We start from the raw sequence: 72,089 nt of genomic DNA, 5'->3' as shown, positions 1-72,089 counted from the left end.
AAGGTTTCTGCCTTTTGCCCTTACTTACAAATTCTTAGAATAAAAACGTCCAAGCTGTCACAGGGAAGAGCATGCAAGTGAACTCTTCGGGGTAGATTCCTGCTAACTGAAGCTGATAGCTCAGCACCATCAATAAAGCATTTAGTGGCACACATTAGTGTATAAACTAAGGTTTAGCTGTACATGTTACCAATAACAGGTGAAATCAACCAAGGAAATCTCCTTATTTCAGAGGTCTTGCATGCAAAATGCATTGCAAGTCATTGAGGCACTACTGATAAATATCTCTACATCTTTACTCTTCATTGTTCATGCTGTGTGTTTTTACAGGTGACAAACCCAAGGTTTATTTTACCCAATATCAATAAACAACTAGTTCACAGAAACATTAAGGACCTGTGCTTCATCTGGTCTCGTTCATTTGAATTATGATTTCTACCACTGCTTTGTCATTTAAATTTTGCACACCGATTGCACCAATGACGCTCTGGTCCTGCTAGGGGTAACACCTTTAGCATAATTTTATTTCAAGTCTTCGTTTAGTGCACTGATAGGAAAAAACATATCTTCCAAAGAATATTTTCAAATTTAAACTCTTAATGAAACTATTTTTCCCCCTACTGAGAGACAGCTCACCACTGTGCTTCTAATAGATTATCTTGTTGGAAGAAAATGAAAACTAGAATAACCCTTCTGCAACCAAAAGAGCTAAAGTTTATTTTGACTTTGCATGAATACTGGCCACAAACTTAAGAATCTGGCTATAAACAGTGATTTGTTTCAGCTGAGATAATGGTAAGATTGTTGTATTTCCTGACAAAACATCCTTCCCAATTTGTGCACAGGGTGGTTAGCAGTCAACATCTTTCAAGGCAGTTTTGTTACCGGTAGGTTGTCAACATTTTGCTCTTAAAGAAAACAACTATATTCTCTCTCTGTTACATTTTGTGTTACTGCTTCAGCCTTCTAGAACTTCAAGAACACTTCTCTGGGAGGATGAAAGAAATCAGACTGTTAAATTTGGAGTCAGGGTACCCAGACCCAGCTGTCTATATAGCCTACCAGAAGATTATTCCAAACAAATTTTTTGGATCTCAAGGCTGCTTGCAGATGAAACTTTGGGACCCACCTCCAGCAATATAAGGTGTCTTAATCTCACGTCCTTTTCCATGGAAGGAATTACTTATCTCCTCCATGGCAGGGGCTATACAAGTGGAACGTGTGCCCCTACCACTGCCATGCCAGAAAAATTAGATACTGATGCTAACACCATAACAATCATCACAAATGCTGACAGAGGTTTGTTTGAGCAAAGGCACCAGATTGTGAACTGCAGTGGTTGAACTTCAAGTATATGTTCTTTTTCTACTTCTGTTTAGTCATATCCGAGTTTAAATGGGGGGGGGTTGTGGGGGCGTGGGATAGGAAAAGGACAACCACATCTTGAATACTTACTGAAATTTGTAGCTCAACACTGTAGTCAGTGCTTCCGTTTTTCTTCATGCTGAAACTTGAAGTTTTTCTGAATTGGTTTTCCTCTTTTTCATAGATGCTGGAAAGTTGAGGCATCAGAAACAATCTCAGAGCAATGTTGGTGGCTTAGACATAGCAATATCAAAATCTCCTTCTCTGTCAGAAAATTATTCTAGCCAAGAAAATGAACAGAAATTATTTTTATTCGTAGTTTATGGATTTCTATCTGGCTCAAAAAGCAGTAAACTTGAAAGGTTCTCTTTTTTAGCACACTAGGCCCACTGGCAATTAAAAATTTTAGTGATTCCTCTTCATAGGGATCCATCTACAATAGATGAAGTTGTCTAAGCTTTGCATGTTTTAATAACTTTCTATTAATGCATTTTATCATCATCAGTACACTTATCGATCTAGTTCCAGTCACATTTTTATTTTTTTTGGCTACTCCACCAGACACTTTATTGACATAAACTTGATCTGAGATTAGTGCTAGATCTGTATTTTCTGCATAAGTAGTTCTTTACGTTTCTCTGCATCTTCCTGCAGACAAAACTATTTTCTCCAGATGTTCTCTTTCAGGTTTGATGAACTCTTCAGAACTATTAAGAATCTCTTTGCTCCTCACCCTGCCCCTCTCTTCCACAGCCACTTCGAAAGGGGAGGATTGTCCAGCAGCATGGAATAGATTTAGTTCTAGCTCAGTTTTTGCTGGAGATCACTGCCATTTTGGATGCCCTTGCTCCTCTCCAGGACTTCAAAAAATACTCTTCTTTTAATTAATAAGCCCTCATTAGAAATCTTGAAACCTAACAATCTGAACAGGACCTGAAGTGTATGGGCTGGACTTTAGCAGAGCTGCTCATGTTATATTTGTGCTGGTGTTTTGTGAATCACAAGCATGTGCTACCATCAGAGATGAAAGTGCCAGCACAAACCTATCTTCTTTATAATGAATTTTTATTTTATGATATACACCAGACTAGAAAGCAGTGATTCCTGTGCTTGTAAGTGTTACACCTGCCTAGAAGGGCTCACAAGTATGTGGAAATGAGTATTTGGTGATCTAACAAAGCAAAACAATTAAGCCCTTTCTATCATTGCCTGAAGAAAGTTTAGGCTTTACCTTTTTCTTCTGTCTCTTGCCCAAGTAAGACTTGTCTGGATGATTTTCTGTGCAGTCAGCTTGAGGAGAAGTCCAAGCAGAAAATGAAATTTGAGATTTTTCAATGTGTCCATGTCTTCATCGAAATCTCTGGCAGCTGTGCTCCTCTGTAAAGAGCTACATTCACATTGTGAAAGAGTGACTTTGAAAACTGGAGGAGGAGGAGGCAGTTTAACCTGAGGAGGGTCTTTCTGTCTTTCTCTGCCAAACACATACAGCAGCACAATTTCATTAATAACCTCGAGATCCGTGGATCAAAGAGGAGATTTACTGCACCTGCACCTCTCTGAGTTTGGCTTTGCTGGGAACAGCTCTTGCACAGTGATAAAACAGAGCTCAAGTGAGAAGGCGCCTTCCCTGAAATCTGCTATCCCTGCTAAGTCCTCTACAGTTAACTTTTTCAGGTGATATAAATATCAGAGCTGGTCTGCTCATGGATAGTACATTTTTCAGATGGTAATTCAGCAACAACCTGTGCCCCAAGAAGAAAGAGGGAATACTGAGGTTTGTCCATACGCATAGCTAAGACATTGTCTCAGCTCAGTAAGAGCAAATTGCCAAAAATGGCACTTTGCGCCTGAATGTTATGCGTGAGCTTAAAAGAAAGTTGCCCCGTTGAGAATATATGGACTACAAAATACAGGGGGGCCCACTCAGGAAAAAAATTAAGAAAATTATCCCTGTCTAGTAAACTTTTATTTTGGCATTTTCAAATATATAATAGGAAACATAACAGTAAAAGTTTTGTTTGCTTGTTTGTTTTTTTAATATCTGAAAATTATATTATTTTCTTCAGTATGAGTGTGTAATTCTCAGCTATCTGCAAACCACAGCTACATCAGTTTGCTCCCTTTTGTTATGGAAAGAGGGAGTAAACTACATATTAGTCAGGAATACTGGGGGACAGATGCCTGCATAAAATATAAAAGGATGACCTTCAGGGACTGGTGAAAGTGTAGTTGAACTAGAAATCTGTGTTCTAGAAGAAAATCTGAGCATGAAGCACAAAAATTAGACCCCTTCAAGAAACCATGATAATGTCAAGAACAGCAAAATATCTCAGCTTGCGGCTGCAACATTGGCTTTTGGAACAGTGTCTGAATATGTAAACATCCCCCATGGAAGAGAAACCCACGCCATTGTGTTTATTTTCTCCAGTCTTTTGCGGCAACATGTTGACCTTGAAATTGCTGAACCAGTTGCCTTGCAAACTTGCCAAAGCAGGAATTAAATATTTGGTTATGTGATGACTACTGAACATGGAAGTATTTTCCATTGATGTAAGTGACTTTCTTTTGATGTAGAGACTTTCTTCTTAACAGTTCCCATATGTCCAAATAGTGAAATGAATTAACGAATATGTTCAAATAGAAAAAATAATTCACAAGTAGGTAAAACGTTCTTGGTTTGCTATTCAGATCTTAAGGTGAAATGGAGGAAGAAAATCCTCTACAGTAGTTAGACCTGCCCTCCCCTCTAAACCTCAAGCCCAACCTAAAGACTAGATTATTAGGCAAACTCACCTCTGACATGACACTGATCCTAGACTATGTTATTTCTTTTATTACTTTTACTTTTTTGTCTTCCCTTATGAACTATTTTTTGCTTTTCCTTCACTTTATTTTCCTTCCACCATAAATCTTGCTTCATATTTTCCTGCTCCATTTCTCACACTCATCATTGTTCTGCTTTTTGCAGCACACTTGAGAAAGCCTTCTGTTCCTTGAGAAAGCAATGCAAGATCTTGTTGAACTTCAGTGGCACTTTGAGGGAACAAGACCTTCAGGAAGTGGTTTTAGAGCATTCTGACATGGTCATATCAGTGATGGCTCATGATAAAGTTCAGTCACTGACTGAAGAAAGGTTTCTTTGCTTTAGGGACTTCTGAGCAGTCTGGTGAAAATTGAGTTCCAGAAAGGAAGGAAGAACAGTTCTCCTGTTTTGATACCTGAGTCAGAGCAGTTCATGCTAAACCTATCAAGGATAAAAAATATTTGCCCTATAATGCAAGTCAGTTTTGTCTGGGTGGAAATCTAATGTCCATTCTTCTGCTGACCTGCTCTGGAGAAGTGGCTGCTCTCTATAGTGCTAGTTTATATGTGCACTTTTACTCCCAAGAGAAGACAATGCTGAGAAATACTCTGCTTCCTACTTGTAGAAACTGTGTACTTTTTGTTATTATTCTTATATGCCAAGCTGCAGATTGAAGAAATAAATTATTAACTGCTTAGGTGTGGTGTGTATACAGCTGAGCAACTCCTTTTGTCACTGTCACAACAGGTTCAGTTTGGTGCATTCTTAGTACAACTTTCTATTAACTTCCGTTTCCAGCAGTCATCACTCACAAATGTACTGGCTAGTTGCTCCTAAATGATCTCATGAGACATATCTCTAGACTGATCCGTAACAAGTATTCAGAAATAACTGTTTATTGGCTAGAAGATTAATTGCCTCTGAAAACTGTATAACCTATTTGCAGGAAGGTGACAAGCAGAGGATACACTTTTTCCTGAAATATCCAAGGATTGCTTTAGAAGTGCTGTTTTCTGTGACATGGGAGATCACTGTTTTCATGAACTGCAGTGTTAATCTCACATAGGCAGTTTATAAAATACAATATAGCTCTCTCAGAGGTACAAGCTAAAATGCGTTCTTTTCCACCACTTTGTATGCACAAAATGCACTGATATGGTGCACTACTTGGGAGGTCATTGTAGATACAACAAAACTCCTATGTTCCAAACCTGTTTTCCTGCTCCACACAGTGATACAGACCGCAATTTAACAAAAACAGTGCCTTTATGTAACTCTTTACAATGTGTTTACAAAGGCATTGGTTTTATTGGTTTTCAAAGAAAAAGGACTGAGATTGCATTTTCAACTGCAAGAGGTTACACACAGCAAGTGTCAGGGAAAAGAGATAATAATTACAGATATTTTTTAATCTTCTATTCCATGCCAAAAACTGGAAACATCAAGGAATATTTCCACTGTGTTCTACTTCCTCAAGTTTGGTTCTTGTTAACTATAAAAAGGACATGGAACTGTTGGAACAAGTCCAGAGGAGGGCCACGAGGATGATCAGGGGACTGGAGCACCACCCATATAAAGACAGGCTGAGAAAGTTGGGGCTGTTCAGCCCGGAGAAGAGAAGGCTGTGTGGAGACCTCATAGCAGCCTTCCAGTATCTGAAGGGGACCTATAAGGATGCTGGAGAGTGACTCTTCATTAGGGATTGTAGTGATAGGACAACGGGTAACGGGTTCAAACTTAAACAGAGGAAGTTTAGATTGGATATAAGGAACAAGGTCTTTGCTGTAAGGGTGGTGAGGCACTGGAATGGGTTGCCCAGGGAACTTGTGAATGCTCCATCTGTGGAGGTGTTCAAGGCCAGGCTAGACAGAGCCTTGGGTGACATGGTTTAGTGTAAGGTGTCCCTGCCCATGGCAGGGGGTTGGAACTAGATGGTCTTAAGGACCTTTCAAACCCTAACTATTCTATGATTCTATACAGGAAGGGGGAAAAGTTGCAGTTAAGTCTGGTATAGATGATGGAATGAAAAATTGCCTGGTCTTCCAAGAACAGCGGTGTTTCAGCTATAAAACTGAAATACAGATGAAAAAATTCTGCCATTCATTCTGTCTTTATAAAGTTAGGCCATTTCATTGCAGAAATTGTATTCTACCTTCTCTTATTCTCATTACAACAGAGCTGATCTGAATGGGAAATCAGAGCTTTAGCACAAATGAGGTCTGCAACTTACCACCTTAGTCTGTACTTGACTCTTTCAGCATGATTCCTTTTGATTGCCTGTTCCTAACTGAGCAAGGCAGCTATGTTTGTCTATCCTGAAGCTGTGCTGGGCTTGGTCAGTTAGAGCCTTTCAATGGCCATTTTCTCTTGTCTCCTTCTACACACTTCTACACTTCTACACTACTATACTTTGGTTCTTCTACCCTCCTGCCTTGCCCGAGCACAGGCAGACCCCTCTGCCAAGCCGATGGGGGGATGTGAAGCCGGTAGCTTTGCTTCTGGGGTCAAGTCCTTTCTTGTGCTGTGTCCAGTGCAAAGAGTGACAACAGGAAAAAAGTAAGGGCAGAATATAAAGACAGAAAAGTTGCATCAGCAGATTCAGCTCGGATTCTGGCTATTTCGTAGCCAATTTAACAATTCTTTTCATTTCATAAAACAGTAATGTTTGTGGTCTGTGTGTAAGCAGAAAACAGAGCCCTGATAAGCTGCTCAGTGTTATAATGAAGGAAAAAAACAGATGGTTCCCCGAACTTCCATTTGCAGATCATGCTTTGTCCAGTCTACTCTGTTTTAAACACCCTGCTGTTCAAGTCTAACCTCCCATATTGATTTAAACTCACAGATTCCTGCTGTTCATGTGGGACACCACGATCAGTCGATTTTGTTCCTCTATTTAGCCATCTTTAAAATATTTGAATTCTTCCATGTCCACCCTTATTCCCACCCACCCCCCCCACCCCCCCCAGCTATTTTTTTGTCAACTAAACAATCCTTACTGTTTCTGTCTTTCTTCCAAGCATGGTCATAGACTCTTTGAAGTTGTTCCATGACTTCCTTTAAATACTTTGCCTATATAGGAAATGTTTGCTCAGCTAAGGTCTCAGATGAAGAGGTTCTCACTTCTTGTAAAAATGTGCTAGAGTAATGCTGCTGATTCAGCAGCCAAATTCATAATCTGCTGTAAGTGCTGATCTTTTCCCACCTAAGTAATAGAGTCATAGAATACCAGCTTGGAAGGGACTTCAAGGACCATTTGACCTAACCTCTCTTGCCAAAATCGCAGTCTAGACAAGGTGGCTCAGCACACTGTCCAGCTGAATCTTTAAAGTATCCAATCTTAAAAGCTGGGGAATCCACCACTCCCCTAGGGAGATTATTCCGAAGGCTGGTCGTTCTTGTAAAAAATTTTTCTCTTGTGAAGTCTGAATCTCATTAGAAGTAACTTGTACCTGTTACCCTCATCTTTTCCATATGGCTCTTTGTATAAAGGTAGTCTCCATCTTCTCTGTAGCCACCTTCTTGGTGTACCTTCTTAATGATTCTTTGGAGAGTTGTCTTTTGGATCAAAATTTACAATTGCTCTTACACTTCTACAAAATGGAGTTTAGGGTTTAAGAAGAAACCTCAGGTGTTTTCCTGATCTATGTCATGTAACTAAAGGAGACATCACCAGCATTTGAAAAGCAAGAAGCTTCCTGAAAACCAGTGTTGTAGGAGTTTAACTAAATCATTTTCATCACTTTTGAAAAGGAGCTGCTACCAATATATCACTTAGAGTAGTCATGAAATCTCTCCCACTTCTATCCTCCATTTTCGGTTTCTCTATGTGAGAGTTTTGATAAGTTGGCATCCCCTGCACCAGCAGTTATTTTTGATCTGTTGAAACTCAGTCTAGTAAAATCAGTTTGTGGAAGCATTTTTATTCTGCATTTCACATGTCTGTCTGAATTAAAACCACCTCACTACACAAATAAGGATTAGCTTTAAAAGTGATCAAAATGACAAGTCCTTGAATGATTGCACAGCCTGAAGCTGGAACAATCTATATTAAAGAAATGTCATTAATCATTAAGGCTAGATAACAGTTTCTTTCTCATGAGGCAGGGAATATAATTTTAGTCATGAGGAATTACAAGGAACTCACTCTTTTTATTTATTTTTTTTTTGTTAGAATCTGAGTAAACACAGAAGATTAGTTCACAAACCTAAAGAATGCAGACAATACATTCAGGGAAATATTGCTAACATTATCGCATACCTAAATGCTGACCCTGTAGAAATTCTTGGCTTACAGTATTTGAAGAGCTGAGGACCTCAACTCTTGCTAATTAATAATTGATTATCTCCCATTATGAAAGAAAAGACCCACGTCTGGTATACTGTTCTTTGCCTAATTGCAACCGTTCTGTGAATAACAGGAACACCATTTTACAAGGCATTTACAACACCCATTAAAATATACACTGTGTCACCTTAAATAATTCTCCCTGGAGAAGTGCATTTGCTGAACATGGTTCTAGCAGTGTACTCCAGAAAAGTAAAACAAAAGTGGAACAAAATAAACTATGAAAAAACGTTCAGAAAGGTCCCTCATTCAACAAGTACTGACGTTTTGAAAGACATATCTGGTACTTGGTGCAGATGCTGTCTGGGTTTGGCTCAATTTCTTTTAATTAGGCAAAAGATCTAAGCAAGTGATTCAGTCGGCTTGATTTTATGTCCCTAAAGACTCAACTGGTCCATCTTTGTACAGCTTCTACATAGAGGATATCCTGATCTTAGCTGGGATCTCTAAGGTTTGCTGTGACCACAAACTTCTGTGATAGCCAGTTATGAAGAACTGAAACTCACTAGACTTCTTCACCATCCAGTAAATTACTCAGTTCTTTTAGGGGGAGGCTCATCCCAAGCGAAATGGTGTGCAGTAAAGAAAATCCAAAATCAGTTTTTAAACGTTTATTTTCCTCAAATAAGAATTTTCCCACACTTTAGATGAGAATCTTCATGACTTAAATCAGCCTTGTATAACTGCTGGTTCACTTTCCCTGTGGACTTAGAGTCATAGAATCATAAAACAGTTAGGGTTGGAAAGAACCTTAAAATCATCTAGTTCCAACCCCCCTGACACGGGCAGGGACACCTTACACTAAACCGTGTCACCCAAGGCTCTATCTACCCTGGCCTTGAACACTGCCAGGGATGGAGCATTCACAAGTTCCCTGGGCAACCCATTCCAGTGCCTCTCCACCCTTACAGCAAAGACCTTGTTCCTTATATCCAATCTAAACTTCCCCTGTTTAAGTTTGAACCTGTTACCCGTTGTCCTATCACTACAGTCCAGTCCCTACTGAAGAGTCCATCCCCAGCATCCTTATAGTCCCCCTTCAGGTACTGGAAGGCTGCTATGAGGTCCCCACACAGCCTTCTCTTCTCCAGGCTGAACAGCCCCAGCTTTCTCAGCCTGTCTTCATACGGGAGGTGCTCCAGTCCCCTGATCATCCTCGTGGCCCTCCTCTGGACTTGTTCCAGCAGTTCCATGTCCTTCTTATGTTGAGGACACCAGAACTGTACTCTATACTCCAAGTGAGGTCTGACAAGAGCAGGGTAGAGGGGCAGTATCACTTTCTTCAACCTGCTGGTCATGCTTCTTTTGACGCAGCAGATTTTGCTGGAAATACTGCAAGGCATTTTGGGGGCTTTCTTTCTGATAGATATAGGAAAAAAACAGGTTTTGGAGCATTTTTTTAAGCAAGGAGAAAGCAAAACTGGAACAATGAATAAAAATAGCTCATCAGACTGACTGCTTTGGGGTAGACTAGTTTTCCTTTATACTCCATTTCATGCTTTTTGTTTCCGGTTCCAGATGGAAGCTTGTTGGTTCTGGGAGGACCTGTGTTTCTCTGACAAACAATCTCACTGTCAATAGCAGTACCTGTGCTGGTGTATTTCCATTACCATGACTGTTACAATGAGGTTCAATCTCTGCAAAGCCAACAGAGAAATTACCCGCTGCCCTGGACCAGCTGGAAGCAACCCCTCCTCCTTGCGCAGCAGCCAAACCAAGGGAGCGCTTCTGAGCTGCCAGCAATAAAGTCTCTTTCTTCCTGTCTACCATGCAGAGAAAACCAAGGAGGTGTCTCAGTACCAACAGCTTGCTCCAGGCTTTGGTTATGGTGTAGGATCAGATTCATATCTGGAGAGGAAAAAGTAGACTTGAGGTGCTACCAGCACTGCTGATGGCTACTGCTACTCTCTTGAACCAGCAGGACATATAAGTATCCAGCTGCAGGACTATTCTTCAGCTTTCACTATCACACTGTCTTCTGCTCAGAGAAGAGGATTTCTACTTGTTAATGACCTGCAGGGCTGTATCTCAAGTATCAGAGAGATTAGAAATTGAATTTAGAGAAGCTAGGTCTGTAATCTTGGTTCCAGGTATTATTCCTCTCAGCTGCAAACACAGCAACTGAGAATCCAGTGTGCTAAGGGTGAGCCCATGTGGAAATGTAAGCCTGTGGCTTATGACTAGGCTGTGCATTTGGAGAAACCTTACCCACCAAGAGTCCTTTGCTAAACAACAGGATGACATTAATCTTTGTTTCTTGAACAGTATGGCAACCAAACTTTGGTGTAGTATGATCAGTCTAGGGATACCAATATTTGTCTTACAGGTGCTGGTGAAGGCTCCTTTCCACTGATCAGATTGCCAAACTGGGTAGATCCTGCCTCCCACATCTCAAAAGCTAGCACTGAAGTAGTCTTTAGTCTTGAAAGCAAACATCTCCAGATTCATGCACTGAAAAGCTAAATTAATTTAATGGGATTACCATACAGTACATAAATTGAAACACACATCTCATTTCTTGCAGGATCAGTGCGGCCTTAATATTGTTGTTCTGTTGCCAGTAGACCTGAGTTATGGTCAAATTACAAGACAGATAGTGGGAAGTCCCCTCAGAGTTTAATGAGCTATGGATTAAATGACAGACACATCTGCCTATGCATCCCAGGCTGACTGGGATCATCATTTAGCGTTTGAGATGTCTCAAATACACCTTCCCCATTTACAGTGCATATCAGTGCATTACTGTGAGTAAATGTCAGCCAAAGACATTAAACTCTTTCCTCAGCTTTGTGGAATATCGGCAACTATATCAGATTCTGTATTAACGAAAGCCATGTTTATTTATATCTTTATCAACTGGTCTTCAAATACATTGAATGAGTCATCTAAGAAATCACTGAAAATAGAGAAATGAAAATAATCACAGTTCATGCTACAGTCCTGGAATATGAAGTTATTAGCTTAATATCTCCCCAAGTCTACCTGTAATCAAAAGGAAATGGTATGTTTTCCTTGCAAACAAAGACAAAAATAAGCTTAATAAATCATGCTATGACTTACAAAAGGACTGTAGGAGCATTTGTTGTAAGCATATCAGAATACATGAGAATATTCTGAAGTGTACTAGTTTAGGTCTGTTTTTCTTAAAAAATTGCTAGAAATAATTATTTATTTTTTTTTAACAACACTGATTTCAACTCAAATAAAACTGATGTTACACATAACATGGAGAAAGTTACACCAGAAACTACTTTGAAAGATGCAACTTCCAGGGGCCAGAGGAGCAATTTGAGTGTTTATGTGACCAGTTGCATACAATCATGCAGAAATTATACTGATTTAGACTCCAGAAACATTTTTGCTATAAACAGCTATTGCACTCTCTTGAGTCTTTTATTACACTGTGTTTCTTTAATCTTGTATTATGTCTCTGACTCATATGTCTTTAGCAGTTCTAATTAACAGCAACAGAAGAAGTGGTTTATTCACAGGGAAAAGACAGTTATCATAGTCTCAAACCAATCACCAACTTAACAATCAAAATGCTTCTAGTTACAGCTGGTTACCAACAACACCATTTTTGTGCACACCTGTCTATTTCACTATTCAAAAGATTAATAGTTTATAGCCAGGACACAGTGACTTTCCCAATATTGCATCAGTTTCAGTCTTCACTGCTTTTCTCAACTGTCTTGTCTGCAAATGTTCACTTTTCTTCCATAGAAAATCCTTCCAGTTTGGGGGCATTTAAAGATTTCTAGGTTTTAAAGATTGGGTCTGGCACCTTCCACCTCCCTTTTCAGGTGTAAGGAATGTAACATTTGAGTGGCAGGACTTTAGGTTCAAAACCTGCTGCAAGGAGAGTCAATAAGTTTGGGTTAAGATGCTGAATTTTGACTGGGAGAAAGTGTTATAAAAATAAAGTTTGGGGTACACAGTTCCTTCAGGTCCAGAGGAGGGCCACGAGGATGATCAGGGGCCTGGAGCACCACCCATATAAAGACAGGCTGAGAAAGTTGGGGCTGTTAAGCCTGGAGAAGAGAAGGCTGCGTGGAGACCTCATAGCAGCCTTCCAGTATCTGAAGGGGACCTATAAGGATGCTGGAGAGTGACTCTTCATTAGGGATTGTAGTGATAGGACAAGGGGTAATGGGTTCAAACTTAAACAGAGGAAGTTTAGATTGGATATAAGGAACAAGTTCTTTATTGTGAGGAGGGTGAGACATTGGAACAGGTTGCCCAAAGAAGTGATAAATGCTCCATTCCTGTCAGTGTTCAAGGCCATGTTAGATGGAATCCTCAGGGATATGGTTTAGTGTGGTGTCCCTGCCGATGGCAAGAAGGCTGGAACTAGATGATCTAAAGGTCCTTTCCAACCCTAACTATTCTATGATTCTATGATTCTATAATTACAAAATATTAATATTTTAATGAAACAGGAACAGCACTGTGCACTGAGTATTGGATATCCTCAGTTAAAAGAAGTTTTCAGCCGTCAAAACTGATCAATAATAGGCAACAGCCATGGGAACAAGGAGAACACAGTGTCTCTAACAAATATACCCTGTCAAGGAAAAATGGACAAATTTGCCAAAAAAAACCCAAAACAATAATAAAAGAAAAACCCCTCTGAAATCTACGTTGACTGTTACTGATTTTCTTGTAGTACAACATATTCTTGTAAACACATTGACTCCCAGTTTAATGGAAATAAATCCTCACCACGCCTCTCACTCAGAATCCTTTTTCTAAAAACAGGAATTGAGGGGATTGGCTTGCAATTCTTCAGCCCTATTTTTCGTTTCGCCAAAAGGGGGGTGAAATTCCCACAGATCTACTGTTACAGAGACAGCCTGTCTGTCACTATCAGTTTTATCATCTTTTCTTATTTTTCTGCCTCCTACCCACCATCAGTGAATATCCCACAAACTCAGGCAGGGAAACTTAGATCCTCCTCCACAAAAGATTGCATGCAGCTAAAGGTAGAGTGTGTTTTCTGAAAAATAACCTTCAAAATTGACAGCATGAAAGTCTCACACTTAAGAAATAATATGACACTTGAAAAATCTTGCCCTAAAGGCCTCAGCTGCATTGGATGTTTCCCCTTGATTTCAGCAGCTTTCACTTCAAACTTGCATAATCACAGTTATTCCTATTGATCAGGCACATTGTTTTGGAAACTTTACATTGGCTCTTAGATCTTCTCTTTGCTGGAACTTAGGCTAGTCATTTCAGCCTGTCTCTGAAGACTGTCAGGAGTCAACCTTGACTCAGCATGATAACCTAATTCCAGTCTTTCTTGAGACTCCCAATCTGGGGAGCACAATGTGTGGTCATTTCAGAACCGAGCAGTCAACCTGTGCATCATGTAGATGAGAGTCATGCTGCTGGCACATATGGATCCTACCTGTCATGTCTCCTGGTCTCCTGCATTCGTATCAAGCCTTGTCTTGCTGGGAATTAAAAAAAATAAAACCCAAATCATCAGGAGAGAAGACTAAAAGGTTTAGAAAAAGATACTATTTTTTTTTTCCCCAAAGAGAAATGTACTCCAGTAATTACATTCTGTATATCATCTATAAACCATTTGCACACTGAAGTTAAGCACTTAGAAGGAAAGGCCATCTACTGCTTCTGCGAGCTGGAATAAAGAGATCATAACCAAGAACCATTTTGGTGTGTTCACCCTTAAAATATTAATTTTACCCACCCTTCTTTATTAGCTCTCCTTGACAACAACATTGAAAATCCAGAGGTTAAATTATAGACAAGACATGTTATTTGTTTGCTTCCACATCTGAAACAATTTACAGCAGAAAAGTTCATGATTATAAGGCACTTGCAAGACGGGTAATATATTCACAGCGCACTAGAGAATGGTGTTAATACAGACTGTAGAAGAAGCATGTTAAAGCTCTTCCAAAAAATGCTATTGTAGCTGAGACTAGCCCATTGCATGTGTCTGGAGCCCGGCTTGTAACAATGCACTGAAGTGACATTTAACAATACAGAACAAGCATTGTTTTAGATTACAAGTGAGGGAGCAATGACCACACTTTCAGAAGCTGAAGATCTCACCAGAACAAAGATCTGTCGTGTTTCAAAACAGAGTGGTTTATTTCAGCCTTCAACACAGCTGAAAACCAGAATTGTGTTTAGTGTTTATTATAGTATCTGTTCTTTCAACACTTTGAGATTAAATTATCTGGATTGCCTCAGTGTTTTCACTATGAGATATAGTAATTCTATATGCACTGAAAATCAAAATGCAGTTTTAGAGATGATTTAGTTTTTAAATAGTTAATTTTGTTAGTTCCACTATTAATCATGTAAATAGTTTCTGAGATTACCATCGTAACACCAGCTGCCTGTCAGCTATAGGGTCTCCATTATACTGGGAAGTATACCTACCCGAGTACCATTCCAGCGGACACCTTCTCACCTATGGAGACACTTAAACTACATCTGTTGCTTCACCATGTTGAAATCCCTGACTGTAACCTATGGGTGAAGTCCTACAGAAGCTGCTTCTCACAGAAATGGAGTGAGAAATAGACTGCCAGTTTCAGAGGGATGGGAGCAAGGGTAAGAGAGAGTACTTTTGAAAACCCATTGCTAAATATTCACAGAAAGTTGGCTTACTGTGGTTAAGAGAAAAATCATCATTCCCCAAAATTCCCTTCCAGGGCTATTTCAGGAAGAGTGCAGCTGCTTGCTTATTTATGGTGTGAATTATTCTATATTTACTCTTCTGAGTGCTCTTCTGAGTGGTGTAAAGCCCAGGTGACATTTTTCTGACTTCCTTCACTCTTCTCTGTGGCTCCCAAAACCCTGTTTTAAGAACAGATCTAACAGCAGAGGCTTTAACTCAAACACTCAGTATGAGTCATCAGTCTGAGCTGTTACAATAATGTGTACAACAAAACATGAAGAAAGGCCAGAAAATTCTGTCTTTTATGTCATTCTTGTTCTCTCAATCCCTGTGTAATTACCTCTTCTAAATGCCAGTGACCATTTCTCCAGCGTATTTACAAGGCTGGCTGCTGATAAACAGCACATGTACCTCTGTCAGTTTGAATATCAAGGCTTCTGTCTCATGGTCCTCTGACCTGTGATGTGATAAACTCCTGCCCACAGTAAAAATATGAAGTGAGAAGGTAAACAGATACAGAGTTCAAGAAAATCCCACAAATATTCCCTCATCTGCTCATTGTTTTTAACTCCAGCCTCACTCTGGGTACATTTACAGGCTATTTTAGTTCTTCTCATACCATACTGATTCCCCAAAACTTCCCTTGAAATCTGTGGATTTCTTTCAGAAAACTGCAATACATATGGTGTGCAAATTAGTATGTAAGAATCAGGAGATCAAATTCCAATATATGAAAAGAGAAGAAAAGTTCAAAATCTAAAGTTGCCGTTAAAACATTGGAGTTAATCAAAGCAGGACAAGCTATACCTCTCTTCTGAGCAGCAGGACAACCTAAACCTCCTCTCTGCTGAGCACCAGGTCTTACCAGAGCACCAGCCTTACACCACCAAGGCCTTTGCTGGGAACCAAGAAAGTGCTTCAAACTATTCAAGGGCAAGGATCCTGAATGAGCACAGAAACACAGGGTAAAAACCATGATACTCTGTTGTTCAGTTACATGGGTGACCATGCACCACTAATTATAGTTAGGCAGAGCAGTCATTTGCCCTAGCAAGTGTGCAAGGTAAACACCAACATAGAAATACTACCAGTTTGAACCAGATGATTTTAACAAAGTTGTGGAGTGCAAAATCATGAAAGGTCACCTGTATCAAGGCAACCACATCAGTAATATAAAAACAAACCCTGAAGCTGTTGAAATTGCAACATTAGAAACACTGGATTATGTAGCAGAACTGAGAACAGTGATGGAAAAATAGTTAGGAGAGGCATTGTTTATTTGGGAGAAGTTTGAGTTTGTTTCTTGCCAGTGTCCGTCTTATGAAATGGATTAACATCCAATAACAGTAATTATAAAAATTCCTCTCTTTGCATTCAGAGCTGTCTTTCACACCAGGAACTCACCCATAGGCTTTTCGGTGAGAAAAAATATGTCTAGACAGAGATTTCTCTTTACTGTAGAATTAGGACCTTGTTCCTAGTCTGTATGAGTTCAGAGTGACCAACATGCTAGTTTGTTCACCAAAGCCCAATTTTGCCTTGAAATCATAGTAACAGCCAAGCTAACTTACAGATAGGTCCTGGAAGAAATGCTTTGAACTCTGGACTGACTAAAATCAACATGTAAAACTTTCTTGGATTTCAAATGTAGGAGCCCAGGACTGGACTCAGGATGCCAAATGTGACCTCACCAGTGCTTAACTGAGGACAAGGATCACCTCCCTTGGCCTGCTGGCAATACTGTGGCTCTGTACCCTGAGGATTTATACATAAGTTTTCCAAGTAAATCCAGCTCTCATTTTACAGTTGTAATTCTGTTCTCAGGGACTTGTAAAAACAGCGGGCTGAAAATGAAACTTAAAGGACAAATTTTAAAAGATGCTGCACATTCAGATATATAAACGGTTTACCCATGGTATATAGGGTGAAGAAGTATATAGTTTCAGAGGGTTCCAGCTCCAAGTATATCTCTGAAGGGAGTATTGCGCTTGCGCATGTCTCAAGTACTGCCATTCAGGGAGATGATAATACCTCTCCCACAAATCATTAGGTTTGTGTCTTTTTACATCGTTTGTGCAATTGAGTGCCTGGCATCTGTGCTGGTTTAGTTGTCAAGTGTTAGCAGAGGCATGTAAAACAGAATTGGCTGCCCCAGCTGGTCATGTAAAGCAGCTGATGAGGATCAGGAAGTCACTGTTCATAATGATTTATGTTACAGTCTGCAGGGGCTGGTCAGGAGCCAACACCGTGCAGAAATTACTAGTGATGTTTCACAGTTCTCCCTTCTGTTATTCAATTGTTGTTTTATAGAACCATAGAATCACAAAATGGTTAGGTTGGAAAGGACCTTAAGGTCATGTAGTTCCAACTCCCAAGGCACACCTTACACTAGACCATGTCGCCCAAGGCCCTGTCCAACTTGTTCTCAGGGCAGAGCTGTTAACTAGAAGCATCAAAAGGGTACTGAGACACCTTCTTTCTCACGCTGTTATTTTAATTGATTATGTAAAAACATAACCTACATTCTTTTTGAATCATGTTTCCAAAGACAATCTTCATTCTGGATGCTCAAGGTGAATCTGCTTTTGAGGGTGAGAATGAACTGTAGAGGAGCAAACCTTTGTTCTTTGCTTAATCTATTACCTTATGACAGGTAATGTAAAATAAACAACCATCTTTTTTCCTCCTCAGTATCATGCAGGAAAACCAAGTGTGTGTTTAAAGGGTAGCATCTGCTGAAGACACCAGCAGAAGGCACATAGACTTCCGCCCTTTGGGTGTTAAGTACCTGGCTTTTAGCAAGGGGAAAGCATCTTCCACTCCCAGTCCCAAAGCCCCTCCTGAAAGGCAGACTGTGGATCCTTGTCTTTCAGACCGACCTAGAAGATTACCAAGGGTGCACTGCTTCTAAATTCCTTTGTGTTGCCAGTTCCATAAGCTTTGGTTAAGACTTCAGCTTAGTTCAATAGAATCAGAGTTCTGTTTTGCATTAGACAAGCTTAAGCAGTTTGTAAGAAGAAAGGGAAAAGGTGGCTTGTGAAAAGGAGTCAATTTGACACCATAGAACACCTTTGAAATCAGATACAGAGGTCAGATCCATTTTTTGCACAGTATTCGTGTGCAACTCTAGCAATACATTTATTAAGAATATAAACCAAGGGACACATTTTGTTTTGCCAGTACACTGATGGCATCTCCCAGGTTTAATATCCTCTAGGAATAAGCAACCCTTTTAGAAACTATGTTTAAAACATAGGAAGCAACTGCCTAAATTTGAGCTCCCAAGTGTCCTTTGTCAATAGTATTTTGAGTACTTTGAACTGATGATCTGACATAAACCAGTCATTTTTATTCTCATCAGCCCATTTGCAATAAGGCATGCAAAAGTCAGGGGAGCAGCTTTTCACCAGAAGAGCTTTAGGAGAAATAAAAGGAAAATAACTGCCTGGATGGGAGAATAGCTTCTTGGCAATGCCTAATTCGGCTACTTCAGCAGCACATGATCCATCGCAGCAGCTTCTGGTGAAGGGCACAGTCCAGGCTAACAAGAAGTCTTTGTTGTGTGCTTAATTAGAAATCAACATTGAGCAAGATGTATTCAGAGTGTGTTCAGATGAACACAGGCAGAATCACTGATGTGGGGAAAGCCTGAAAAAACAACAGCTGCTCCTCTAGTTTCTTCCACTTTGACTTTGTTTCATATATGTTTATTAAATGAAGATTATCTGGAGCTGGAGTAATTGTAAAATAATATTTTACTTAAAATGCTCTTCACAACAGGATAGACTGAGTGGCTATTATAAAAGACAAAATACTGAGTAGTTGGCAAAGACATGAATAGCCTGTACTCCTATTTGAAAAAGGACAGCCTAATTTATTAAGAGTTGACAAGACTCTTCTCCATTATGTAGCAAAAATAATTAATATATAAAATATGCTTGAGGTACAACATATTAAGGAGAAAGATAAAGTGATGAAAGTTTATAAATCACAAAGCCTAAGTATAATGAAATTACTAGCACTCCATGGCTGAGGAAAGTCGTCATCTATGAAGCCAAAGAAAATAATTAAACACTAGGTCTTCATCAGGATTTCCATGTGTTTTTAACTTTCCATGTCAAGTGACATCATAATTTATTCTATGAAATTTGGACTTACATAATAGTTTTATTTTGGTTAGTCTAACATGAAATCATATTTACTGCAACAGGTTTAGTCCCCCTCTTTGACAGAAATGAGCAGCCACAAATACGTATTAAAAATGACAAAATTTAGTAGCGTTTGTTTCAGTCACTGAACAGACTTTATAAGGTTCTAATTTATTTCCTTGTTAGCAGTGAATCAACACCTCAGTCAGCTTTCAGAATTGTCTCCTGTTTAGCCTATTCCTGGTTTTAAACACAATGTAGTACCACTGTTTTCCTCTAAAATGTTAAGTATTCCATATAGTTCCCTTCTCTTTGTCTTTTTCCCTGTGTCATTTTTCAGCTTAAGAAGAAAAAGAAAATGAAGAAGAATTAAGTTTTTCATAAGCCTGATGGCAAATCCAAAGTTTTTAGGCTCTGGCTGCACATTAGAAAACCTCAGTCAAAAATTGAATGCATCAATTTTCTTTCAGAATAACTTGAGGATTCCAGATAGCATCTGTGTCTTTCCACACAGGTACTAAAGGCCTCATCTGGGAAGGTACTAAAGGCCTGGTCTGTGAAGGGAAGACACTTGCTCTGTCCTTAACTAGAACTGGTTTTAAAGCAAAATATGCTGCAGAAACAGAAGATGGTCAGCCCAGATATGAGATATTCAGCTGTAGTCCATGAGTGGTAGGAAGTGCCACTTGTACATAGTAGTTAAATGGATGTGTCAGGGCCTGGAAGGAAGCAGCTGCAATCCAGTATTAATTTCTGTGCGCGTGTTATTGTTTATAGTGGTGATATATATACATTTCTAGGAATCTGAAAGTGAAGGGGTAGGTGCAGAATTTAGTGAAAAAAAATGAAAACTCTTTTTATTAAATGTTTGTGTCATTGTTCAGGGAAGTGGTACTCAATATCTGTTGGTTCTCAGGTGTTACATGCAAATGAGCTTCTACAAGAAAGTTGAGTTGTCAAGCATCTTTTGCTAAATTGCTTGTACATTGGGCAGCTGTGCCATTGGTGCTCAGTTTTACATACTGATGTAGGAGCAGGCAGACAATAACTCTCAGTCTAACAAAATGCACTGCCCTTTCTCTACCCATTGCTGACTGTGTATGAAGTTGAGTCCAGGCTAAGGCTTTCAACATGCAGAATATCTGATCATCTAAATGATGAATATACTTTCTCCTCCCTGCTTTGGGCAGAACTATTTGTCTTACTTAACTTTGATTTATGTTCTTCCACATGAAAAACAGTGGAACTGATGCAAAACAACCCAGAAGCACAGTCTGAAGATACTGCAATCAGATGAATGTAAAGCATCCCTTCCAACTCTCTGGAGGCTGCATTGACAGGCATGGCCAGCTTTCCTTTCACCCAACTGCAACGGAGAACTCTAGACAGGAGGAAAAGTCTGTGTTCTCTCCTAAATGGCTGGCACTTTATTTAAGTGAAATATCAAAATACTTCACTTAAATTTGATAGACACATGTAACCTGATTTGTCATTGAACATTTGAAGGCAAAATTGCTAGTATAGGTTAAGTTTTAATACCAACTCCAATGATGTTATTTGATAAAAATCATGTTACAAGCAAAACTGGATTGACATCTGTTAAACATTGTAAGCAGATAAATGCAGGGTTTTAAAAAATATCTAACTACTCTGACCTGAAAATCTCAGTCTGTCAGAAGCGATTTTCATAGTCCATTGTTCATAAATCAGCATTCACATTCCACCATGGTTAGATGGACACTTTGTATTCAGTTGATTAGACCTTTTCTGTGACAAACCAGATCCTAACTTGAAGTTACTGCACATTCATCGCAGAGAGGCTGTACACTCTCTGTCCTCAGAGTTTACAAGACCGAACTAGACAGAGTCCTGAGCAGCCTTGTCTTGTATAAAGGCTGATGTTCTGTTGGATGGGAGGTTGGACTAGACCTCCGGAGGTCCCTTCCCTCCTCACTTATTCTGTGATTCCAGGTGCACAGCTCCAGTTTGAGCATTGCTACTGAAGTGTCAGACTACACTAAATACGGCCTAGCAGAAGCCAACTTCATTCCCACAGGCTGTCTTTTGGAGTCAGATATAATTACACACATGAGCAAAGGAGCTTGCATGCACAGAATCAGGCTTAGCAAGCTGAAGGTGCTGGGGTCATGCAGCATCAGCAGGTGACACATTTACAAACTTGCTGGAGATCACAGAAGTAAAATCAAAGAGGAGCAAACAAAAGGGTTTGTATTTCTCAGAACTAGACAGTGTGTCCCCATACGCGCTCATATCTCAGATACACTCATTTATCTCAAGAATGCCTTTCTTTCCTGAAAAACAGGAAACAGGATTTATGGCTGTGGGAAGCTCTACAATAGGGCCTGTATGAACCACAGATATCAGTCTCAAAAGTATTTTTGTTCTGATAACTGTGGAAGTGTGTCTACATGCATCATCTTAACTGATATGTTTTTCATTTCAAGGGACAAGTACTACCAAATGAGGCTTGTTCTTCCTACTCATTTTCCTGTTGAGGAAACGAACGTAATGCTTTAATGGGCTTCCAAAAGTAAGCAAAGGAGCTGAAATGGCCATTCTGAAACTCTTTAATGACCTATATGGCTAAATGCTTGGATATATTTCTTCCTCTGTGTACATCCAAACCAGAAAACTGGTCATTTACTCCAGGAATCATCAGTCCATTTACATGGGCCGATGGCAGACATGCTAAATTCCCCTACTCAGTTAAATACCCCTACTTTCAAATTCAATTTGGCCATTCATCTGTTGCAGAGTTAACTGTTTCTTTTTTGCCAGTTGACCTAGAAGTGTAAATGCGTTTTGCTGTCTGGGGAAAGTGAAGAGGTCAACTTCATGCATATGTAAACATATGCGTAAACCCAGCTTCTGCCTCAGTTTTCCACAGAGCCATTTTCAGAAAGGAAAGTGAACAGCAGAAAAAAAAAAGAAAAGGAGGGGGGGGCAAAAAAAAAAAAAAAGCGCTTTTGAAACAAAATGTCAAGAAACAGCGAAACAGAAACCTTTTTACACAAAGAAAACTTACTTTATCTGCCCTTCCACTAGACCAAATAAGTAAAATAATCATTAAGTGTGAAGTTGCATTTATCCATACACATAGATGTATTCATTATCCAAACAAGATTCAACCACACATTCAGCAATGACAAGTAACCAAAAATGGCACAAAGAAGCTCCTTAAGAAAACTCTGGACAGGGGGAGGGAAAAAATTTCCTAATGAGTGGTCTGAGGAAAAATAAGTCCAAAAACCTCACAAATATTATTTTAGAACAGTGTGTAGAAATTGATTTGATCACCATTTCAACATGCCTGCATAAAGAGGAGGAAATATCTGAGGCTCAAGGACTTCATTCTTGCAAAGGAAATGTTAATAAGGTGCAAAGTATGAGAACAGCAGTTCTCCCTGACAAATGATAGAGCTGCTGCCAGCAGGTAAATGAAATTAGACAGGGACTGAAATCATCTTCGTAAATGGTTACTGAAAAACACTTGGGAGACTTACCATCTTTACAGTTAAGTCTTTAGTTCCTTTCCATCTTGCAGTAATGTGAAATTTAAGAGATAAACCTTGGTTTCCATAGGGTAAGTGAAAGTGACAGCAATGAAGGCAGGCACAGTCCTGAAGCCTCAATGCAACTCAATAACGCAGGCTTGTCTAAAAAAATTGATGCTAAAACACCTGAGTGAGAAATACCGACATCAAGGCTTACATACACACTTGCACATGGCAGATCTCCATGGTCCAAGGAAGGGTGAAATGCCTGCGGACCAGCACCTTGCAGCATTTCCAGGAACAACACCAGAAACAGAACATTTCATGTGAAGCAGAACCCCATGAAGAACTCCCTGAAATCTTCCCCATCATTGCCTTGGATGCAGTACTATCTTCGCTGGCTGAACACATTGAAACACCTTTAATTACTGTACTTTGGACTACCTTAAGCAATATCATAATCCTTTTACAACCAAAGGAAGAGAGAATTCTTCAAGCCCAGGCAACATTGGGCAGTATTTGAGCTACCATCTCACCTCCGTATCACTGAAGGCAACAATCCCAACAGCTAGGCTATTTCTGTGTTACTAGAAATGACACAGCAATCAGCTGTCTTATTCCAGGGCTTAGCCCAGATCTGCTGCAACTGAGAAAAACACAGATTTGTGCAGGTGTTGTCTTTTTAGAATTGAGCATTTGGCTCATAATTAAGATTCCATCTGATTAACTAATTTGCTTTCTACTGTCAGATGGTCCATTGTCAACTGAGATGAATGAACATGTGTCCCTGTCTCTTGCCTTTCAGTTTAGAGGTTGAATCAGGAGGAATAAAAAAAGAAATTTTAAACAGATAAGGAGAGACAGAAATATTTCAATATGTTTCTTTTGTATCATCCTTTCAGGGAAGCATTTAGAAACAAAGACAAACATTTCTTACTCACTATAAGTGAAGAGTGAATCCCCAAGCACAGTAGTGTCTTTCTCTCTGAAACTATTCCCTGAGGTTCAAATTTTGGCCTGGCCTCTTGAAAGTTGCTTGAATCTTCAGTTGCTTTTTGGCAAGCAGCATATTTTTAAAAGTTTTTATCTTCCTCCGTTTCTTCTGAGCGGGAAGGTAAGTTGCTGCTGCTTTAGCTTCTGTTCTGCTATGGGACCAGTCTGTCACCTGCGGACAGGCTCTCAACACCTTTAACCTAACACACTTCAACCTGCTTATTTTCTGCATTGTCCTACTGCAAATCTCTAGCAGGCTGTGTGATAGCTTTCCTGTTACCTGCTTTCAGAAATATTTTCCCCTTTTTCCAGTTCTGTGGCAAAACACGTAGTAGGTCAAGTTTTCTTTTCCTGCCCTTCAGTATCACTGAGTTACAGTCCAAAAGGTCTGTTTTCTTTCCTGGTAGGTAGAAAAAACTAAAATAAGTTACCAATTATCATGTGGTGCCTTCTGTTCCCATCTCTATTATTCTCTGCCAAGTTCCACTTTTTCAGCTGTCCCTTGTTTTAGTCACTCTTAGCCCTTCTTGCTTACTGTCGTAACTTGCTGCTGTCACCTTTCAGCAGAAGGTGAATGAAGCCTTCAGAGCTCTCACCATCTTCCCACACACAGAAAAATCCTGAATAAGGTATGTGTCTTTCACTTATTGCTCCATTTCCTGCTACTGTTATTTCTCAGCTGCTGAAAAACTTGAAACTGTATTTTCCATGTCCTTCTCCTTCACCCAATGTTTTTCCCCAAGCTTGAAAACTAGTTGGTTGGTCAATGGTGAATATCTACCCCACATGGATTTAGATGATGCCATTTGACTCAGCCACCTTTCCTTAGGCCTTCTACTTTTTTCCCCAATTTGTGAAATGTCTGCTCTTTCAAAGTATCTTCCTGGGTATAACAAAATGATATGACTGATGAATGTATGGAGAGAAGCCCTGCAGGGAAGGACTGGGGAGTACTGGTGAATGAAAAATTGGGCATGAGCTGACAATGTATGCTTGCAGCTGAGAAAGCCAACTATATCCTCGCTGCATACAAAGAATCATGGCCAGCAGGTCAAGGAAGGTGATTCTGCCCCTCTACTCCAGTATGATACTGGCAAAGGTTGCCCAAGAATTTGTGGGTGCCCCATCACTGTCAGTGTTCAAGGTCAGGCTGGTGGAGCTTTGAGAAACCTGATCTAGTGAAAGATGTCCTTGCCCATGGGAGGCGTGTTGGACTAGATGATCTTTAACTCTTCCAACCCCAACATTTCTCTCATTTTCTTATTCCAGGGCAGATGAGACAGGAGAGAAAAGGAGAGGAAATGCAATCATGACAGTGAGCTAATGGGCCCATGACCTGGAATACATATGTATAAAGAACTTGAGATTATCACATCATCTTGGGGCAGGTTACTTTCAAAGCATGAAATGCATCTCCTGAAGTAAGTGTGGACTTAGCTCCCGTAGGAATTAGGAAATATCTAGGTACTCTGAAATTACAGGCAGTGCTTGCATCTTTAGACCTTTACAGTTCTTAAAAACAAACCAGATTTCAATCCGAAATAGAAAGAAATACAAATGGTGTACTTCAACAGGTCTTTGCTCATGTAAAGAGAAATATCCCTCTCAAGGACAACACAAAGAAAGTCCTCATGAGCAAAATTCCATCTTTGTCCACATATAGACTGCTGAAAGCCAATGTATGGTAGTGGACAGAATCCATTTGCATAGATTTAAAGTGAGATCTCTCCACCCGGCAGGGTAGAGAGATATTGTGTACAGTTAATGTCTACAAAACATGAACCACTGCCAAATTTTATTGTGTTCTTCTGAGCACAGACTAAATGTTCTAGCAAACTAGAAAGGTCCAGAGGGAACTTGATCTTGAATCACAATCATATCTCTGTGTTCCAAACAAATAAAATTATTTCAGCATGGATTTATGGTTATTGAACAATATTATTGGAAGAGACAGTAATACCTTTGGCTCCAGCCACTGTGAAATCTTGGGCAACCACTTTGTAAAGCAATACTCTTCATTTACTATCAATACAAAAGCTAGACTAGACCAGTTTGAGGGAGATTACTGAAATTATTTGTGAACTAGATACAAATCCCCAGGAAAGTAGAATAAAAATTACTTTTTTTAAAAAACAGCTAGTATAATACCGCTGAATATCTGGCAGGAACATCCATGACAAAGATCAATGGGGAGCATAGCAGCAGAGAGATCTATTATTTAGAAATCACATTACCTTTTAATAAGAGCTGAGCAAAAAAGAAATTAAAATGTTTATCTTTTAAAGTATTACAAAATAAAAGGCAAAGAAGAGCAGCAATTTTAACTCAGGAAAGAAAAATCTACTACCTTAACATGGGTAATGAGCAACCTCATTGTCAAATATGATGTTTTGCAGAAAAAGTAAAATAGTATTGATCTTCAGTCACCATTTACTCTTCAGAATCAACCCTGTGTTGTTGATCAAAGTGGTAGGAGTGTGCAGTCTTTGCATTTGTGGTATAAAAGAGACTGGCATTTCACCTGAAATGTTCTTCCAGTATTTTTGAATCCAAAGCCTAAGCAAGCCTTTTGTCTATTTTTATGTCTTTCGTTTTCACTATCAAATGTTTTCTTTTCTATTGCTGATTTGAAAACACAGGAATTTCAAAGCCAAACTCAGTGTATCTCCAGAAGGAAGATGTTTTGTTTAAGTCCTTTTAGAGCCAAACTCTAATGTTTGAGCTGAAAGCATGTACACAGTATTCGCAATAATGTGGAGAGCTGTTCTCATGAATTGGAATTTGTGATAGATATTACATCCTTGGAGGTTTTATATCACTGAATTATGTGGGATATAGAAAAGGAAATTAGACACTATTTAGGGCAACTTGTCTTATACTAACTGTGAAGTCAGATCAAGTTAAGTAAGAAGACATGAGTTCCAGTTACACCAAGCCAGTTACTGGTAGCAAAGTTAAGCAACAGACTTAATTTTGTTAAGTTTGCCAGCAGCCTTCATGAAACTCTCAGTGTGCAAGTAATTATACACTTTGTGCTGGTGGAAGCATTTGAATATGAGCTTATTCTTAATTAATGTTAGTTAATGCTTAATCTTTGTTAATGAAGGACACTCTTACAAAACCTACAACCTGCAGACTTTGTTGTCACTGTCCTAGCTAGCTAGGCAGCAGCAGTTAAACCTCAGATGTAAAGGGTGGGCCAGTTCTGTGCAAGCTGCGCCTCACCTAAAAAATCCACTGCACAGGCTGGAAGAGCTTACTCTCTCTTGTCTGTAGCGACAGGTGAGGGTCAAAACAGCAGGTGCTAAGGTGCATCGGAAGCTGCAGATCCAACTTTGCATGCGGGCGGATCAGGACTTGGTCACTCGAGATGGCTCCAGGAGATGACAGTCCTGGTCGGAAATTTCCTGATTGCTTAAGCAGCCTTTTTTCCAATCAGATTTGCCTATCCCACATGCCCTTGGTCATCGTGCTTGCAGTAAGAGTGGGTAAAGCCCTTCCCAAATCTTTGCTCTCGAAGCCAAGCCATCAAAATCTTAGTTAATGCTGGCAAAGCAGAATACGCTGTGAAGAAACAAGGCTGTGGGAAAGATATGTTTCTTCCTTTTGCATGAAGCCTTGAAGATTCTTGGCTTACATGGCTCCATTCTAAGTTTCTAAATGGTGATCAGAATTGCAGGGAAAAAAGAAAAAAAGGTGGGAGAGATTGCTGCAGTGACTATAGTGGGTTTTGTTTAGGGATATCCATGGAACATCCCTGTCTAAGGTGTGCCATGGAGTTTGGTTTTGGAGCGCTTGCTAAGCACTGTGACACGACGGCATGGAAGATGCAGTCTAGATGACCCCCAGGCTGCAGTATGGTTTGCAGTCCCACTGCTCAGGAGGGGACAGACCTTCCTCCTACCCGCAGTGATGTATTTATGAGCCTCTTCTTGCCCTGACGCTGGGATGTCCATGGCTCCACACGGTTAACTCAGGTTTAGGGAATCGTGGCCTAGGCCATTTAGAAAAGGATTACTTTTGCCAGGCACAATAATCCTTCTACCATTCCCTTTCTAAACCATGGTGGTGCTGGTTCCACGGGGGCTCAGGTGTCAAATGGAGTGCAAGGCTAAGACAAAATGTATTGCTTTCAGTGGGGTGACATTTCAGCCTCACGAAAGGCTATACTGACAAAGGAGAGAGGTTAGAGACCTTCAGCACATAGGAAAAAAAAAGAACAAAAAAAAAAGTGGTATTTTTGCAAGGCACATAATCCCCTTAGTCTGACCTGCCATGTCTATACCACTATGGTTATAGAACTATGGAAAGTAAATAACATGTAAAAAAAAAAAAAAAAAAAAAGAAAAGTAATTAAAAAAAGGTAAAAAATGTTTAAGGAGATTTTAAGGTTTTAAGGAGAAAGGAAGCTGTCTTTCGAACAAACAGTTGTCACTGACTAACTATGGCATCATCTGGTTTCCACTGAAGCATCTGTTGGATATGCCGAATTAATTTTCTGCAACCTTTGATTCAAGATTGTTATTCCAGAAGATGTGCTCATGTCAATAAAAACATTCAATGAGGTATTTCTGAAAAGTGAAAACAACTGAAGCAGATTCTGCTCAGTAGCTACTATAAATTTTCTTAACTTTCTGAAAGAACGACTGACTATTGCATACACAGTGAACAGAAGAGTGGCAGTTTCTTGGATGAAATACATTAATCTGAAATCCAGTTTGAAACTATATAACAGACCTAATTAGTTCCTGAGGAAGGTGCCACAGCATCTGTTATGCCTCAAAAATCTTAGAAAATAAAATTTAAGAGGTCATTTGACAAAGAGCTATATTTGCTTTAATGAATGAATGGGACTCAATGGTAATTGCAAGTTTGGTCTCAAAAATTTAACAGCTCAATTGGTAGTCAATCATTTACATTTTCAGAACTTTGTTTCAACAGCACGTGAAAGCTGGTCTCATGTTTTGGATTTGTTTTTTTTTCAGTAAAGACTGTTGTTTTGTTGTGATTTTTTGTTTCAGTTTGGGTTTTTTGTCGGATTTTTTTGTGTTGCTGGTTTGGGGTTTTTTGATTCTTTTTAAGTTTTGTTTTTATTTTATTGAGAGGAGAAATTATTCCTACTCAGAGATTTCTTTAAAGAGGTTTAATAATCTCTGTGTGTCTTCCAGTTGAAGATTTTCAGCTCCCCTCAGGCTCCTTTAAATTCTGACTTGTGTCATACAGATAGCAGCAGGAGGCTTTAAACAAAGATTTTTATAAGTAGTCAGCTAAAGGTGGGAAGAATATTATGAGTTTCTTATAACCACCTATCCTTATTTGGATTTCAATATACAATCTATTCATAGATTTTGTACTGTGAATCATAATGTAGAGAACTTGCATACTTGCTCCCACATTTGCCATAAAACCAAAACCCCATGGACTCATCCCCAAACCAACTGTCTTTTATTATAAAGTGACAGGACTGTATTGGCAGAGGAAAGTACTACTTCTTTTCAGCTAGTAAAGAAAATGGTGGTGTTTGACAGCCATTGCCTTACAAGAAGGCTTACCTTCAGTTCAATGGACCTCAGATATGAAATTCTTTGCTTGGGATCCTTTTCTGGGAATAACTGTAGGAGTTCCCAGAATTCTTTAAAAGTTAAGCAGAAAGTTGAAGCAGGAAACAGATTTGGGGTTTCAAAATACAACTGGAACAGGATGCTGTGATTTTCACATCAGTTTAAGGATGATAAACTGGGGTTTTTTTTGCAAGATTTTTTCTCTGCATAGTGATATGGACGGAAGAGTAACTAATCTGGCTCCTGATGATCATCTTACTTTTTCCTCGACAGATTTTTTGTAACCCATAGTTTAAAATCACGACTTGAATATATGAACATATGCAGCAAGATCAGAATACTCATTTTATTAAAATTTATTTATTTTTTCTTTTCTTCTTTTATTTTTTTCAAAGTCAAACAAGTAGAAAAGCCATAGGCATGATGCTACGGCTAGTGATGAAAAAAGGGAAATATAAAACCTTGGAACTGCAGCTGTGTCTGTCCAACAGATCCTAAACTTCCACAAAGAAAAAAAACCTTTCAAATGTACCACCCTTTTGAACAAGGGTATGCAATGTACAGAGAGAATTCAAGCAGTGAATCATCATGAATTGAATGATTACCGTATTTGATGGAAATTTCCTCATCTCCATGTTCTTTCTAGATTCTTGGTGGCAACATCTGGCTGCAGAACATACTCTTGTAGGCATTGCTGCTGTATGATTGCTCTTCCAAATATTAAATACAAACAAGTGTGTAAGTTAATTTGTGTCCAAAATAACATTCTATGTGACTATTTTTGCCTCTGCATGGCAGCTTCTAGTAGCTATTTACAAGTATCTTTTCTTTGTCTAAAAAGATCAATTCTGCAGCAAGAACCATCTAGACAGACACATAAGAGGCTAAATTGTCCACCTACAATGTCAGATAACACTTTCAAAGTTCTTCTAGTCACAGCAGGAATTCCTTAGGACACTATTTCTTTTGAAACAAGTATCATTTTTTCCTAGGAACTTACCACATACATTTTTTTCCCTGTGAAAATATTCATATGGAGAAGTAATTCATGGAAGTAAGAACTAGGTCAGAAGTTATATTCCTAAACTGGCACGAGAGTATAAAAAATTTGCTCACCAGATAGCTTTGGCTGAATAATGGCTTAGTCTTGACAGATGTATTCTGAATGAGAGCACCTTCCTAGCTGGTAAGAATTGTATTTTTTTTAATCAGATATTTACTGGATATTGGATTTATTAGATAAAAAAAAAGTTTATACTGTTAAGAAAGGCAGTTTGTTGGCTTGTTATGAACAAAATATGTTTCATAAATGCTTCATAACCTTGCCACACATAGGTAAGGTTATCATATATTTTGGCAATAGCTGTAATTCTACTGGGATTGTGTTAATTTTCCTTTTCATAACTTTATTATATCCTACATACAAGAAAATCATCTATACAGACTTCAGCCTGCTACTATTATAAAATGGGTTTGATGCTTATCATCTAGTCATCTTTGGATTTTCAATTGTTCTTCACGCCAGTGTTTCAGAAGTACTTTAATCTGTCACTCTCTTAAATTAATTGTTTTAGCACCATCTTCAAATTTGTTCTTGATCATTTACATTAGGCATGCTCATAGAGAGGTGGTGTTTGCACAGAAAAGTCATAAAGAGTCAGCTTTTTTTCCTGTTGACAATCATTTTCTATTGATTTCCTGGCTGACTCTTGGTTTTTACTGCTTTTTTTTCCAGGGATGCAGGCATGTCACATGCACTCAACAATTGTTGTGAGGTTTGATAAGAACATTTATTGTGGTCCAAATTGATAAAAAGTTTGTACATGTTTCTAGGACACCTGATACCCTTTCTTTGCAGGTTATGCTCTGAAAGCAAGCAGCATTAAAAATAAATAAAAAAAAAATCAGAGCAAGAAAATAATTGCTACGGTCCATGTTTATATTCTAATATTTATATCTATTGGGCAAGATAGACCACTGCAGAATCCAAAACTAAACAGAGGATATCTGTGTCTTGCGAAGTGTCCATCACTTGAAACAAGACTTGCACTCTTCTATCTGCTGCTTGCAAAGATATCTGAGACCTTGGATTTTCACGTGATGGGCTTTTTTATTAGTTTGAAACAGAAAGACTAACATATGTATTGATAGCAGATTCTTCATGCAATATGTTTGGGTTTTTTTTATTTTCTTTAACTAAAATTCTGTTATGTTGAAATATTTACACACCCACGGTATGTCTGTTATCATATCAGAGAGACTTAAACATTATTCCTTAGTACCCTAGTACCTGGATCTTCCAAAGTTATGCACATTGTATCTGTTTTCTTTATTAATTTCGCAGAAAGACCAAGGGCTTCTTCACAACTTAATTCCACCGCTTTGGCGATTACCTCTGCAAAGACTAGAATGTAATATTGAGGTGCACATGTGCAAAGGTAAAGTCTTCATTTTTCCTGTAATGTTTTCTTATTTATTTGGTACTATCACCCTGCTACTACTCATGGCAAGATCCTTATTTTCCACAGTCTGCTATTGCAGAGGCTCTGTAGTCACTTTATGGTTGCCTTATGACATGTTTGTACTGTGGTAAGGTCTTAGACCTTGAGGGAAAACATGAAAAGTATTCCTTGCAGTGGTCTGTGAAATACAGTTTTTCCTAAGTGAGATAAGGACATTTGTAGCAAAAACTGGCATCTGCGGTGTCTTCTATGACTTTATACTACTAGGATTTTAAAGCAAGATGCCCTAATATAACAAACTCAAAATTACATATTGTAAAAAATAGCACTTATAGAAACTGATTCAAGCACATTTAATCTTTTCCAAGTAACATATCAAGAAAAAAAAATTAAAATTCAACATGGCAGTATCCAATAAAGTTTTTAGAAGTTTCTTAAGTGAAGGTTGCCTGTGCACTTGAGGGACTGAACACTAATGTATTTTTTGTGAATCTCTGATTATTTTAAGACTGTCTCTAATCATATCTTTGACTACAGTGAAAGAGACCTAATGAGGAGCTTGCACCTTAATGTTAGTTTTCAAATCAGATAATGGATGATTTCTTCAATGACAGGTATCTGTGCATTGGTGTGAGGCTAAGGACAACTTTCAGATTGGAAAAGTTTCTGTAATTCCTTAGTTTTTATGCACTATTCAGCATGGACAATGTGCAGTACAGTTATAACACAGCTGAGTTCAGGCACTTAAAACCTGGGGAGGGACACCTCAAGCTCTGGGCTCATGAACTTTCCATTGCTTTTCAGCTGCACTTCTGATGCTTGGCTGGGGAGCATCCTATAGCCACATAACTCTAAAAGGGTAGTTGGATTTGTTCTTAACAGTATTTGGGAACTGTTCAAGAATCACTCCACCTGTAAGCTACAGTTTGCCATGGTCTCAAGATATTATGTTTAGATAATATCAGAAACACACTTGCTACTTAAGGATGTGTGTGTATTTACATATATGTGTGTATATATATATGCAAATTCTGTTAAGAATCCTTTTAGTATCTGCTGTAGATATTTCTTAACTGTGTCGTGGCTTAAACCCAACCACAAAGCTTGTTCACTCACTTCCCCCCCCCCCCCCCCCCGCTTTTTTTCTCCCTCTTTCTTTCCTTCCCCCCACCCCATTCCCTGCTCCCGGAGGGATGGAGAGGAGAATTGAGAGAATGTAACTCCCACGGGTTAAAATAAGAACAACCCAGTAACTAAGGTATAACACAAATCACTACTGCTACCACCAATTATAATAATGATAAGAGAAAATAACAAGAGAAGAGAATACAATACCACCGCCAAACGAGTTCGACCCCCCCAAAGACAGACCGTGCCCTTCCGGGTAACTCCCAATTATCTCCCTGGGCATGACGTACTGTGGTATGGAATACCCCTTTGGCTAGCTTAGGTCAGGTGTCCTGTCTCTGTTTCCTCCTGGCCTCCCCTCGTCCCTGCAGAGCATGAGACTCACAAAGTCCTTAGCCAGAATAAACATTACTTAGCAACAATTAAAAACAATTGGTGTTAGCTCTCTGCTCAGGCTGGAAGTCAAAACACAGAGCTTGCACCAGCTACTAAGAAGGATAAAAACGGCTACTGGTGAACCCAGAACAACCTGAATTCCAGAATCTCATGGAATCTTCTGTAATTCAGGTCTACTAGGTAGGGAATGAACTTTTTATCCAGAGGTCACAGTTCAGTGTCTGAAAACCACTATGTAAAAATCACTATGTGTCCACTATTGGCATTTTCTATAGTCTGACTCATCGACAGGTGCTATAAATTTGGTCTTGCAGCCATCATGAATTCAGAACTTTCCTGTTTGTTTAAACAGCCATGCATGTCAACCGTCTTCCATTTAATGAAAAGCAGATATACCTGATATACCCACAGTTAGTAGTGATGTAAAAGTGGTGGTTGCCCACATGGAAAGGAAACTTTTCCCCAGATGAAAGTTGCGCTGGAAGAGCAATGAGGTAAAGCCAGATCCATATAAAATTTAGGAAAAGTTTGGGGAATTAAAAACTTTGTCAGCATGTAGCATACAATAGCATGCGAGTGAGGGTTTGCCTGCATTTCTGTACTATAGGACTATTTTTACCTAACAGAAAAGTACGATAAGGAAGCATATTGCTGAATCTTTCCAAACTGAGCTAAATCTAACAGCATTGCACTCCATGCATGCTCACAGCAACATGGAATCTGTTGCCATAAAGCACAAGGAACTGCTCAACTACGAAACCTTGCTTGTTCATCTGAATTTAGCCATTCAAAGGGGAGAAGCTCTCTGTAGTATTCTTCTGCTCAAAAATCCAACAAATGAAGACTCTTTCGTGTTTCCCTTCACGCTTTTAGCTTCGTAATCTCTGTATATTAAGTGTAGTGTTTTCAAATCACTCTTCTTGTTTCTCATCATCTCTTGTTTAACTGGGTTACTTAATCAGCTACATCCAGGCGCTAAAGCCTTGGGAAAAAGAAGTGTTTAAATTATCAACTCTGGTTCTGAAAAAAGCAAACAAACAAAAAGGCTGTATACTGCCTAGGCTGTATTCTAATACCTTTAATCTTCAGGCCAGGACAGAAATTATTTATTACTCAGAATTCTAAAATTACTCTTTCTGGACCTGCAATACCTGTTAGATCAATCTCATAAGCCCTTACTCAGACCTTTGCCTTGGTGTTTGTCACCTTATTAACTTGAAGAATAAGTATTGGATGGCTTCCCAGACAAGGGAATTGAGGATTAATAGCAAGCCATGTAGTTTTATTGAAGATGTCTTTTTGACATTCAGATCCTTCTTCATTCATATGTCAAAAATAACAAGAATTTGACAAAACAACAACTTCATTTTCTCATTAAATAGAGAAAGCAAAGATATTTTTCCTTCATTTTTTCTTTAGTCTGTGCAGAATGGCTTATCATTTCCTACAAGAAAACTTTTCTGACAGCAAAAATAGGAGATCCTCCATTTTGATCCCAAATAATTTTCCATGTAAATAAAAGAAAGCAAGACTTCTGATAGCAATTTATGTACATAAATGTCAACATCTCCATGAACTTCATTTAAGAAATTAAAGCCTTTGCTCTAGTAATTCCTTTCTAGTGTAGTTGTAGCTCTTGTGCAATAATTTCTTCCATTACTCTCTAGATATTTAAGTGGATTAATATGTCAGTGTGTTCAAAATTAGTAATACTGTCTTTGTTTTTGTGGTGGACTTCTAAAATATTTGTTTAACTCTTCTCACTTCCAAATTAATGAGTCCTAATTTATTTTCTGAATTAGCAACTGAGTACGGTGCTAAGTCTGTACTATAAGTGCATTTATCAAGTCAGAATGTGTGGCAGTCTTGTTCTTATTTGGGCATACATTCCTCAATCAGTCCAATGTTCTGGGTACTGAAAATCAAAATGACTATTTATTAGGCTATGTCATGAATGGCAATGCTACTCCAGTGGTAGCTGAGGAAGTTGCATATCACAGGAGATCAAGACATATGTGGGTAGTCAGTTGTGGAGGGGCAACTATAATGGCAACAAAAATAGTAGTATCATGTAATCAAATATATATAGTAAGAATGCCAATCAAATAACATTTTTGTTTGTTTGTTTCTTGGCAGTATTAATGCTTTATTGGTACTAGTTCTAAATATGGAAGGAGGAAAAATGTCTTTGATGGCTGAAATAAAGTTGACTTAAGAGCACAGGAGAATTATTACATGGATGGGAAGCCATATTGTGCGCATATGTATTGTGATTGATCATTTTTGGGTGTCTGTCCAAACAAAATTCTCAGTGAAGCAAAGATCTTGATGAAATTAGTGTAGCTAAAACCTTAAGGCATATTACAAATCACCTTTGCAGTCCTTCCTGTTTGTGGGACTCGGCTTGGCCATTTTTTGTAATGCTTCAGGAAATCTGCCACCACGTTCTGCTCAAAATGGCTGACAGAACAAGGATTGTCGCGGCCACAGAGATCGTGTATTACGGGGCTAAGGAGTCCTAATGGGAGAAAGCCTTATTTGGAGATTCATCAAGAACAGCTGGCCACACCTCAATGCCATCCACGAATGCCCACTCCTCCTCACAAAGGTGATTGACACAACGTGGTTTACACGGAATGATTCAGCAAAATTGCAACTATAAAAAAGTGTCACTGAAGAACCCATGTGTGCACCCACCACTGACTGCTGAGACCATCAATAGATCCACGGGATGCCGCAGGATCCAGGGTGATGGCTATTTCTATTTTTAATCTCTTTTTCTCTCTTCTTCTCTCTCTCTCCTTCTCTCTCCATATGTTAGACAATTACCCTCAGGACTGCAACTAATAAAAAGATATGGATTTAGGCTACTGCTACCATGCTTGCTTGTGCTTTGTCCAAACTCAGGGATATCAAATCTATTTCTTTATCAGTCAGGATTCTTACGAAGCGGTGTGCTTTATCTGCAGAGGGGTAGAGCACACCAATAAAAATATAGGTGGGCTCCACTTGGGGCTGACTGCAGTATGCTAACTGTGGGTTGCTGTCAAGGGCCATAGGCCAGGCGAGTATTGAAGCCTTGTGCTAGTGAAAATTAAGTTGGAACGTTGGAACCTGACACTGTTGCAGAAAGATACATGCTTTTCAAATGTTTGAGACAGAAGCAGGAGACTTCTCTCTCTCTTTTTTTTTTTTTTTTTTTTTAAATTTTATCAGTTTAGTTTAGGGACATACTCTCAGTGAAATGTGTCACCATAATCAAACCTGTGGTAGGAGCAGGAACAAAAGGACCCATTTGGAAATGCAAAACCTTAACATTTTTTTCACTAGAAAAAAACTTTGAACTTTTCTTTAGAAGAGAGCTAGAATTTTATTACTGGTTTATGTACGAAAAACTATGTGCTCCTATGGAAAATATATTTGAACACTGATCCTGACACTGAGATGCATGATGGAAGAAGGAAAGTCAAAATAAAGAAGAAATGTGTCAAAACCAAGACTCAGCCTCGTATTTGCAGCATGAAACCTAGCTTTTGACCACGTGGTGTCACTGTAGCACTTGAAGTTTGTGATTACTTGCTAGTGTCCTTGCTGTTGGATTTTTTTTTTTGTTTGATTTGTTGCTGGTTTGGGGTTTTGCTGTGTTGTTTTCTTTTTTTTTTTTTGGTGGGTTTTTTTTTTAGTTGGTTGGTTGTTTTTTTTTGTTTGCTTTTTACTGTAGTTGCTGCAGCTGTTTTTAACAAGTAAGGATGAAAGGTAGCAATTAAACTGAGGGCTGCTAAAAGCTCTCAGATCTGCCAATGAGTTTTGTTGAGAATTAATTCAACAGTGTAAATCCTTAAGTGCCAAATTGGTTTGCAATAAACTGATTCAGAGATGGAGACTATTTAGACAATTCAGGTTTTGGAAATCTGTCAAATCTGTTAATGTAGTAATTTGTGAGCTTGTTCAAGTTCACAAAGCTCTTTCTCTTATGTCCACACCCCTTTTCATTCTTAAAATTTGGTATCTTCTGACACTGATGTTTCTATAGATGTCTTCTGTGATATGGACAGCATTTCATAGAAATTGTTTTGTTTAAAAACTAACCGAATTGTAAATTTATTTCAGGCAGTGGTTTTCTGCAATATACAATGCATGACATGTCATATGGGGTTCCTGTCTTGCCTAGTGCCTCTAGGCATTATACATAAATTTTGTATCAATTGAAGAAAGAAAAAAATAATTATACACTAAACCAAGAGCATCCTAAAATGGAGGCTGGCAAATGAGGATGCACTGTACCAGTGATGGAGCAAATGCATTTCTTGATCTCCCTATATAGCTCTCTGCAACTGATTCTTTAATCTTTTTTCTGCTTCTTTCGTTGCTATCTTTTCTTTCCTGTTCTGTCTCACCAGCCTTATCTCTTTGTTGAACATACATATTTTTGTACTTTGACCTCACTGGTCTCGAAAGTGAAAAGAAAAAATGAGGCCTCTAGTTGAAATACGAGATTAATATTGTGAAGGTCAAATTTATAACCCCATAATTCCTTTATTTTTAGTTTTGAGAGGAAACTGCCACCCTTGGCTTTAAACCTGTGCAACATTCTGGCAGACTGACAATGCAGTGTTTGGTGGCAACAGTACTGGAGTATTTCTGTCTCCATCCAGTGCAAAGGAGGCTGAAGAGCGGGGTACTTAAAGCTCACTACAATAACTAGAGTTCAGTGTAACCCAATTTCCAAACTAGAAAAATGAGGCAATGCAGTATTTGTAAAGATGTTGCATCTGTGAAACTGGTGAACTAAATCACAAACAGAAATTATTCCTGCTTATAATGCCAGAAAAGTGAGAAACACCTTTTACACCCTAAAATGTCAACTTGTTTCTATTGAATTAATCAAATCTGTTTGATTATTGTTGCTTTCCAGCCATGCAACAGTGTAAAGTAATGTGGCTTTAGCCACATGTGTGTGAAGCTAATGTAAGGAGGGAAAATTCGCCTATTGGATCTTTATTGTCCCCACTTGAAAAGGGGTAATTGGGAAAGAAGCCTGAGAAGTCTGTTGAAGATTTCCCAGTTCCTTTATTTTATCCCCTCTCTCTGGGTAGGTAAAATACATAAACATTTGTATATAAATAAAACAACCTTTTCTTCCTATGACAAACAAAAAAACCAAAGAGCAGAGGAGGGAACACCTTGTAGCAGAGAAAATTCAAAGGGGTCAGAGCTTAAAAGGCTGGACAGCCATATATTTGTGTGCATAGTGCAGGTACAACACACATGTAGCACCACAGCTCTCCTAGCCATCTCTAGCCAGGGTGGATGAGCTGATGGATATGTAGCCCTCAGTTGTGGGTGAGGGAGGAGGAATAGGAGTCATTAGTAAGCTGAGTGTGGGTGGTGAGTGTCTGAGAAGAAAAGGCAGTGGAAGTGGCAAGCGGGACATTGTTGGAAATGGTCAGCCATGGCTAGCCCAGGAGCTCATCACAGTTCCTAGCAACACAGCTGTGCATGACAACACCTGCTCAAAAATATACCTGTGGAATGTTTGTGAACTTTTGTTACTATTCTGGTATTCATCATCTGTCCCAGAAACGGGGTGCTATTAGAAAATACATGTTTCCCAGAAGCCGCCTGGTGGGCAGGAACTAGCTACTTTATATATCACTTGTTTGTGATTAAATATCTGAATCACAATATCCATGTGGAAGATGACACGTGGACTATTCAATGAATCAGTGTATGATTCTGGCAATTGCACCTGTCTCAAATAAAACAGCTTTATTTTCCCAGGAGGGCTCCCGCTGTGATGGAAAAGAATGCCAGAACTACGTTGTAGGTGTCAAATAAGGCTACTGAATCATGCCCTCAAGATGGGCCTGTTTTAAGAATTGGAGTCAAAATCAGGCAAGACCAGTGTTCTGCCCAAGCCAAGAAGATGCTTTATGACTTTTACAAAAGTTGCTCTGGGTCTGCCAAAATTAACCTCAGAACAAAAAGAATAGGGAATGAGCCATGGCCATTGTGAGTGAAGGTGGGTAGTGTGAGGTTGAGTTTTGTATGTCTATAGTATTAAGTAACACAGTGAGTTTCACGTGCCCTCGTGTGAGCAAAATTTAACTATTTATCTAAATATGTCAGATGATTATATTCATCTCTGCTTCCAGACAGGTAAGGGATTTTGCTAAATTCATCTATGAGGCCTTTGTAAGTGCTACAGCACTCCAGTATTATGCACTGAAAAATGTCATGCAATACTTAGAAAATTGTGACACCTACAGCAAAAGATGCAAGCAATAAAATCATAACTGTGTCACTTATAAATTCAGAAATATATTTTCAGGGAAGAAAACTGAACCATTATTTGATGCTTGTATTGAACAGAAATTTAACCCATATTACAAGACCTTTTTGTCAAAGAATATTGAGCCTAATATTCATTTCATATCAAAGTTCTGCATCAGCTGGAGACAAAACAAGATTCTGATATTGAACAGCTTTAGTCAAAATGACCTTGAATCAATATGAATAATTTTGAATCCATAAACCAGTCATGAAACACATTAATATAGAAATAGGTATAGCCATTGTCCAATCTCACTGCAGAGATAAATGAATGACTGAATGATGCACCTCATAACAATATTGGATTATGACTAGAAATAAGTGGTCAAAAGCCTTAAAATACCCATAAAAGAGAGCAAAATGTGTCATTAGGGGAAGAAAATGAAGCAGCTACACAATCGGTATAATATTCTTGGTCTGTAGCAGTCTTAATTACTTTGACTTATACATCACCTTGTCACACTACACTTTAGGAATAGCTTTCAAAACTATCAGGCTAAAATCTCCTTCTTAAATTATTCTGACACAGGAGATTGTTATGAAAGTTATAATTGCCCTTTTCACTTGTCTCTCCTTATGGAATGTGTAATTTAAAAACACAGCTGCATTTTCTCTCATTCTATTTATACAGAACTTATCAGGATAGTGTCATTGCTACACCACCAAAATAAAACACAATACTTGGGTAAAAAACCTGTCTTTCTGTTTTTTAGAGAAATAATATGGCTCTCAATGAGCAAGTTAAGATGATAAGCAATATGCAACACTGTAACAAATGCAATATTATTAAAATAGAGGAAATAACTTTTTTTTAGTGGGTTAGGTAGTTGGAGAAAATATTTATTTTTCCAAATTTCCTACTGTTTATTATATTTATAGAAAAATAATTTTCAGATTATTTCTGAACATGGTTTCATAAAAGGTGTATCTGTAGGAGTACATGTGGTATAGTTCCGAACTGTTTTTAGGTGGAATGAAGTGACAGTTTTCCCCCAAGCTACCAAATCATTCATTGCTGACACCTGACACACACAAATTCTCCTCTCTCCCTCTGAAATTGTTCTGTAATATCTGATCTAGCAGAAGCTTTCTTGCAGAAATAGATATGGACAAATAAAAATCCCATGCAAAAAAAAAAAAAAAAAAAATTCATACACAGATAAACTATATGTCCTTTCAACTAAACAAGTAAGGTAGGTGTTTTTTCAGTCCTGAAGAAAATTCAGTTCTAACACTGACATGTCTGTATGCATAAATGTCTCCTTCATTTTCTAAATTAGTCATGCACCTGATGTGCTCACATTAACAAGACCAGCATGCCTTTTAAAACCCATTAAGTATTAATTTAAATCAACAAGGAATCACAGTAAACAATAAGCTTTGCAAGCTCTTCTGCTGAAAAGAGCAGATTAAAATTTAGAAGCAGAAGTAAACAGAAAAAAATAACTGGAGTTATTGGCAGCCCTTGAGCTCTCCACTTAGAGGTTTTGTAAAGGACAGGTCAGATTTGCTTGGGATATTTCGTTGCTACTAGCTGACTCTCCCAATTAGTCAGAGATACAGATAATATAGAATAATATAAACCCACCATAACCACAGTAAGCTATAACTAGAAATGTTACTGCAACAGATTAAGAAACAAAGCATCATGCTGGTGACTCTTAAGACCCAGCCTTAAGAATGCACAGCAACTTTAGCTGTGAATGTACTTACATGAGATAAGATGCTCAGGCTGCATACATGTTTTCGGACACAACTGGGATATTGACTCACCATACATCCAAGTATAACTCTGGGGCAAAGGTGTGGGAATAGATGCATTTATTTTTGGAGTTCAGCAAAGTAAAACCAGTGTTTTCACCTTGTAGCTGTCCCAAAAACTTGGTAGAAGGTTTGGGAAAGGGCTTCAGAAAAACTATTCCATGTAGCAAGGGATGAACACTATCAAGTGTGTGAGGCTTCAAAGACCAAGGAATATATTTATACAACCTAAGTCAGAGGTGTAAATTGGGAGGCTAGGCTGCCTCATTCCTACTCGTCCAGTAAAGCTAGCAGAGTGAGCAGACTGTTTCCAATACTGCATTGCAGCCAGATGGGCTTTGTGAGTAGATGTAGGAAATGGAAATAAGTACCAACCCTTCATTTCTGTGGCAGTTCCCTTAGTAGAACTTAAAAAATCTTTAATATTTTTGCTCTTGAAAATAATTCTTTTACTATGGTTTAAGATTCCCAAAGTGGATTAATTACTCATTTCAAACTGCAGCAAAATACATTTAAGTGATTGGAACATGTCAGTTATGAGACTCGCAGGAGAAAAATGAAGTTTTCAAAATCAAGTTTACTAAATATATATTTCTTTCTGCCAATGTGTGTTTTTAACAGCTCTGAAAATAGACTGCAAAGCAAGGATAAGAAAATGTGTTTTAAACACTAATCCTAGAGAAATGAACATAACTGATAAATGTTTTTTTGCATAACCTATACAAATTCTCAATTTCAGTCTGCAGCCTGGAAAAGACAGTATTTCAAGTAATGAAACAAACAAAACCCAGGTCTGTGCTCATAAAAATCCTTGAAGTGCTATAGAACAGGGAAACTCATTCTTCTACCATAGCCCACTACTACAATTGCTGCTAAAGGATGCACAGTCCACTCAGAGTTGCTTGTGCTCTGGCTCTGCTGGTGAAACCACCGTTCAGGCACTGTAGTTGGAGGCTGGTGTAGTTTAGGAGCTGCTGGGAGATGTTACATAGTTACAAAATTCAGATGCTGGTCTTTCCAAAGAAAGACTTCCTTTTCAAAAAAATATTTTATTCCCATTTTCAGAGAAGAACCATAATATCAGAGATTTTGCTTCACATCAATAATCATGGTTCCAGTCAGCAGGTCTCTTAAAAGAAAAGAAATAGCTTTTTCCCATGTGCTCCATTTCCTCTTGTAAGCCATGTTCCCAATAGCTTTTTCTTTCTTGAATATGGCTGCTCTGCGTTCCTAAAGGATTCCCAAATGTATGTATTTCTCAATAAAGAACAAAGCTTTGTCAAGTGTAGAGACAACAGTGGGTGGTGACACATAGGCCTTGTCCTCATATGTCAGTGGAAATTCAGCAGAGAAGGTGATACTGAATTAGATATGAGATGTTCAGTCAGCCATCAGGAAGTGAACAGTTGATTACTTTTCTTCAACTTGAACCATATGAAACATATTTCTTTCATCCATCTGTGGAATCTTGAATTCTTTTCCAGCTAGTCTGATCAGAATTTGTGTCTGGGCTTTGTTACAGGTAGTCATGAGCATTGTTTCTTTTGTGCAGGACTCCTGATGTGTGATCTATACATAAAAGATTCAGGTTTTCAAACACCTTTTTTCTTGTCTCCCAGGGACGTGCAACAGATGCAAAAACCGTATCTTGCTCGGGAAATTTCCAAGTACACTTCTCCCTCTTGAATGCACTCCCCTGAAAGACATCAATATAAATAGAGCAGCCATACAGTATGCCTTTTGAAGGAGTTAACTTGAAGCTCTCCTTCCTTGCCTTCTGGAAGAGTGCTAACAACAGCTTTCCACCTTCTAAGGCAGGAGAGGACTGATGTGATACACCATTTCCACATGGTTATGGTAACCAATATAATTTGTGCAATAAGTAACAATTCTAAATATTCGAAGTCCTAAACATAAAGGAATCAACCATCCTTAACCTATTAGTCTAAGTAAAAAAAAAATTCTGTAGCCTATAGGTATGGTTTTCAAGCTTGGTAAGACAAGGGACAGTCTTATTTTGTGGCTAGTGCCATTTAGTTTTCGATGAAACTAACCTTTTCTTTTTATATATATATATACGTTTTGTTGCCTTACTACACTGAATGAGGGAAAGGGGGCTTTTTTTTTTTTTTTTTTTTCTGATTCAAATGCTCCTAATTTCACTGGAGCAGCTGAATGACTGTAATTAACTGTATTGGCCTGGGCTTTCAGTGTAGCTTCATCCTGATGGCAATCATGAATTACAATGTCTAATGGAATGCGTTTGAAGTGAAAGGAATTTGAATAATTAAAGAGATGAGCTGATGTTGGTTTTCATGAAGGGGGAAAAAAAAAATAAAAAATTCCAGAGTCCTTCACGCAAAAATTCCCTAAAACTAATTGTTCACTACTTCATGGTTTAAACCCAGATTGTTACAAATGCTTTGCTCATCATTAAGTGTGAGAATATCCCCAAGCAGCAAAACAATAAGGCAGAACAAAGAAAATTAAAAAACTTGTAGATCATATTGATTAATTTCATCAGGTATGAGTTACCATTAGCACGTCCAGTCCTTTCCTTTCATGAAAGGAAAAAGAAGCTTTTAAATGGGAAGACGGTTAACTTGGAAAAGAATTATAGGATGGTAGAGAACCACACAAAAAATGGAGGTGCAGCTAATAATCTGATGGTGTAAAACAACGCACCTCTGAAGAGGTTCCTAGCCCTTTATGATGAATATTTTTCATATAAACAAACTTTGACAGTTTTAGCACATTTTAGAATGCCTATTGTTCTGGTTCGGTCTTTATGCCGAGTTGGGTGTTACTCCTTTTTCCTTAAGCAAAGTAAAATAAATTAAATAAATAAATACACACCCCTTTCCCACCCCCAACCAAACAGAGTTTAAATGGTTCTTCTGCTAATTAGAAAGTAATCCAATTGTGTTTACTCAATTAACTGAGGTCAATCAACCACTCCAGTGCAATGTACAGGGTAGATATTAAAGATAGAACACACATCTTAAATTACATGAAGACTTACACAGCATTTATTCCATGGCACTGGTAAATTCACTGGCAGTTCACTTTCGGGTTTGTTTTTTTTTTTTCAGATTTCTTTTTTAATGTGTTTTTATCAAAAAAAGTAATAAAATTGTGCCTTGGCAATAACAAAATAGTGAAAACTATTATGCACACAAATTTAAGTGAAGGGAAAATTTGGTGTTTAGTTTTAAAATAGTAAATGTCAACAGTCAACAATCAGATTTATACTTTATAGGGACAATATAAATTTTTATGCAAGGAATAAGCAACTAAAAAGTAGTAATCAGCCTGGTTTTGAGGTTTATATTTTTTTTATTTGGCACATGAAATGATTTGCAGAAAAAGCTTCCTAATCCCAGGAGGTTTGCATGGGTACATTTTCAATTGCTATTAAATCTTTTTTTTTTTTTTTTTAATCTTTTCAACATTTTACTTTATTGCAAGACATAACCTGAACAATCCCATTACACACTGTACTCAATTTTACATGTCCAGTTTTCATGATTAAGATGGATCCCTTATGTCATGACCTTGTTCTTTATCTAAGCAAAATGCTGGAAAGAGATTGTTGCCAAAGACAGCCCTAATTGAGAAGAATCCAGATTTTACAGTCCAATGAATTCCTTTAATTAAGAGAAGTAAAAGCAGTATACATTATTCTTTAATGCAGCTGATTTAAAACGGTTTAACAGACCACTATTTAAGTTTGAAGTATTTTATCTATTGATTAATACGTACTAATCCTCTTTATTCTCTTCAGCTGGCCTAGAGATTTGTTGGCTAATTGTTGCAAGTGTCATGCCTCTTAATCCTGTGACTTTTCTTACCCAAGAAGTCAGTGATCTAGAGATTCCACTTTCATTTACTTACTAAATTATATAATCTCTACAGTCAAGCATAATTGAGCATGAAAAGAGTTATAGTTGCTTTCTATTTGGGAAACTAGAGATATGGGAGGACAAAATAAGGACAAGCCTTATCTGAGAACTGGTAAACTAGCTCTGAGCATTAAAGGACAAGGAGGATAGAAATAAGAGGGGAGAAGGTAGGCTGCTGGTAGATTATCGAACTGGGCTGCAAGACTGCAGGATGGAGATATTTCTTTAATCCATAGTAAATCTCAGTCTGTTTAACAGCTTCTGAATTTTCTGGGTTGGAAGGAAACTTCTACAGGAACTTCTTGAGAATTTGGATTAGACTGTCAAGACTTATTCAGAGGACCTATCTAACAAGACCGATATGTTTTATAGAATCATTGAATCATAGAATCAACTAGGTTGAAAAACACTTTTAAGTTCATCAAGTCTATTACCTCAGGATTGTCAAGACCACCACTAAACTATATCACTGAGGGACTCATCTACAAGTTTTTTGAATGCTTCCAAAGACAGTGGTTCCACCACTTCCTTGGTGTCGTGGTTTAAACCAATCCACACAGGTCACCCACTCACCCCCCCCACCCCGACCCTCCCCACTCCCGGAGGGATGGGGTGGAGAATCAGGAGAATGTAACTCCCACGGGTTGAGATAAGAACAGCCCAGTAACTAAGGTATAACACAAATCACTGCTGCTACCGCCAATGATAATATTGATAAGAGAAAATAACAAGAGAATACGATACTACCGCCGAACGAGTTCGACCCCCCCGAAGAGAGAGAGAGCCTGCCCTTCCGGGTAACTCCCAGTTACCTCCCTGGGCATGACGTGCTGTGGTATGGAATACTTATTTGGCTGGCTTGGGTCAGGTGTCCTGTCTCTGCTTCCTCCCGGCCTCCCTCGTCCCCGGCAGAGCATGAGACTCACAGAGTCCTTGGCCAGAATAAACATTACTTAGCAACAATTAAAAACAATCGATGTTATCAGCTCTCTGCCCAGGCTGGAAGTCAAAGCACAGAGCTTGCACCAGTTACTAAGAAGGAGCAAAACGGCTCCTGGTAAACCCAGGACACCTGGGCAGCCTGTTCCAGTGCCTGAGCATGCTTTCTGTGAAGAAATTTTTTGCAATATCTAGTCTAAACCTTTCCTGGCGAGACTTACCCCCAGCTCAGTAAAACCTCCTTTCAGGTAGTGGTAGACAGTGAGAAAGCCCCCTCTAAGCTTTCTCTTATCCGGAGTGAACAACCCCAATTCCCTCAGCCACTGCTCATAAGGCCTGTTCTCCAGACCCTTCATCAGCTTTGTTACCCTTCAATTGACCCACTCCAAAACCTCAATGTCTTTCTGACCCCAATATTTGAGGTGCAGCCTCACCAGTGCCAAGTACAGGAGGATAATCGCTGCCCTGGCCCTGCTGGTTACAGTATTGCTGATACAGGCCAGGATGAAGTGGCCTTCTTGGCTGCCTGGGCACAAGCTAGCTCATGTTCAGGGGCCATCAGTTGCACCTCCAGGTCCTTTTCCACTGAGCAGCTTTCCAGCCGTTCTTCCACAAGCATGGCATGGGGTTGTTGTGGCTGAAGTGCAGGACCTGGCACTTTGCCTTGTTGAACCTCATTCAATTGGCCACAGCACATTGATTCAGATTGTGCAGATCCATCTGCAGAGCGTTCTTATCCTTCAGCAAGTAAACACTCTCACCCAGCTTGGTGTCATCTGCAAATCTACTGAAGGTTCACCCAATCCCCTCACCGAGATCATCGCTGAAAATATTAAACCACACTGGTCCTGACACTGAGCCCTGATGGGCACCTGCCGGTGTCTAGTGACCAGCTGCCAACTAGATGTGACACTGTTTACCACCCCTCTTTGAGCTCTGCCATCCAGCCAGTTTCCAACCCAAGACTGTTGCTTGATATCCAAGGATCACCTGCTACAAGCTCAGGAGTGTTGCGTCCAAACTAGGAGGAAGTGCAGCGGAAGGGCCAGGAGACCTCCTTGGATGGATAAGGAGCTGCTGAGAAAAATTCAAAGGGAAAAAGAGGCTTATAAAAAGTGGAAGCAAGGACAGGCAACCTGGGAAAAATGCATAGATGTTGTCTGGGAAGCTAGGGACCAGGTTAGGAAAGCTAAGGCCCAGTTAGAATTAAACTTGGCTAGGGATGTTAAGGATAACAGGAAGGGATTTTGTAGGTACACTGCAAATAAAAGACAGACTAGGAACAACATGGGCCCTCTCTGGAAGCTATCCTGAGAACTGGCTAGCCTGGATATGGAGAAGGCTGAGGTTCTGAATGACTTCTTTGCTTCAGTCTTCACTGGCAAATGCTCTGACCATACCACCCAAGTTTTGGAAAGTACACGCAGGGACTTTGAACATTGTCCTAACACAGGATAAAAGAAGAAATAATAATGTTACTGCTGATTTTGCTAGTTTCTGCTCTTGCCCTTTATAGGCACATCCAAATTCAAGCCAGACACTGGCTTACATTCCCTGTTTCTGGTCACTGCCAACACATCCAGCACTTCTGAGCTAGGCTAAAGCCTTGAAAAGTGAGAATTTTTCTCATTCAGAAAACCTGAGAAGCTTAAATAGCATGGGAATGGGAAATATGAGTGCATGAACAATCAATACTGTTTCTCTGTGTTCTCCATGTCCCCATCAGTGTGCTGTACATATAGCAATGGAAAATGGTTGAACTGATCAGCGCATCTTCTTTTGCTCTTCAGTATTTAGGATCACAAAGCAGGTGTTTCTTAAGAAAAGTTCAGAGACTGTGCTGGGTAGAGTACAGGGATGTTGTCCGGGAAGCTAGGGACCAGGTTAGGAAAGCTAAGGCCCAGTTAGAATTAAACTTGGCCAGGGATGTTAAGGATAACAGGAAGGGATTCTACAGGTATGTAGCAAACAAAAAACAGACTAGGGACAACATAGGCCCCCTGAGGAAGCTCTCGGGAGAACTGGCTACACAGGATTTGGAGAAGGCTGAGGTTCTGAATGACTTCTTCGCCTCAGTCTTCACTGGCAACGGCTCTGACTGCACCACCCAAGTCTTAGAAGGTAGACGCAGGGACTGTGAGAATGAAGACCTTGGGCCCACTGCAGGAGAGGATCTGGTTCGAGACCATCTTCAAAATCTGAATGTGCACAAGTCCATGGGACCTGATGAAATCCATCCTTGGGTCCTGAAGGAGCTGGCAAATGTAGTTGCTGAGCCCCTGGCCATCATACTTGAAAACTGATGGCAGTCAGGTGAAGTTCCTAACTACTGGAAAAGGGGAAATATAACCCCCATTTTCAAGAAGGGGAAATTGGAAGACCCAGGGAACTACAGACCAGTCAGTCTCACCTCTGTGCCTGGCAAAATCTTGGAGCACATTCTCCTGGAAGGCATGCTAAGGCATATGAAAAACAACAAGGTGCTTGGTGACAGCCAGCAGGGCTTCACTAAGGGGAAATACTGCCTGACCAATTTGGTGGCCTTCTATGATGGGGCTACAGAACTGATGGACAAGGGTAAAGCAGTTGATGTCATCTACCTGGACTCCTGCAAAGCGTTTGACACTGTCCCACACCACATCCTTGTCTCTAAGTTGGAGAGACATCAGTTTGATGGGTGGACCACTCAATGGATAAAGAACTGGCTGGATGGCCGCATGCAAAGAGTTGTGGTCAATGGCTCAATGTCCGGCTGGAGACCAGTAACGAGTGGTGTCCCTCAGGGATTGGTGTTGGGACCGGTCTTGTTTAACATCTCTGTTGGTGACATGGACAGTGGGATTGAGTGCACCCTCAGCAAGTTTGCAGATGACACCAAGCTGTGTGGTCCGGTTGATATGCTGGAGGGAAGGGATGCCATCCAGAGGGACCTTGATACGCTTGTGAGGTGGGCTGATGCCAACCTTATGAAGTTCAACCATGTCAAGTGCAAGGTCCTACACCTGGGTCGGAGCAATACCAGGCACAGCTACATGTTGGACAGAGAAGAGATTCAGAGCAGCCCTGCAGAGAAGGAATTGGGGGTGCTGGTCGATGAGAAAATGAACATGAGCCAGCAGTGTGCACTCGCAGCCCAGAAAGCCAGCCGTATCCTGGGCTGCATCAAAAGGAGCGTGACCAGCAGGTTGAGGGAGGTGATCCTGCCCCTCTACTCTGCTCTCGTGAGACCTCACCTGGAGCATTCTGTGCACTTCTGGTATCCTCAACATAAAAAGGACATGGAACTGTTGGAACAAGTCCAGTGGAGGGCCACGAGGATGATCAGGGGACTGGAGCACCTCCCGTATGAAGACAGGCTGAGAAAGCTGGGTCTGTTCAGCCTGGAGAAGAGAAGGCTGTGTGGGGACCTCATAGCAGCCTTCCAGTATCTGAAGGGGGCCTATAGGGATGCTCGGGAGGGCCTCTTCATCGGGGACAGTAGTGACAGGACAAGGGGTACGCGGTTAAAACTTACACAGGGGAAGTTTAGATTGGGTATAAGGAAGAAGTTTTTTAGTGTAAGGGTGGTGAGGCACTGGAATGGGTTGCCCAGGGAGGTTGTGAATGCTCCATCCCTGGCAGTGTTCAAGGCCAGGCCTAAGCCTTGGGTGGTATGGTTTAGTGTGAGATGTCGCTGCCCATGTCAGGGGGGTTGGAACTAGATGATGTTAAAGTCCTTTTCAAACCTAGCTATTCTATGATGCTATGATTCTATGATTCCAATTGGAGTAAAAGATCACAATAAAACTGTTGGCTGATCCTGCCTTGATGTGTCAGCTAGCTGTCTTCCAATGGTGTCTCCATCTGTGTGATGTTAGAAATCATTTATGTCTTTATAATTCAGCATTTTCCAGAAAAAGTCTGTGTTTTTGCGTAGCATGACTGAGCTACTTTAATTCAGGTTATTCTAGTGAACTGGTATGAGGAGAGGTAGCTTTCAATATACAGATTTCTTTTCAGAGTCGTATGCATCATACTCTTACAAAGTTTCTCAAAAAAGCCTTTTTCATGTGACTTTTTACTAAAATTTCTTGAAAGTAAACAAAAGAATAGATTCTCCTGACTTTGGATTAGGCAACTAAATGAAACCAGATGTTTGCAGATTAATTTTAAATTTAATACTGTTTTAGGGGTTTCCACATGAGATTTTTAAGATTCAGATACTGATCTAAAATTGTTGAAGGTACATGCTCTTCAGTCATAAGACAGACTGATTAAAGGACTTTTTGCTGCAAATCAGATGAAGTCACAGGCAACCATGTCATGTCTGAAGTCTTGTGTGGAGCTTTCAGCACCTTCCAAAAAAAGAATTAAAAATATCAACCTTTCTCTAGTTTTGGCTTTCACAGAGGAACAAGCTGTTCAGTACCTCAGGTTCTTCCTGTTAAAACATAAAGGCGTGAGCCAAATTTTGTGAATGTTTCCTCTTCACAGTAGACTGCACTTCTGTCTTCACTTCTGACATCTTGTTTGAAATTTGAGTCTTCTGTTATTCTTCTTAACTTAAAGCACATTTCTATATATTTTGATAGACAGTACTTTGCTTGTTAGAAGGTAAAAATAATATTCAGTGATTAGAATCCTATAATATCTAATATATTAGGAGATGAAATATAGTAAAACATTCTTTGTGCATTCAAGCTATCTGGGTTCAGGGGCAAGTTCTCTTGTGAGTTTCCAATGTGATAATGAAAAAATTGTTTAAATACTTCACAATGGTAAAACAAAAGACTTTTTACTTTAATCAACATTACTTTTCATTAAGACTGTTGCAATTAAGTGAGTACTTGCAGAGATTTACTAGCAAGGTTTAAAGACAAATGGAACATCTCTTTTTTGGCCATCTGATACAACTGGAAGAAATAGGCAAGTTTTCACACACGCAGATTTTTTTTTAGCTTGGAAATAGATGCAGAAAATTTTGAGGTCAAACATATTCTAAGTACAATTACTTTGAAGTTAATCTGCTTGCATTTACCAGTGTGACTCATGGATGATTTTATTGGTGGAACAGGTTAATGTATTACCAGGGATAAGTCTGTGGACACGGTGGGCACTGGCTTTATGACTAGTACTATACAGCATACTGTAACCTGTCATTGTAAATCTTTATATGCATGCTAGAGTGAAGGAAGGTGCACTTTGGTTGGGAGGAGATTGTTAGTGGTCATTGTAATAAAAAGCTACCTTTTAATAGAAGTGCCTTTACAAAATTTTTCTGAGATTTCTGAGATTTCACTCCTAGGCGATTAATATAAGCTGACAAAGATACTGTTTTTTGATCTTTAAGTCAGTTGGTGGGATCTTGTTGTATTTTTTTTATTATTTTTTTTATTTTTTATTTTTCCTGACAAGTTATAAATGCAGGTCCAACTCATAGACATTTCTGTTCTTCAGAGTATTCATAACTTTCAATTCCTTTATGACTTTCATTACCAAGACTCTTGAGACGACAGAAATAGTGTCTCAAAATAAAAAGTATCCTAGATAAAAAACACAGCATTAAAAACATTTTGAAATATCAGCAGTTACAGTGTTAATTTTCAACAACTATTTTTGCAAATATTTACTCCAGCAGTCACAAAAGGTTGGATTAACAGGGATAAAAACATTCTTACAAAGTGTTAATAATAGACCTATACTTCTTTGCAGAAATGTTATTTTTTTTAATGAATGAAATGTTCTGAATGAAACTACAGATCTAAAATATAGAGTCTGAAAGTATAATACACTTTTTTTTAATTTTTATTTCTTTTAAATAGAATATATCATTGTCATGATAAAACACATGGGAGTGTAAATAAATACAAAAATAAATTCATGACATCTTAACTAGAGAACAGAGGTAAACCACACAGAAGGAGCAGACTGTGATATGAATTAAATTTTTCAGTATAAATACTGGTGGTGAAGTTTTGTGTCTAACCTGTGAATAAGATTTTTTCAGCCCTTGAGATGATCTGAAAAGAAGTTCACAGAACAGAAGTATGAACTTGGGTGTATTACAAAGTTACTCCATGTGAGGACATTTTTCCTATTTCTTGTAAGATCAGGACAGGCTAAAGTTTTCTGGAGCTAAAGCTACAGCATAGTATTAAAAGAATGCGTGGAATACCTTTTCATGAACCTCAATGTTTAAGAGAAGAACCCACTGCTACAGGATATTGGGGAGAAAAAAACCTCGATACGTTCAGAAAAGGTGTATACATATTCACGGAGGGCAGTTGCATTATGGATCAGTGAGTGCAACAGTTTAGATGCATCCTCCAGTTTAGAAATCCTTTAACTGACACACTGCCAAGAGAATTTTGCTGGAGGAAAGACAGTTCCATCTTTGCTCTTTTGCTTGTTCTCTTTAACTAAGGGTCAGGCCCTGACAGCTAACTGATGATGAGAATGGATGTGCATGTGTTCTGACCCGATACATCCTTATATCATACACGTTTTTGTGTTTGTAGAGGATTGAAAGTTAGTGGATTTTCTTTTCAGAGGAAAGTACTGAGACAGCAGTCTCCCAGCTGCAGTGCTGAGCTGTGACCAATTATACTATAATTTTCAAAATATCAGATAAAGATTTGGAGCCAAAGTTTCATTCTGTTTTTAACTTCTTCATCCCTAGAAGGTGTTTTAAAGTTCCTTGGATAATGGGTAACCATATTAATAACCTTCCCTTAATGATACATGACAGACTCATTTATCCAGACAAACTAATAATGGAGAGTTTAGTAATATACGAACAGGGTAAATAAAAGCTTTGTTCTCTGATGTATAACATGCAGGCAACAGCCTGGATCTAGAAAATATGAATCTCAGGTCTGCCTTTAGAAGTCTTCTTGCACTGTGAATGGAAGCCCTGTGAAATCAGAGTAACACTTCTGGAGGTACTACTTTAAGAATTTATAGGAGAACAGAAAAATCATGAAAGTAAAATAAATTAAAAAAATGAATAAATAATTGTGAACAAAATTGTCCATCCATACTGCTGTTCGAAGGAAGACAATGGCTTATGCAAGACTTGGGTAACTGTGTTATGCATCCATTCATGTGACTGCAGCTACAGAAGTACGACCTAAGAGTCTAAATAAGTGTTGTATTGCAGGTTTTCATTCTCTTTGTTTAGAAATCCATCCCCTTGTGGTGATGTCTATAGTATTGATAATGACACATCGACAAAGGAAAATAAAAGCCTGATTTTCTAGCAAGCGAAACAAACTGTGCCATAGATCTTTCTTTGGATAGTGGCTCTACACTTTTTCCTCTCCTGCAATCAATGCACTTACCTCACCACAAATGCAGTCCTAGGACTTAGGTGCTCTGAGCAGGAAATTCGGTTGTCAGATTCATTTTGCTGTTTCACAAAAGGCCCACCATCTGCTATTTACAGATATATAACAAACTTTCTGTTCTCCTTGGTCTTATGTTACTGTTATGTAGGAGAGTATTTTGCACATATGAGTTGTATAGGTTATGGAGTTGTGATGTTGATGTCAGCAGTGTCTTCTGGCTGCTTCTCTCTGAAGGGTTTTGGGACATGTTTGCAACACTGTGTGTCATTACTTCAAATGTAATTAATACTGAAGAGAGAAAATTATGAGATGAAGAAATAATGCTGACAATTTGAAAATACCTAAGTGCTGAAGAAAATACCTAATGTTGATGTTTTTTAACATGCTACTGCCTTTGAGTATTTCTTTGTTGTTGGAGAAAAGTCTTTATCTAGCAGGTACTAACCACAGGTCTAAAAGTAAACCCAAACCTTGTGTAAGCTTTTACGTATGTTGTGGATATATGTATAGAAAAATTACTAGAGAGGGTTTTGTTTTGTTTTGCTTTGCTTTGTTGTTTTTTGTTTGTTTATTTGTTTGTTTGGTTTTTAAGTAATAAAATTATAAGGTTTATACATAGTGCAGAAAAATCTATGTATATCATGAGGGAAATTACAGACAGGTTACAGACAAGGTTAAGAGTGCAAGTCACCTCAGAGTAAATAACTATTTTGTGAGTGCCTGTAATAGAAACATTAAAAGATGGGAAATAATGTGTCGTCTGAAGGGAATTAGCAGTAACATAGGTTTTTCTAATACAGCTATTTAATTAAAATTGAGTAACATAACATCAAAGATCTCCAAGGATTACAAAAGAATCTTCAGAAAAGTTGAATTTCTTGACTACTAAAGACTTGGAGACTGAAAGTTGCACATCACACTGTTTAGAGGAACTAATTGTCTCCAAAATCTACCATGCTCCCAAGTGGTCTTTTCAATATAAAATTGTCCTTAATTTCCTGACAGGCTTGAGAAAAAATCTCCAAATTGAAGATGTACATTTATGTATCCATCTCACAATCCACATCAGTGTGGCCCTACCAGAGTTGCAAAATAACATGTTTTCCATGACCTAGCCTACCAGAAATTAACTTCAGATGTCCTGAAATTAAAGAAAGTGACTCTTCATCATCTTTTCAAGGAAGGGCAACCAGAAGATTTTGGGAAAAAAATTTAAAATTTTCATGTTGTAATTATCCCAGTGTTACCTTGTAGTGAAACCCAAAACAAATTTGAATCTTTTATAATTCTACATGTTGGAAATTAAGTATTTTCTTCTTTTTTAGTTTTGTGTGTGTGGGAGAGAGACACACTATTTTCTGAAGCAGTAAATTGAATTTTGCCCCTTTTTGTACTTGAGCCACACTGATCACAATTCTCAGTGGGCAGTTCAGAACAAACTCACTGCAGGTAAGCCTACATAGGTATCACTAAACTTGCAGTTTACAGCAGCAGTGAAGACCTGTGAATCATATATCATTACCAATAACAAGAACATGAAATAATAAAACCTGTCCCCTTATATTTTGAGATCTGCTCTTTGATCAGTTCTTCTTGAAGTGAAACTCAGTAAGTCAGAAACTGCAGTTGTGTACTGCTGTTTTGTAAAGGTCTTTGAAATATGTGTTGTACAGGGTGCATGAAATCTCTTTAGGGATTTTGTGTGTTTGACTGTTGTGTGTTACTGCTTCAGAAAATAGTGTGTCTCTCTCCCACACACACAAAACTAAAAAAGAAGAAAATACTTAATTTCCAACATATAGAACTATAAAAGATTCAAATTTGTTTAGATTTTATTACCTTGGCCATAATTTGCCATAGAAGAAAACATTCTCACAGAGAAATCAGAAGATGGTGCGAGAGACTGATCTGAAATCAAACTCCTATGTCCATTGTCTCAAAGATTACAGAATCACAGAATCCCAAGGGTTGGAAGGGACCTCAAAAGATCATCTAGTCCAACCCCCCTGCAAGAGCAGGGTAACCTACAGTACATCACACAGGAACTTGTCCAGGCGGGCCTTGAATATCTCCAGTGTAGGAGACTCCACAACCTCCCTGGGCAACCTGTTCCAGTGCTCTGTCACTCTTACAGTAAAGAAGTTCTTCCTGATGTTAACGTGGAACTTCCTATGCTCCAGTTTACACCCATTGCCCCTTGTCCTATCACTGGATATCACTGAAAAAAGCCTAGCTCCATCATCCTGACACCTACCCTTTACATATTTGTAAACATTGATGAGGTCACCCCTCAGTCTCCTCTTCTCCAAGCTAAAGAGACCCAGCTCCCTCAGCCTCTCCTCATAAGGGAGATGTTCCACTCCCTTAATCATCTTTGTGGCTCTGCGCTGGACTCCTTCAAGCAATTCCCTGTCCTTCTTGAACAGAGGGGCCCAGAACTGGACGCAATATTCCAGATGCGGCCTCACCAAGGCTGAGTAGAGGGGGAGGAGAACCTCTCTTGACCTACTAACCACTCCCTTTCTAATGCACCCTAAGATGCCATTTGCCTTCTTGGCCGCAAGAGCACATTGCTGGCTCATGGTCATCCTCCTATCCACCAGGACCCCCAGGTCCCTTTCCCCTTCGCTACTTTCCAGCAGGTCAACCCCCAACCTGTACTGGTACATGGGGTTGTTCTTCCCCAGATGCAAGACTCTACACTTGCCCTTGTTAAATTTCATCAAGTTTCTCCCCGCCCAACTCTCCAGCCTGTCCAGGTCTCGCTGAATGGCAGCACAGTCCTCTGGTGTGTCAGCCACTCCTCCCAGTTTTGTGTCATCAGCAAACTTGCTGAGGGTGCACTCAGTTCCCTCATCCAGGTCATTGATGAAAATATTAAACAGCACCGGTCCCAGCACCGACCCCTGAGGAACTCCACTAGTCACAGACCTCCAGCTAGATTCTGCGCCATTGACCACAACTCTCTGCCTTCTTCCTTTCAACCAGTTCTCGATCCACCTCACTACTTGATCGTCAAGCCCACACTTCTTTAGCTTATCTATGAGGATGCTGTGGGAGACAGTATCAAATGCCTTACTGAAATCAAGAAAAACTACATCTACCACTCTACCATCATCCTGACAGTGGCCACAGCTGATGATTTTTGGTTTGAGTTGGAGTTTGTTCACCTTTGAATTAACAAGTTGGGAAGTTATTCGCTGTTCTTCATGGTGATGTAGTTCAGCTTCACAGGCAAAATCTCAGAAAAAGTTTCAACATTATACTACAGAATTGGAACGAAGGTTGGTTAAATGTGCATGGCTGGCCCCTCTTAATGATACAATAGTTGGATTAGTTTAGATGGAGTTGTGAAATGAAAACTCTTTTGAAAAGGAATACGTCAATGAATTAATGTCAGGAAAGTGAGAATAAAACAGAAAAGTGTTGAGGGTTCCTATTGTACAATCATATACCAAATATTGTGTTCAGTTCTAGTCTTGCTTCTCAGAAAATGTACAGAAAAACTAGAAAATGCATGAAAAACAGTAGTGAGGAATGCCAGGTAATGATTTCTGTTCACGGAAACAGTCGATTCATCTCTTCAGCCTGGAGAAAGATCAGCTAAAATGGAATATGAGAGGAGCGATCACAAAGAAGGTGGGTGGAAATGGCTGTTCACTGTAATTAAAAAGAAGCTAAAGCCAAAACTACAGGAGATGGCAGGTAAAATGAACACACAGAACATTGAAAACAAACAAAAAGACATATTTCATCACTGTATAGGAGTGATTAATGGGGTTTGAGTCAAGTAGGCTTTACATCAGAACTAGGATCCATTTTGGTTTTGAAATTAAAACAAACCTGTTACGTATCTGTCTGTGTTCCCTGCTTTGGCAGCCTGAACTGAACAGCAGATTTCCTTCTGATACCAGCAAAGCCAAATTACAGTTTTATTATCTTGTTTCTGCTGATGCTGGCAGAGCCATGCTGATTAACAGTAGCTGAAGAATGGCTTCTCTGTTCTCTTGTTATTAATTCTCCTCTAATACTTGGGTTTCCTTTTCTGGTTGGACTCTGACATATTTCTAAAAAAGGTAATACTGAGTCTCAGACTCCCAAATATTCACAGATATGAAACAGTCTTGTCTTGATTAAAGTGTCACAAGATTGGATTTATCAAACACACACAAGAAGTGTTTGTTGAATAAAAAACTTGTCCTCTCCTTTTGTTTAGGGTTTATTAGGGACCTTTTTTTCCCCCCGCAATGCACTGAGCTTTTCTGCACACTGTTAGAATGAAAGATCAGTACTCAATGGATTACATACTGCTTCAGAGTATATTTGCTCCTTTCAGCAGCTAAAACAAAAATTACATTTTAAGCAATCAACCCAGAGGTCTGTCATTGACAGAATTTGATTGGAAGTGTTTCAAGACAGAAGCTGTGCTTCCATTACCAGGGAAGATATCTGCACCCAGCATAAAAGATCAGATTTGGAAAAGAACTATATGGTGGTATAAAATTATACTGCCCCAGAAAAGTCTCTGCAACTGTCCTCTCACTTTCCATCTCATTTCAACACTATAGCATTGGTTTCATAATAGCACTAATTTATATTCTTGGGGGAAGGATAAAGCTAGAAACTCTAGTTAAATGCATTTAATGTAAGGCAATAAAATGGCACTGTGAGAATGACCATTCCTCCAGACTCAGAGAGAGACATTAAAATTCATGTCTTCCAGCTCAGTGTATTTTGTGCAACACTGTTCTGTGTACTTTGTTTATTTTTCTAGGATTGTTTGGTTTGTTATTTCCTTATCTAGAAATACACCTTTACCCCTTAGGTACTACATATATCCATAATACCAGTGTCACTTCTTTTGGAAGTCTGCTATTAATATAGGTAATGAGCTAACCTTTGATAATAAAGGAGTATAAACCCAGAGAAAGGGAATTTGTAGTTGAAAAGACTCATGAACTAACATAAAGGACCAGATTTTCCAAACACCTCAGCTGCTCTGTTTCCACTTCTATTGCTGTCATCTTTAATGTGTTGTGAATCTGGAAAGCCCTGCAACCTATGTGTCTAAATAATACATTGTGCTGATAATATAATTTCTCTTCCTTTCTCACCTCCTTTCCTATATTCTTCACCAGAGAGGATGAAACTAAAACATGAATTGTGACTGGCAGATATTAGTCATATCACTTAGTGTATAGTAAAAGACATAGGGAGGGATTCATTTGCCCTATTTGTCTGCCTACAAGGGGGCAGATAGATCTGAGCTGATAACACACATTGTCCTTGCAGGCAGTGGAGAGCTAGCTGTTAGAATTGATTGAGGACTGGGTGCAATTTATTTCATGATGAAGTAGAAGTCTGCATAAGGTCAGAAAAATATCTTTCCAGACTCTATTGACCAGATCTCTATTGAGCCTGACTAGTTTAGATATACTTTGAGGCTAGAAGACTACCACCTTCAGGCTGCATTGGAAGGAATAATAGGAACCTGCCTAGACAGCAGTAGCCAAATGAAAGAGATATCTCCGGAATGAACAAAAAGCTATTTTTCCAGAATATGACTTCATGAAGGATGCTCATTAACTCCTTGAGATTGTCCATTAAAGAGACGTATCCTTTTCCACTAACTACATGGGGATCAGAAAAGGTGGGCTAAGATAAATATTTGTATGTAGAGAGTTAAATACATCTTAAACTATATCTTGATATTTCTCCCAGCGACAATTTACTCTCTTCAGAGAACTAGTGCCATCACATCAATTTCAATGCAGAACTGTTTTTTAAGACGTCCCAGAAAAATTCTGTATATGCTGCTTCTGGAAGACCCTATAGTGTTGCTGTAGTGCCATAAAGCACCACACCACACAAAACCAAATAGTTTCTATCTTCACAGATTATGTGACAGTATTTCAGGGGCCCTAGAGGTGGGCATCTGCAGCACATCTTTCTAATAAAAATAGAACACTTTAGAGAGCCAAAAGATGTTTAAAAGAATTTAGTGCCAAGTTCAGCTGTAAGCATATGTCTTCTGCTTTGCCTGTAAAGAATATTTTTTCCAGCTTTTCTCTTGTGAGTATAGTGTAGAAACATATTGAAGAGGAGATAGACACTGAATCTTTAAATCTAAGGTAAAATTTTCACTTGAAAATGCCAGGCAGATTTTCAAACCAAACTTTAAGAAAACTTAGTCTGGCATTAACATTCCAATTAGAGCTACAGAGTCAGCCATGCACCAAAACTGGTCTTATTCCTGGAGGAGAAGAAGATTCAGAATCAAAATCATTTGCTCTTTATTCTTGTCATGTTCTGTCTTCTCTCCCAGGCACCATGAAAGGGGAAACCCAACAAATTACTAGTGAAATATCTTTGGCTACTCCCTGTAATGGAGCAAAACTTTTGTCTGCATGATTCATTTCTCCTATCTTCCATGTTCTTTCAGATCACCTATCATGCTCTCTGAGAATTACCAACACTGCAACAAATTTTGTTTACCCTGCAATACTGTGAAAGGACTATGAAGAAATGTGCTGGTTACATCCATCAATGAACCACATTTGCTGATACATTACCTCTAAGTTACTTCTGGTTGCAAGCAGCTTGAAAAATCTTTCACTATCTAAAGTCTAATCACTGAGAGAAAATAAGGCCTGAAAGTTCTGGAACATCATGCTTGTCTTTAAATACATATGCATGCACAGACACACATATATGCATGTAGAACACAGAGGCTGAGTCTCCCATGCAAGAGATGTTTAAAGGCTGCTGAGACATGGTCTTTGGCAACTGAGTCTAAGTGCTCCTGCTGGAGCAAGCAGATTGGAGAAAATAGGCTCCAGAGGTTCCTTCCAACCTTACCATTCTGTCATTCTGTCATCTGTGATTCTGTGGTATACAGTCTCTCATGTCAGAATAACCAACATAGACAACAGTAAATAATTCATATAGGGATTAGGATTGCATGACCAATATGTAAATGACTAAAAAACCCCTTTACGATCCTCCTAACATGAAATTTGAGTTTTAATGGTTACTCCAGCAGAAGAGCAAAGCCGTAATAAGCTGCTTTCAACTAGTAGATTTTGGCACCATTTCAGAGTAATTTCATCCAATTATATTTAGATGAAGTTTTCGTTTTGAAATGCAGTGTTTAATCCAAACCAAAATTAGATTTCCCATTTAAAACTGATCATTTTTCTTTTAAATAGCTGTTAAGAGCAACACAGTTCTGTTGGCTGATTTTCTAATAGGCTTTTATGAAACAGAATTAGTTTCCCACTGTTATGAAATTTGCATTGAGATATTGTTTTCAGCATCATGATGGGGATGATGGCAGTTTCTAAATAAACTAGTTGAATATTTATACAGGAATGGTGTCTAAATAAGTAAAGCACAAAAATAATTTCAAAATCACTTCTCATCTGAATATTCTGTGAGCTTCTGTTAGAATGATTATGACAAAGACATCCTAAGCTGGAGATAACCTTTATGAAATTCAGATACATGTCTCTTAGGACTTTTTAAACTATTTTAGAGAGGTCTGGGCTTAGGGTTCAGGATGGGATCCATCCCATGGAAAGAATATTTAATCAGCTATTTCAATAATGGATAATTTCTGCAGAAATATGGATCACAATAATATGATATGAGGGTTGAGCTTTATCTTCTAAATTTGGATCTTTGAAGAGAGAGGTATGCTACAGCAGAAAAAGAAGACATCACCTACTACACAAAATGCTACTGTTACAACTGCAAAGACTACCTTGTAGTGAAATGAAAATTTCCATGGTTCTGATTAGGTGAGAGGACATATTGATGAAAAATATTTTAAAACTATTGAAGGGTAAGAATTATTGATGCTTGTTTTCCAGGGGACACAAGTGACTTGGTACATTCAGGGACAACACATTCCAGAATATCTTTCTCATTCTTCTTGTTTCTTACTGAAGTTAACATATAGAAGCAGTGAATCTTTGTAGTAGCTACCTTTTTGTCCTGGGTTCACCAGTAGCCATTTTTCTCCTTCTTAGTAGCTGGTGCAAGCTCTGTGTTTTGACTTCCAGCCCGGGAAGAAAGCTGATAACACCAATTGTTTTTAATTGTTGCTAAGTAATGTTTATTCTGGCCAAGGACTTTGTGAGTCTCATGCTCTGCCGGGAACGAGGGGAGGCCAGGAGGAAGCAGAGACAGGACACCTGACCCAAGCTAACCAAAGAGGTATTCCGTACCACAGCACATCATGCCCAGGGAGGTAACTGGGAGTTACCTGGAAGGGCACGGTCTCTCTTTGGGGTGGAGGTCGAACTCGTTCAGTGGTGGTATCCTATTACCTTCTCTTGTCATTTTCTCTTATCATTATTATCAGTGGTGGTAGCAGTAGTGATTTGTGTTGTACCTTAGTTACTGGACTACTCTTATCTCAGCCCATGGGAGTTACATTCTCTCAATTCTCCTCCCCATCCCTCCGGGAGCTGGGAGGGGGGTGAGGAGGAAAGAAAGAGGGAAAAAAAAAGGGGAGGGAAGTGAGTGAACAAGCTGTGTGGATCGGTTCAAACCATGACAGTTCTTTTTGGCGCCCAGTGTGGGACAGGAAGGGTTGAGATAACGACAGATCTGACCGGATTAATAGTCATCACAATGCTGATTTATTGGCTCTCAAAGTTCTTCTTCTTGATCTCACAGTCTCAGTATATTGTACCTTACTTAGAGCCGGTATTTGCTGTGGTAGTGTTTTTCAAGTGTGGGACTTGGGCTAAGGTTCTTGTCTCGTTGTACTTTATGATAATAACTTGTAATACAATAGAATCATTGATCATGAAACTGATCGGGCTTATGTTCCCAATGTGGTCACCACCCTTATACTTTGGCAGGTATATAGTTAGGGTGCTTAGCAATTGCACATCTTTTTTCTCCTTCTCGGGTGGTCAACCTGTGAAGGAGACATTCTTTTACCCTCCCAGACCATTTCCAGCATCATTTGAGAGTCTTGAAAGTTTTGAATGGCCTTTTAATACTGTTGAGACCTGTTTGCTGATTGTGATGGGGATTACCATGTTGGCACACATACAGAGTGTGTTTTGCCCACAACCATTTTGTCTGATTTCAAGAATTAAGCACAGTCAGGTTTGGGCCTTGTCTGGGGTTAAATGACGATATAGGAGGACCAAGAGATTTTCCCCGAGGCTGGACAGCCGTCAGTGGCAGGGTGTGTGGGATAGTATAGGCAAGTATCTCGGTCAGTGGGCCCCTCCAGTACTTTGGAATTTCACCACCGAACAAGTGCAAAATCCGGAAGAATTAGTAAAACACTTAAATGAGATGTGTGGTCAGTCTGGCCATACCAGAGAGGGACAAATCATGGCAACGTGCTGGGGCTTGGCCTATGCTTACAAGGCCTTGTTCAACACTAGCCAGCACCTTCAAAAGCTAAAAAATGCCCCTGCATCTGAGGACAAAGCAACAGTCAGCGCAGCTACTCCAGCTCCAAACACATCAGGTACACCACCCCCAGCGACAAGTACAGTTGCTACTCAAACCACAGTGATAATCACTGAAGCTAAACCAGAGGACCAATTAGGACCTTTATTGGTTGCCCCTGTAAGCAGGAGAAAAAGCAAAAAAGAGGCAAGAAAGGTGAAGCAAGATGAAGAAACAATGCATTCACCACCCGGGCCAGCACTGATCAGGAGTCATCATCACATGACAAAGAAGAAGAAGAGGGGACTTCTCAACCTCGGACCTCAGCCGAGCTACAGAACATGCAAAAAGATTTTACCCATTAACCAGGGGAGCACATCATCACCTGATTGCTCCAATGCTGGGACAATGGGGCCGATGATCACAACTAGAAGGTAGGGAAGCCAAGCAGCTAGGATCACTTGCTAGAGAAGGGAGAATTGACAAAGCAATTGCAAGAGAGAAAAACTCTCCCAGTCTTTGGAGGCGGCTCTTGGCAGCTGTGAAAGAAAGGTTTCCATACAAGGACGATGTTATGAGTCGTTCGGCCAAGTGGACTACTTTAGACAAAAGCATCCAGTCTCTGAGGAAATCAGCCATCGTAGAGATGATCTATCACATCAAGCCAAATAACGGGGAGATACCCATAGATCCAGATGAAGTCGAATGTACACAACCCATGTGGCGTAAACTAACACGGAATGCACCGTCATCATATGCCCATTCATTGGCAACAGTAACCTGGAATGATATAGTACCACTAACTGTGGATGAAATGATTCATAAACTCCGAGAGTTCAAAGACAGCCTCACCCCTTCCATCATCTCAGCTGTGGAAAAACTGCCCCAGGATCTCAAACAATTGAGGGACAATCTATCTGATTTATCCAGCTCCTCATGTGTACCAACACATGTCTCAGCTATTAACAAAAGGCGTCCTATTGCTCGAGAGAGAAGATACAGGAGGTATATGCCACGGGCCACCCTATGGTTTTACCTGCGAGATCACGGAGAAGACATGACAAAATGGGATGGAAAACCTACTTCAGCTTTGGAGGAACAGGTGAGTAAATTGAAGAGGGGAGCAAGGGCCAAGACTGATCATCCCCTGAGAGCTGTGGCATCAGTCTCTGGTTAGCAGGTTCCCAGGTGGAGTGGAAGAGCTGATTTTACTCCAGCTCTTGTGATAGCAAAGAATAATCCCTTTCAACATGACTTAAATGTTCAACGTTGTGATGACTATTAGAGGGGGCCTGCCTCCAGCCAGGTGGAGGTAGGAGATAATCGGATTTACTAGAATGTGTGTATCAGATGGCCTGGCACATCAGTCCCACAGAAGTATAAGGCTCTAGTAGATACCGGTACACAGTGTACCCTCATGCCATCAAGCTGTCAAGGGGTGGAACCCATCTATATTTCTGGAGTGACAGGAGGATCCCAAGAGTTGACTGTACTGGAGGCTGAAATCAGCCTGACTGGGAGGAAATGGCAAAAGCACCCCATTGTGACTGGTCCAGAGGCTCCATGAATCCTTGGCATAGACTAGCTCAGGAGAGGGTACTTCAAAGACCCAAAAGGGTACTGATGGGCTTTTGGTATTGCTGCTTTGGAGACAGAGGAAATTGAGCAGCTGTCCACCTTGCCTGGTCTCTCAGAGGATCCTTCTGTTGTAGGGTTGCAGAAAGTCGAAGAACAAATGCCAATTGCGATCAAATCAGTGCACCGGCAGCTATATCGCACCAACCGAGACTCCCTGATTCCTATCCATCAGCTGATTCGTAGACTGGAGAGTCAGGGAGCAATCACCAGGACCCGCTCACCCTTTAGTAGCCCCACATGGCCAGTGTGAATGTCTAATGGAGAGTGGGGACTAACAATAAACTATCGTGGCCTGAATGAAGTCACACCGCCACTGGGTGCTGCTGTACCGGACATGCTAGAACTTCAGTATGAATTAGAGTCAAAGGCAGCCAAGTGGTATGTCCTGACTGATATTGCCAATGCATTTTTCTCAATTCCTTTGGCAGCAGAGTGTAGGCCACAGTTTGCTTTTACTTGGAGGGGTGTCCAGTTCACTTGGAACCGACTGCCCTGCCATCTGCATGGATCTTGGAAACACAGCCCTGCCATCTGCCATGGACTGATCCAGACTGCACTGGAACAGGGGCAAGCTCCAGAACACCTCCAATACATTGATGACAATATCATGTGGGGTGATATAGCAGAAGAAGTCTTTGAGAAAGGGAGGAAATTAATCCAAATCCTTCTGAAGGCCGCTTTTGCCATGAAAACTAAGAAGGTCAGGGGACCTGCACAGGAGATTCAATTTTTGGGAATAAAATGGCAAGATGGACGTCGCCAGATCCCCACAGATGTGATCATCAAGTTAACAGCAATGTCTCCACCAACTAATAAGAAAGAAACACAAGCTTTCTTGGGTGCTGCGGGGTTCTGGAGAATGCACATCCCAAATTACAGTTTGATTGTAAGCCCTCTCTATCACGTGACCTAGAAGAAGAATGATTTTAAATGGGGCCCTGAGCAACAACAAGCCTTTGAGCAAATTAAACACGAGATAGTTCATGCAGTAGCCCATGGACCAGTCCAGACTGGGCTAGATGTAAAAAATATACTGTACACCGCAGCTGGGGAAAATGGTCCTACCTGGAGCCTCTGGCAGAAAGCTCCAGGGTAGACTCAAAGTCGACCCCTCGGCTTTTGGAGTCGGGGATACAAAGGATCTGAGGCCAGCTATACTCCAACTGAGAAAGAGATACTGGCAGCACGGTCTCTCTTCAGGGGGGTCAAACTCGTTCGGTGGTGGTATTGTATTCTCTTCTCTTGTTATTTTCTCTTATCATTATTATCATTGGTGGTATCAGTAGTGATTTGTGTTATACCTTAGTTACTGGGCTGTTCTTATTTTAAGCCATGGGAGTTACATTATCTCAATTCTCCTCCCCATCCCTCCGGGAGTGGGGAGGTGGGGTGGGCGTGGGGTGGGGAAAGAAAGAGGGAAAAAAGAAAGGGGAGGGGAATGAGTGAACAAGCTGTGTGGATCAGTTTAAGCCATGAGACATTTTTATCCTCCTGTAACATATTTCAAACCTGGATCCTCAGGGCAATATATAGACTGTAATTCAGGAAATTATTTTGTAAAAGACTCCTAATTCATCTATTAAAACAATAAATCTGAGGCTAATACTATATAATTAGATTTTAGAACAATATCCTCACTGAGCAGTTATATAGAGTGCTAGTATTTGGAATCAGATGTGTACAGCTAAAAATATTTCTCTTAGACCTTGATTCAGTGGTTCACCCTGTTAAGCAGTGATTTAGACAGCTGAAAAGATTCAGATACATATTCATACCCCGCTGAGTTTGATGCACATAAGCAACCACTTGGAAGCCGAGCATGTGCTGAAGTGCTTTTCTCAGCAGGGGTTCTGGCTGCGAATTGGATGTCATTGTTATATGTCTTCCCAATATAAGGAAAATATGTTTCCCGCTTTTCTTTCTTATAGAATCTGTCCTTCTGTCCTTCTTTCTTCTTTTTTCTTTTTTCTTTTTTTTTTTTTTTTTTATTTTACATTCTGATGCTTCCTTTTTCCATAAGAAATTAAGCGTTCTCTTCTGCAACATTCATTTCTACTACAGGCAGTGCCATCACAGTGTTACCAGGGATGCAATCAATCAGAAGAAACACAGATGAGCTGGTTTTATATGAAATATTATGCTAAACATACAAAATTTATACTTAATTTTTGTAATAAATTGCAAGGGGAAAGAATTACAGAGCACATGTAATACGTAAGTAAAATTATTTCTAAAGAGGATTATTTCCACATTTTCTATAAGACATCAACAGCTCTTTAACAGTCCCTCCCCAAAATCTGAGAGGTGATTGAATGATCATTTATACCCATCTGTTTTGATGTGTTCCCATAATAGAAAGAAATATTTTTGTTTCCAAGTACATCTTTTTTCTTTCAGCATAAAACCCCAGTTTGTAAAAAACAAACAAACAAACAGAATATAAAGTGTCCTAACAACTTTAATTTTCCTTTCAAATTCCTGGGGAACTTCTTCATCACGATGAGGTGGGCCAGAACTGTTCAGATGCTAGATCCCTTTTCAGTTCTTAAAAGGGGCCTATAAGAAAGATGGGGCACCCATATACGTAGATGATCTGCACAGCTTTCTTATGCTGACATATGCTCCATATTAAATGAAACGCAGGGTTTTCTTTTAAGCAAGAACAAGACAATATCAGCCTTCATTCCTCTTGCCAAAACAAGCCACAGTAGCTGTCTGATACTCATTAATGTCACAGAACACTAGGAGAGGTACCCAGTAACTGGAGGAAGGCCAATGTTATTCCATCTTCAGAAAAGGCAAGAAGGACAACCGGGACACCACTGGTCACTCAACTTCACCTCCATCCCTGGAAAGGTGATGGTAATTCTGGAGGTCATCACCAAGGTCATCAGGAGTAGTCAGCATGGATTTACCAAGGGCAAATCTTGCTTGACTAATCTGATAGCTTTTTGTAACGACATGACAAGATGGGTCAATGAGGATAGAGCAGTGGATCTTATCTATCTTGACTTCTGCAAGGTGTTTGACACTGTCTCTCATAATGTAGGGAGGTAAGCTTAGGAAATGTGGGTTAAATGAATGGACAATAAGGTGGATCAAAAACTGGCTGAATAGTAGAGTTCAGGGGGTTGTGAGAGTTAGAGGACTGTAGTCAGTGGTGTTCCCCAGGGATCTGTGCTGAGTCCGGTCTTACTCGACTTGTTTATCAGTGACTTAGGTGAAAGGCTGGAGTGTACCCTCAGCAAGTTTGCTGATGTTACGTGGGTGGGGGCAGTGGCTGATACACCTGAATGCTGTGCTGTCATTCAGCTGGACCTTGATAGTCTGGACAACTGGGTGGAGAGAAACCAAATGAAGTTCAGCAAGGGCAAGTGTAGAATACTGCAACTGAGTAAGAAGAACCACAAGCACAGGTTTGGGACCTACTAGAGAGCAGCTCAGCTGAGAAGGACTTGGGAGTACTGGTCGACTATAAGCTGGCAGTGTGCCCTTGCAGCCAGCAGGGCCCGTAGTATCCCAGGGTGCACTGGGAGGAGTGTGGCCAGCAGGCTGAGGTTATGATCCCCGTCTACTTGTCCCTAATGAGGCCACATATGGAGTACTGTGTCCACTTCTGGGCTCCTCAGTACAAGAAGGACCAAGGAGCTACTGGAGAGGGCCCAAGGGAGGGCCACAAGGATTCCCATGAAGTCTGGAGCATCTGTCTTATGAGGAGAGATTGCAAGAGCTGGGCCTGTTTAGTCTAGAGAGGAGAAGCCTGAGAGGGTATCTAATTAATGCATATAAATATCTCAAAGGTGGATGCCAGGAGAATGGTGCCAGACTCTTTTTCAGTGGTGCCCAGTGACAGGACAAAGAGTAATGACCATAAACAAAAACACAAGAAGTTTCACCTCAACATAAGGAAGATCTTTAGGCTGAGGATGGCAGAACAGGCAGCCCAGGGAGGTTGTGGAATCTCCTTCTCTGGAGACATGCAAAACACACCTGTGTACATTCCTGTGTAACCTGCTCTGTGTGGCCCTGCTTGGCAGGCGTGTTGGACTAAATTATCTCCAGAAGTCCCTTTCAACCCTAAGGATTCTGTGTTTCTGTGATTTCTATGTCTGTTAACACTATAAAAAAGTAGCTTTTGCCATTACTTAAAAGCTTATGGTATGGGTTAGCAGTCCCACTGTGGTCTGCACTATCTCCTCCTGTACCCCAGGTATTAATTTTTCAAAAAGCAAGAATATAGGGTTACTACCCTTAAGATCTGCCTGCTGCACTTATCCAGCCACAAGCAGACAGGGTTCATGCAGAGGGCTCTGTGGAGAAAATTATGTAAAAGACTGCTGCTGTTATGGTTTCAGCTGATCTCCTGTTTGTTCCATCAGACCCAGCACTAAGAGTAACTTGAGGAGCTCAACCTTTGTTTTAGGAAAAGAAGCCCACTCTTCAGCAATGATTTTTTTCCCAACCTAGAGTAACTAATACCTTGTGCTTCATCCAAAGGAACAAATCCTGCTCCATTGAGCTCATGTGTTATGCTAGGTAAGAGGAAAACAAAAATAACTGTGACACCTCCAGAGTCTAGAGCTTCTAACCTTACAGAACCCGTACCAGGTGTGGCTGTCAATGCCATTCCTTCCTCTGCATGGGCACATGACTGTCCAGCACAGACCCAGGAGTGGTGCAGGATGGTGGTAAGGCACAGAGTTCCCTCTGCAGATCTACTTCTTGGCTTGCTTAGCACCATGGAAACATACACCATTACAAAATGACTCACATAAAAAGTAATCTGTTGGTTTCAAGGCTAAATTAAAGAACAAGTCTTCTTTCTCCCCAGCCCTGAGGAACACCGCAGGACATGACAGTGATCCTACAGCTGCAGCATTGCTCTGAAGAGAATCAAGCCCTGAGCAGCTCATCACTGGCTGTTGGTGATTGCTGCAGATACTGGATCAAGAAAGCAGGACCAAATATAATATATAACAGTTAAAACATCTGGTTGTTTTGCGCTCTTCCTTTCTTTTCTCCTTTTCTTATATCATTCAGCTGGTTAAATAAATCCCTATATTAGGAAGATATATTCCAGCCCATGGGACATTATTTATTAAGGGTTTTCATCTCACCCTGTATACCTACTCCTCGATTAGATTAAAAAAGAAACTCATTCTCCCTGTCTCTAAGTGTTCAGGAGGATTTTTCTTTTATTCTTAAATTTTTTGTATGTTAGTTGAAGCCATAATCTGTCTTATGAAGATGCCTATAGGAATGAAAGAGGCTGCAAGGGAAATTCATTCATATTTTGGCAAAACAAGATGAGAGAAACAGATGAAGATTATAAACCTCATAAGGGATTTCTGACTCCACAGACTAGGAACACAGTTTGTGTGGGCAATGCGTGTTTTGCACACAGCTGTGACCTCTGAAAGTAACTGCTGAATCCTGCACAGCTGCTGCTGTGGTAAGGTTTTTCTGTAAGGAAATGCAAGAGGGATAAGCTTCTTTTGGGTTTCTAACCCTCGTTTATAAGCCTTCAGGATGAAGGTTTAGATAGTGTCTGAAATGCTGCATTGAGTCTGGAAGTTTCATTCTTTTCTGACCCCTTTGAAGACAAATTTCTAAGGGTGAGAATGCATCACCGAAAATAATGAGCAGATTTTGGGCTTTTCCTTAAGAAATATGATTCCTATTCATTAACTGTTATGTGACAAATGCATGTTTCCTTATGTGTTTATGAGACACTATATTTCACCCACCAGAATTGAGGCTTCTGTCTCTCTAAACAAGTTTTTTTGTGTGACTCCTCACAGGCTGATTGCTTTCTGTGTCCTTCTGGGCTGAAAAAGGTAGTTAGTGTGACCTCTTGTGTGTCTGAACACTGAGTTCTCAATGAGAAAACTACTTCCTTGTTCCATTTTTGTCTTGTGTAAAATGTTTTGGCTTGCTTGGGGTTTCTGGATGCTGATGTATCATAAATGGTAATAACTGGAGAACAGGGAGGAAGGCTTTTTCAGATTAAGGCTAATTTTCTTACTTTTGAGGCATCATCTGTGTTGGAGCTCCTCAGCCTTTAAAGACCACGAGTAAGCAATAACTTAAGCACATACTGGTGTCTTTTTGGAAGCAGCTGACCTGGAAACAGAATGTGTTTATAAAATTACTTGTGCCTTGGACTAGATGTGATTATAATGGTAAAGGAGTGCACAAGGCACTGCCTTGTGCTGCTGTAAAGTTTGGTCACTGGGTTCTCAACTGCAACAGAGACTGTATCCATGTAGTAGGCAAAATCCACCGTTGTAGCATGACTTAAAAAACCCTGTGGTGCAATCAGGTCACAGTTTTCTTCTCCTTAAATGAGAAGGATGAGACATTAGGAAAAGCAACAAAAGGTGCGAATGCTATCTCCTTTACTGTTAAAAAGTGTATAAAACAAACGAAAGTTCTAGAGGAGAACCTGCTCTTCATGAGCAGATGTATTTATAGCAGAAATTTGCTATTTATTGACCAACAACACTTCAAGTTTATGAACTTTTTCTAAAAGCTGGACACTAACTACAAAGGGTATGACATAGACAGGAAGTCCAATTTCCTAGCCATTGGATGTATTGATGAAATAAGCACTGGTTTGGGAATTCTGTTTAGTTTTGTGTCCTGGGTGCAGCAGTAGCAGTCATTTCTCTCCTTCTTAGTAGCTGGTGCAGTGTTGCGATTTTGACTTTCACCCTGAGAACATTGCTGATAACACCAATGTTTTTAGTTGTTGCTAAGTAGTGATTTCACTGATCAAGGACTTTCTCAGTCTCATGCTCTGCAACGAGGAGGGGAAGCTGGAAAGAAACAGAGACAGGTCACCTGACCCAAACTAATCGAAGGGGTATTCCATACCACAGCACATCATGCCCAGTATATAAACTGATGGGAGTTATACTGAATGTCCAGATAGCCGCCCTGGTCGGGCTGGATATCGGTCGGCAGGTGGTGAGTAGCTGTCTTCTCTTCCCTTGTTATTTCCCTTATCATTATTATTATTGGTGGTAACAGTAGTGGTTTTGTGTTATACCTTAGTTACTGGATTGTTCTTACCTTGATCTGCAGCAGTTACATTCTTTCAGTTCTCCTCCCCATCCCTCAGGGAGTGGGGAGAAGAAGGTGGCGGGGTGAGTGAGTGAGTGGCTGTGTGGTTGAGTTACCAGTTGGGTTTAAGCCATGACAGTTTATTTTGTACTGTTTTGCTGGTATGTATTTATTTATTTATTTTTTACTTATTCTGAACTTTGTGTGTTATATTTCATTTTGAAGCCTGGTATTCTGAGCTGATACTGAGGAGTCTTGGCTGTGACTGATGCTCAGCCCTAAAATCTTGCTGTGAGGGGGCAGTAGTATGAAGAAAAGTGCATTCAGAAGGGGATTGCTTT

General features: G+C 39.6%; 1 long non-coding RNA gene across 2 annotated transcripts; it reads left to right on the top strand.

The window, feature by feature from the left end:
* Positions 1-24,363: 24,363 nt before the first annotated feature.
* On the top strand, positions 24,364-69,635 carry LOC136005468 (uncharacterized). 2 transcript variants are annotated; one of them, XR_010608786.1, is made up of 4 exons: positions 24,364-24,450; positions 25,091-25,242; positions 31,727-31,820; positions 69,515-69,635. It is a non-coding gene; the product is annotated as an uncharacterized LOC136005468 (long non-coding RNA). The 2 variants fall into 2 exon arrangements; XR_010608785.1 differs by lacking the exon at positions 69,515-69,635 and adding an exon at positions 35,749-36,323.
* The last annotated feature ends 2,454 nt before the right edge of the window (positions 69,636-72,089 follow it).

The sequence above is a fragment of the Lathamus discolor genome, chromosome Z, assembly GCF_037157495.1.
Source record: "Lathamus discolor isolate bLatDis1 chromosome Z, bLatDis1.hap1, whole genome shotgun sequence".
NCBI classification, from domain to species: domain Eukaryota; kingdom Metazoa; phylum Chordata; class Aves; order Psittaciformes; family Psittacidae; genus Lathamus; species Lathamus discolor.
Note: the sequence above shows the minus strand (reverse complement) of the source record. Positions and strands in the feature narration are given on the sequence as shown.